This window comes from Adiantum capillus-veneris, chromosome 21, assembly GCF_014529385.1.
Source record: "Adiantum capillus-veneris isolate H3 chromosome 21, ASM1452938v2, whole genome shotgun sequence".
NCBI lineage: Eukaryota > Viridiplantae > Streptophyta > Polypodiopsida > Polypodiales > Pteridaceae > Adiantum > Adiantum capillus-veneris.
In genome coordinates this window covers 77,974,143-78,046,231 of record NC_140951.1, presented here as the reverse complement: position 1 = coordinate 78,046,231, position 72,089 = coordinate 77,974,143, and the positions used below count along the sequence as shown (strand labels likewise).

Below are 72,089 nucleotides of genomic sequence, written 5' to 3'. Positions count from 1 at the left end.
ATGCCATAGCCTATGAAAGCCAAAGGCTCGACCCTATTGAGCAAGCTCTAGGAACATACGAGAAGGAACTCTTAGCAGTTCTACATGCTCTAGACTCATGGAAGCACTACTTATTGGGGACTCCTTTCATTCTACAAATGGATCACCAAATCCTTAAGAACTTCAAGACGTAGACCAATCTCTCCGACAAACAAATGAGGTGGGCAAATTTCCTTTTGCAATTTCATTTTCATATTGATCACATTGTTGGAAAGCACAATCAAGTAGCAGCCGATACACTCTTAAGACGATCGAGAGTGAATGCGGTATCCATAGCAACTCACAATGATCTATCTTCTATGATTGATGAGTATGCTATCAATCCCGATTTTAGAGATGTGATTTCAGCCCTTGCACTAGGGAAAAAGGAAGAACCATTTACCTTACAAGATGGTTATCTTCTCTATGGTAATAGACTATGCGCGTTACTAACTCACTACGTGAGAAAGTAATGTATGAATCTCATGCTCACAATGATCTATCTTCTATGATAGATGAGTATGCTATCAATCCCGATTTTAGAGATGTGATTTCAGCCCTTGCACTAGGGAAAAAGGAAGAACCATTTACCTTACAAGATGGTTATCTTCTCTATGGTAATAGACTATGCGCGTTACTTTCTCACTACGTGAGAAAGTAATGTATGAATCTCATGCTCCTCCTTATGCGGAGCATAGAGGGATTCAGTCTACCCTAAAAGGGATAAAAATATATTTATATTGGTTTGCCATGAAAGCAAACATACAAGAGTATGTTTCACAATGTGTGGTATGCCAAAAGATGAAGTTTGATAGGGGGAAGCAACCTAGATTGCTTCGACCGTTGCCCATCCCTAATTCACCATGGGAGAGCATATCCATGGATTTTATCTTTGGATTGCCCAAGTCTATCCATGGGAATAAGGGAATATGGACAATAGTAGACAGGTTTAGCAAACAAGCACATTTTATACCTGTCAAAAAGACTATCAAGGCCCATCAAATGGCAACCCTCTTTATATCACAAATCTTCAAGTACCACGGCTTGCCAATGTCCATAATATTGGATAGAGATCCTAGAATGACCAGTAAATTTTGGAAGGGTCTCTTTGAGAATTCAGGTACAAGGCTAAACTTTTCTTTGGCCTATCATCCCCAAACGGATGGCCAGAGTGAAATATCTAACCTAACAATTCTTGATCTACTAAAAGCTTATGTCACAAAAGTAGATCAAAAGTCCCAATGGGAGAAGTACTTACCCTTAGTGGAGTATGCTTACAATAACACTATACATACTTCCACAGGAAAAGCACCTTTTGAGGTAATTGAGGGAAGATCAAAAAGTCCCCTGCTACTCAAGGCACATGGGAAGATCTTCGTTGCAAATGAATATAGCTGAGACCTGCAAGAATCTTTCCAAAAGATTAAGGATGCTATATCCATCTCTTAGCAAAGGCAGAAGGCTGCTGCTGATAAGCATAGAAGAGCCCTAGCCTTTAAACAAAATGATTGGGTCTTGCTTAAGTTTCCCAAGGCTTGATTAAGGCACACGACGAGCAAGAATCCTACGGGACACCAAAATACTATGCTAAATTACCAAAAAGGTACTATGGCCCCTTTCAGATTCTTAGGCCAATCAATGAGATGACCTATCAACTTAAGTTGCCCAACCATTGGCTCATACACAATGCTTTTCATGTGAGCCTACTAAAGTCTTACAAAGGAGAGCCACCTCAAGAAGCAATCATTGAAGACCCACCAGAGATCGAGGACCAAGAAGAGGTGTTGCAGCCCGAGTCCATTCTCTGACACAAAGACAAGGTATTATGAGGCAGTAAGACTATCCGACGATATCTTATCAAGTTTAAAAATTATCTTTTTGAAGATGCTAGATGGATGCAAGGCATACAACTAAAGTATAACCTAAACCTTTTCAATGCTTACAATAACTCTCTAGAGTAAGCAAATGTAAATATGTATAAATGAACCAAAAAAAAATTGTCTTATAAGACTCTCTTTTTCTTTATTGTGCACACATGTTAATTAGTATGCATGCTTAGGATCATATTTGTGGAGACGACGTCTCCCGAACACCAAGTAGAGCTTGTCACTCTACTATGAAAGATTGACACGGACTAATGTGCAGACATGCTTGCGACAGCTAAGGCTCTCAAGCACCAAATGGACTAGTCATCCATTATGGAACGGTGTGGTAGGGTAAAACAGGGATCCTCTACCCGCTAGCAAATGGACTGATGACTAGGCTTTATCTTCTCTACCTCATAGTCGAGGATGACTATGATTTCAAGAGAGAGGTAATGTCATAAAAACTAATATCTAAAACTCCCAAATGATTTTCTCATGTTAAACCGATCATTTAATATGGGAAGTACCAAGGGAGTAAAAGCTAGAATATTGGTAAGGCTGCCAGACCGGTCTCTTCAAGGATCCACAGGGGGACATTCTGCAAAAGAGCAATGTGCTTCAATGGGGCTTAAAAGACCTAAGGTTCATCTCCATTAAGGCTTCCATAGTCTAAGGTTTCTAATTCTTTATTCAATTGTCCAAAGGCCAATATAGGAGAAAATTGGATGGTCATGGGAAGACTAAAAAGTCTCCCCACATCCCTATCAAGAAGGGGGCGAGCCATGAGAATAGGGGATGAGAGAGAAACACACACACACACACACACACTCCAAGGCTTCCCCTTTAAACAAAGGGAATACTGGACACATGTCAGGCTCCTAGGCCAGTTGCCCCCAACCTCCCCTCAAATCCTATTGGATGGCCATAGAGGTGGACCAATGAGATTTAGGCTAGAGTAAAATTAGTCTAATCAATTTAAAAATTCTTGATAAAAGAACCAATAGAAATTAATCTCCCTAGAAGACTATTGGACAGTCTACCAAGGGGTCCAATGAGCATTCATCATCCCATTTGCTTTCCTTATTCCTATTGGCCAGAAGACTAAGAGGTCCAATGAGAGTTTAGTTGAATTATTCAATCACCTAAATCTCTCACAAAAGGGGAAAGAGGGACACATGTCACGAGGCTATCAATTATGCTTCTAATTTGTGATTGGCTAAGCTTTGCAGGAGCCAATCAGAGGCCAGTATGAGTAAAAATCAAGAGGGGTCGACCGAGAGAGAGAGAGAGAGAGAGAGAGAGAGAGAGAGAGAGAGAGAGAGAGCTTGGCATTTTTAGATTTACACAATTTTCTACACACACACACACATGTTATGTGTTGAGCAAGAACTCCGTCTCCTTCTCCAAGCATTGAGAAGTAGAGGCCTACACCGACAACTCCTAGCTATGGAATGCAAATCCAACCAAGAGCCAAGCTTCAATGGCATGCTCATCTCCTCTATCATTCTAATTACTAAGCTAATCTATGATATTAGAGTGATTATGTGAAGAGAATACTTCTTTCTTGTAAGATACCTCTTCTTCCTCTCAATCTATCCTCATTCCCTACTAGCTCTCACCATTTTTGAAGGTGTGTGAGGTCTTGGGGACTGAGGCTAGGGACACTAGGTGTGTTTCTCAAGCATAATTGGTATATGAAGCTTCCATCTTCATTACACCAACTAGTTTTATCAAGGAACACAAAGATTGTATTGTACAAAATTCTCCTTTGATGGGAGAAGCTATAATACAAAGCCTTTATGGAGGGGGGACCGGCTCCATGTAAAGCCGGTCCTCAACTCTTGTCAATTGTTCTATTGCTCTCTCTTTTCAAGTATTTTCAATGCCAAATTAGCTAGGTGTAAATTGCTATGTTGCTTTCTCAAATTAAGTACTCTATTACACTCATTAGGAACTTGTTCTTAATGAAATGCTCACTATGTTATCAATTTCCGGTACACACAAGTTACTAGTGCATTCAATGTTACAAGTCCCATCAAGTCAATGATACAAATACAGTCACATAGGAACCAAAAACAAAGTGGATTCCCAAACCGCTAGTAGAAATGGTTAGTATACCTGCAATGTCCACTTGTCAGCTTTGCCCACTAGCATGAATGTTGCACTTTTTGTAAGGACCCCATATGAAGAGAAGCCAATAGTGCACATATATTTGGTGGATTCCAGAGTGCATGCTTATGAGGTCTTTATTTGTGATTGAGGATAGTATGGAGCTAATTTGCGAGCCCAACATTGGGGTCTGGGGCACGATGAGCAGCCTTGACTAAGGAATCGGGGGGCCAGAGGCCCCCAGGTAGGGGTTCAAGGACAGCGTCCCCAAGGCGAATTTTGTAGGAATATTTTAATGATATTCCCTGGAATACTATGCCATATGTACATGCCATTAGTACTATGGATAGTGGTTGATGGTTGTTGTAGCTTACCCATGATGCCATGTTTCCCAAGCGGCTTTGCAGTTGACTGCTCCGATTTTGCCGCAACTAGGTAGCAAGTGTGTGGGAAGTAACCCCAAGTACCCAAGGCCAATTTAGCCCATGACAAAAAAGGCTCCCCTTGGTACCACAAACCATCCAAGATCCTCTTAGCACAATTGAGTGGTGATCACCAAACACACCTTGTGCATGTAAGGACGGTGTCATAGTCAAGAAGCACATGTTAGGGAAATCTATGTAAATAGGATGCATGCATGCACATAAGGGTGCATGCTTAGTATGCTTGGCTTTAGGAGTTGGTCACATACTGAGTGTAAGCTTAAGGCGTACCACAAAAAACACCCTTGTAAGTTGAAGCCTACACAAATGCATGGATTTTAATTGAGGAGTTTAATATGGGTTACATAGAGTAACTACAGATGGTTTATAAAATGTATCTAATGTAAGAGGGTAGATCTTGCCACCAAACTTTGGGTCTAGGGTAGTGTCTAAACCCATTACAATACATCCTTCAAAAGAGAGTGTTGTCATCCCCTTCTTCTTCTTCTTCTTCTTCTTCTTCTTCTTCTACAACATGTACTTTGTGTTTGGAATCTGTAGGATTTTTTTGGTTTTTAGCTTAATCTTTGAAGAGACACCGGTTGGTGGGTGCATGTTCCTTCTTGTGATTTGCGGAAGAAATCTTGTGATTTGTGGTTTCTTTTGCCACAATGTGAGCAACCTTCACCGTTTTAAAAAAATTCATTATTTTGAGACCTTGTGTAAGTGTCAATTCTTTTTTCTTTCTCTAGAAGTGAATTGATTACATTTTCAAATGTAAGATTGGGATTATTCTCCTTGAGGACAATTACAATGTTATTGTTGACCCATGGGTCAACAGTACGACATAACTCAACAAAGACTTATTTTTTGAGAGTTATGAAATGCTACGGATTATGGTTAAAAACATCATTTGTAATGAGTAGTTATTCTAGATGCAGAAGCCGGGGTGCAATAACACTTCCAAATTGTAAATACAAAGCCATTTGATTCTTTTGAAATCTATTTTAGGTTTAACCTATGGTAGCCTTAGTATATAAGGTACCTAGGTCATTTTGTAAAGAGAACTTCATCATAATCAAAGTTTTGAGCTGTCGTCAACTGTGTGTGAGAGAGAAAGAGAGAGAGCGGGAGCTTCATCCTGAGGCAACTCCCTGTTCGCCCATCGCATTGGAGATTCGATTGCATCATCGCGTCGAGGTTCGAAGAGAGCTACACAACAACGCCAAACATTCCTTGCAAAATGAAGCACGCATGCTGACGCATCTAGGATCTATTTGTGGTTGTAAGTGTATCAATAATGTCTGTTTTTTGCATGCAAGTAGTCATTAGAATTGTGGCGACATAAGCTACACATAGATACTCATAGATTTCAATTTCAGGAACTTTCAAAATTTTGCTTTGTCTTCATACGCGTTTTCCGCAGATGGGTCTGGAGTGAGGGTTTTGAGTATAGAGGCTTTGGGACAGGTGTATCCTAGTGAGGGGATGGCGTTCCTTAAATTTTGTACGATTCTAGTATGATTTGGTGAGTTTCCTTCCGTTTGTGTGTATGTGGGTTGCGTGGTGTAGTTGAGAGCAATGAGATTCTTGATTGTGGTTTAGATGGCCTTCCAGAGTGTTGCATGTGTGGGATGATCTCAGCCTGACAAGATAAAGAGATTAACTTTGTGCACCTATCGTGTCATATGTGTCCTTGATTGGCATTATGTTGATCTAGGTAGTGTTGCATGCACTTTATAGGTGGTGTGAGTCACTCTCGCAACATTGGCACCATTTCCAGGGACACAAGGACTTGAGTAGGTAATCCTACTAACACTCGTGTGATGGTTGCTTGCTTTAGTTTTACTAAAGAGAGCATCTTTCCTAATTGGATCTGGAAGAGGATATTCTGAGATCAAGTGGACAACCAAGACATGTGTGTCTTGTCGAGGGTTTGCGACTAGATAGATTTAGTTAGAATTTGTAGTATTAGTTGTAGATTAAAGTAGTTGTTGGTGGTCAAGTGATTTGTGAGGTGATAAAAGCGTTTGCTAATATGTGTGTGGCGATGAAGCATTTTTCTACTCATAAATGCAAAACCCCATATGATGTGTAGAGTAGCTTTAGGAGTGATCTAATTTTAACTTGGAGCTATTCATCACTGATTTATTTGTTGAAGTGCTTGTTTGCATTCAAGACCTCTAAAAAGTTTGATTTTGAGGAAAAAAATACAATAAACAAGTTTTTGCTGACATTTTTTCATGATTGATTGGTATTGAGCATATAACAGGGCATGTGCAAGAGGTTTGTGCAGAAAAATTGAAATTATGTAAACGTGGACATCATACACGTATGATGTCTCTAGAGGCATCTAGAGACCAAATTTGACTGCATCAGAGTGTTCAAAAAGGGGGGTTTTACCCTAAGTACACATTGAGACTAGAGTTTTGACCAACTCTTGAAACCCAAAAGGCAAAAGATGGAGTGTCAAAAATGAAAAAAAAGAGAAACTTTGTGATTCGGAGCATATTTTTGCATGAAAATTGGTAGAAGTGCTTGAAAACTAGTGCTAGAGACTTGGGGATGCTTGTGAATGAATTTTGGCCAAAAATTCATCAACAGACATCATATGCGTATGATGTTTGAAGGGTAATGATGGTTTGAAGGGTAATGATGGCAGCAATGATGGCAGCCAAACTAAACTTTTGACATTATACCCATCTTCTGCAAGTTGTGTTGACCACATACACCAAATTTCCTTTCATTTGGACATATAGATTGAGAATTGAGGGGGTTTTACTCCTTGGGGGGATGTTCTTGTCAAACACTAGAGATTTTGTGCAATTTTGATGTCCAAAATTTGATGTGAGCACATAATCAAAAACTACATACCAAGGGGCACCTAGCGAAAAAACAGAAGTCCATTTTGACCACGTATACATCATATGTGTATGATGTCTTAGAGGCCAATTTTTGGGTCAAAAGATACATCTGAGTGCACCTTGTGATCTAGAGCATTTAGAAAGTAAATAGGCCAGACTTCATTGAATTTGAAGCATTTTTGGGCTTGTAAAGGCCATAAGACGGATCTAGGTAAGTGAATGCTTGAAGTGATTATATCTAGCACAAAAAGTGTTGGATTTGAATTATAAAAGTTGTGGTGGGTTACCAGTGTAGTGAGGGACCTCTGGAGTGAGTTTCACCTCATTCTGACCAGTTAGACATCATACGCATATGATGTCTAAAGGAAAATTTTAGGGATCAAAATTGAAATAAGAGCATATCATGGTGTTTAGCACCACAAACAATCTTCCATACCAAGTTTCATCCAATTATGAGTACATAGACATCATACACGTATGATATCTCAAGTCCAGATGTGACAATCCAATTGCAATTTTGTATCGCGTATGACTTGATACATCATACACGTATGAGGTCTCAAGTCCAGATCTGATAGTCCAATTGCACTTTTGACCACACAGGAGTTTTGAAAATGATGTTTTGAGCTTGTTTCCAAAAAATCATCTTATTTGGACACATATTTTTGCATTTAAGGATATTTTTGCAGATCTGAGAAAGTAAAGGTGAAAAAGTAGTGATTCTTAGCAATCTTGACATCCAAAAAAAAATTTGAGCATATATTCTTGCTATATGCATCAAGGAGTACCTTGGGTAGAAGCATAAGTGAAATATGGGCCAAAAGACATCATACACGTATGATGTCTTAGAGGCCAGATCTAAGTCATCTGAGTATACCCTAGTGTCCTAGAGCATAAAAGAAGTCCATAGCCAAAATTTCATTCAATTTGGAGCACATTTGGGCTACAAAGTGCCAAAAGACATAAATTGGGCCAGGTTTATGCTTGTATTGACCATAACTTGCACAAGAAGTATTCAATAAAGAGTTTCTTGAGTGATAAAGAGTGTTTCGGATAAAGGTCACTTCATCTTTCCATAAAAGATATCATACGTGTATGATGTCTCAAGTGTCAAATTAGAAGTCAAAACTCACATCTAAGCTTATAGAAGTGTTTGCATCACAAAATCAGCCTAGAGACCAAGTTTCATTGAATTTGGATCACTTTTGGCTTTTGTCAACCTCCCAGGGAAGTTGCAGGCAACCAAAAAACAAAAGGATTGATAGACATGTCTAAAAGTGTTAGAATCACAAATTGAGACTTAGAGTGGGTAGAGTATATCAAGGAGAGTCTACAGTTAAAGTTTGGAGCAATTCCGAGTCAGTAGACATCATACGCGTATGAAGTCTAGGCACATGTTGATTGTTTTGGCCATAACTTGAGCTACCGATATCGGATTCACACTCTTCCTAGTATCAAATCACCAAGGGGTGGTATAAGCTATCTTGTGGAAGTCGATCTTAAGCCAATAAACATTCTAAAGCATATCCACATGGCTCAAAGGTTCTAGCCTTTATCTTGTACGTCAAATTCCAAATGCCACTTGTACATGGATGATCTACCTCCTCATGTCACCCTTGATGAGCCTACACCATATGTCATCAAATATTTGTACATGCCTACTGATATTAGAGTTGTCTCATGTACTTGTCACTAGTTTAATGCAAAGCAATGTTACCCTTCAACATGGATGATTTACTTGTTATCTACCTTAACTCAACATGAGGAAGCAAAGCTTGTATTAATCAACCACTAATCATGTTCATAATCTCCTCCCACTTCTATTCAAGATCAAGTACCCACAACACTTGTTTGATTTGACTTTGCAAAAATGACTTCCTATTCCTAAAACCTTGATCTTGAAAATTCCCTCTAATGGAAATGGCCTATGAACTTTGAGAATAGCGGAATTAAGAGAATTAGAGTGAGCATTTTTGTGAGATTACTTTGAGAACAGAGGGTGAACTTAATTGATGGTAGCAACATGAACATTACTTAATTAACTCGGCATGAACAATACTTTTGCAAGAGAGAGAGTATTAGAGAACATGACAATAGTTGAGGACCGGATTTACTTGGAGCCGGTCCCCCCTCCAAAAGGCGTTTGTATTATAGATTCTCCCATCAAGAGAGACTTGTTACAATACAATCTTTGTGTTCCTAAAGACCTTGGTGATGCTATGAAGATGGAAAGCTTCATGCATCACGAGCTTAGCATAAACTTTGCAAAAAGCATTAACTATCCCAAGCCTCATTCCCAAGGCCTCAAAACACCTTCGAAGGTGGAGAGAGCTAGCGGGGAATGAGGGTAGGGAAGAGGAACAAGAGTCATCCATAGGAGAAAGAAATAGTTCCTCACTTATCGTCACTCTTCTTGCTTAGCATAGCATAATAGCATAGTAATGAAGATGAAGAAAATGGCAAGCTTAAGCATTGAAGCATGGCTCTTGGTTGGATTTGCATTCCATAGCCAAGAGTGTTGGTGTAGGCTCTCCACTTCTCTACAAGCTTGGAGAAGGAGATGAAGCTCTTTTCCTTTGCACTCCACACAATGGCTTCGAGTTGTAGCACCTCTTCTTGGTCTTTGATTTTTGGAGGGTCTTCAATAATTGGTTCTATTGGTGGCTCTCCTTTGTAGAGCTTAAGTAGGCTCACATGAAAATCATTGTGTATGAGCCAATGATTGGGCAACTTGAGTTGATAAGCCATGTCATTGATTGGCTTCAAGATTTGAAAAGGACCATAGTATCTTTTTGCTAATTTAGCATAATCCTTTTGATGGCCCGTAGGATTTTTTCCCGTCGTTTGCCTCAATCGAGCCTTGGGAAACTTAAGTAAGACCCAATCATTTTCTTTGAATATTAAGGCACTTTTGTGCTTGTCAACAACAGCTTTTTGTCTTTGTTGAGAGATAGATATAGCCTCCTTAACCTTTTGAAAAGATTCTTGTAGGTCATGGCTATACTCATCAGCATCAAAGATCTTCCCATGTACTTTAAGTAGCAAGGGACTTTTAGGTCTTCCCTCTATGATCTCAAAAGGTGTTTTTTCTGTAGTAGTATAGACAGCATTATTGTACGCATACTCTACAATGGGTAAGTACTCCTTCCATTGTGATCGTTGATCTACTTCTCTAACATAATTCTTTAGTAGATCGAGTATCGTAAGATTGGCTATCTCACTTTGGCCATCCGTTTGTGGGTGGTAGGTCGAAGAGAAATTCAATCTTGTACCTAGATTTTCAAATAGATCTTTCCAAAAATTACTGGTCATTCTAGGATCTCTATCTGACACGATGAATGTTGGTAATCCATGGTGTTTGAAAATCTGAGATATGAAGATGGTTTCCATTTGGTGTGTCTTAATAGTCTTTTTAACATGAATAAATTGTGTTTGCTTACTAAACCTGTCAACTATTGTCCATATTCCCGTATTCCTATGGATAGACTTAGGTAATCCAAAGATAAAATCCATGGATATACTCTCGTATGTGTGTCTGTGTGTGTGTGGGAGAGTATGCCCCCCTCTTATGCTTGGTCCATAGCGCTCTCTCTCTCTCTCTCTCTCTCTCTCTCTCTCTCTCTCTCTCGTAATATTTAATTATATCATTTGGAACATGTGTCCTCTTTTTCCTCTTTGAGAGAAAGAACGAACTTATTTATTTTTATGCATCAAAATACTCATTGGACCCCTTTAAAGCCTATCCAATAGAATTCAAGCACATCACGAGGGTCATGTGGAGAATTTTTTACACGGGTGTCTTTTATGCTTCTTAAGTCAATTAATTTAAGTTGAATACTTCAAGCATGTGTCTTTTATGCTTCTTAAGTCATTTGGTTTGCATTGTATATTTCAAGCACTTAGTCAATCAAGCATGGAACGTTGATACCTTTTGAGGTTTATTTTTGAATTGAACACTTCAAGAACATTAATAATTTTAAGCATAAAAATCACCTCAAGCTTTGGACAAGGTTCCCACAAGCACTTAGCAAGCCGACAAGCACCTCATACTTAGGTAGGATTCCCACCTCAAGGTTAGCCTTAGATTGCCCAAAGTCAAAGGACTTTTAACACTAACTTTTGAAGTTCTTTAATAAAGTTAACCCTAAGATATTTAAGCTCCATTAGATAGCCTTGCTCTTTAACATATCATCTCTCATTTGGACCCCTTTAACCTTGGCCCCGAGTTAAAACAGATCCATAAGCACATGTCCATATTCTTTTGTTTCCGTTTATTCTCCCACACTAAATGATCAGTTTAATATAAGAAAATCATTTGGGTTGGTTAGATATTAGATTTTATGACCTCTCCTCCTTCTATTTAAGATCAAGTACCCACAACACTTGTTGGATTTGACTTCACCACATTGACTTCCTCCTCATGTCACCCTTCATGAGCTTACACAACATATCATTAGACATTCTTTGTACATGCCTACTGATATTAGAGGTGTTTCATGTTCTTGTCACTAGTTTAATGCAAAGCAATGTTACCCTTTAACATGGATGATTTACTTTTTATCCACCTTAACTCAACATGAGGAAGCAAAGCTTGTATTAATCACCCACTAGCCATGTTCATAATGTCCTCCCATTTCTATTCAAGCTCAAGTACCCACAGCACTTGTTTGATTTGACTTCACCAAATTGACTTCCTCTTCCTAAAACCTTAATCTTGAATATCTCCTCTCTTATCTGATTGTAGGAACATCCTTGGGCCACTACCGTTATTAAATGGAAGTTAAATGGACGAACAACTTAAACTAGGATTAACATGTCTAATAAACAAATCTCTAAATTGAAGAATTTGTCGATCCCACTATAGCTCGTATAAAAAATATTTGGCTATTATTGAACACCTTATGATGTGTCTATCTTTGTAATCTCTAAACAAAACAAGTGAAAGAGGGAACTCATTTGCAACCATGGTTTACATATTGACTTGTTGATCTCTTGAATTAAACTTTGTTAGCTTGTTATTTCTTAAAATTAACCTTTGTAACAATTTTCCAAGCAATAAGCAATTTGGGCAACTGTCTTCCTTAAGGTTAGTCAAAGTCTCCATTAGTTGCAACACCCCCGACAGGTCTATCTTGTGCTCATACTATCGGGATTCATCAATTGCACAAGGAGAACAACTAGATCTTAGTAGTGACACCGTCATCTAGTCATCTCAACTCAAAACAATGATAAGTTTTACAATATCAACTATAGTTACGTTCAATTCTTTCTATTTCTCTAAAAGAAAGCTTGATATGATTTCATTTAACATATTCTTTTTTGGAGCTTTGCTTTCTTTTGATATTGTGCATTTCATTCTTTTTGTGAGAATTTAGTTAAATGCATGTCATTTTTTTATTTTTTTTTTACTTATTACAATAACGGATAATGACTACCTTTGAGCAAAGTCAATGTTCCTTGTTATAGACTGAAAATGAGCATCAACAATTTTAATAAAGTCACTAAATGGAGTTCACACATGGCAAGTAAAACTAAAAATGGTCCCAAAAAGAGATTTGTGGAGTGTGATTAAGCCTATGGGAGAAGGAGAAGGTCCATGACCTAGAGCATACAACACAACTTTACACTAAGGGTTAACAAGCCCTTAGTGTAACACTTATTTCTCTTCATGACAATCCATTGATGAGGTTGCAACCTCTAGAAAATTCTTGAAAAGCTAGCTAAAACAAAACACTATAAAATTAGTGTGACAAAAGCAATTTTATGATATGATGGTGCAAGAGAGGAAAGAGCTTTCTAGCCTCGTTAATTTTTTTCCACTCAATTGATGTACATGGAATCATGAGTGGCATAAAATGCAAATGTTTCTCAAAGCACTTCCACCATCCTTTGTACAGTATACAAGGAAGAGGATCACTTGAAATCATGAGCTAAAGAGACCAAGGTAGGAGGACCAAAAGACACCACCAAAGTAACCATTAGATCATATGCAATTGCATTACCCAAAGGACTTGCACTCACTCACGGGAAAAGCAATCATCTTTATAATAATGCTTGTCTAGGCAAGGCATGTTCTCACTACTGTGAGAAAAGAAACCAGTTTCCCACAAAGGTGTTATTTCAAAGATAATGCAAGGAACATACACAAGATTGATGGCCAAAGCAAGATAATGCACAATCAAAGAAGCGAAATGACTTGTCATCACAAAGTACTTGAATGATGATTTACTGTAAACAATCTTGTTGTGTTGTATCTGCTACATTGTCTTGGGTCGGTTTGTTGTAGGAAAAAAAAAACGACTTTGAGCTCTTCACAAATCCCCATGTTAAACCCCTCTTTATTGTTGTCTTCTTCAAGGGCTAACGGTCTTATAGCTCAATTTTAGTGCATCCCCATAAGTTAAGACGGGCTAAGTCTTAGCTTATGGAGTGTGAACCTCTTCTTAGCCATATATTTCACTCTAAATTTGAAGGTCTCTTCTCTAAGAGATAGGTGGTTGTAAAAGTGTGTGTATGTTCATGGTTACACACCTAGTCTAAAACACACTTTCTCTCTCTCTCTCTCTCTCTCTCTCTCTCTCTCTCCTTCCTTCCTCTTTGCTTCAACCCTCAATGGCTTGGCTATCCAAGAGTATGAAAGTCCATGGTTCTTGGGGATACTAATTAAGACAATTATTCACATAGAATAATTAGTGATAAATCCAATATTTAGTGTGTCCTTTACATTCTTAGTTGTAAAGAGGTCAAGGAATTAAATTTAGCAAAGTAAGAATCACTTTCAAAAAGACTACAAATGAGGCTTTAAAATGAAGGCAATTTATTCCGCCCCACTTTGTGCAAGACCCTTCAAATGAAGTACTCACACCTCCATTCATAACGAGCGATATGCTCACTAGCACAAAAGGCCTAATTTTCAACGTACAAAACACTAAAAATTCTTGCACTAACTCATCAAGAGCCAATTTAGAGTGAACTTTCAATCTCAGTTACATATCATCCGAAAACAAGACTAGTCAAAAAAGTATTGACTAGTTCACCAATCAAGCCCTAAAGATCATTTGCACGCAACAAATAGACATGGATGCTAATTCCAAAACACTTGAGATGGTTGAGATCCAAATTGAAGGAACCGGAAGTGATTTGAAGGAAGATCAAGCAAAATGGGCAAATAGTCCTTGCTTTCTTAGATAATATATTGTATTCGGCCATTTCTTATATTAGTATCAATAATTGCCAAGATTATATAAGGCAAAAGGCTTATCCGCACAAGTGGAATAAGCTTGCTTTCCCTACGTTGCGGCTGTCATACATACACACAAAGCCTTTAAGTCTACCTATAAGCCCTATAATTTGAACTTGCACCAATGTTAACAACATACACTAGCTTGAGGAGAAAAAAAAAAAAACAAAATTACTTTATATCTTGAAATGTTCAAAAATACCTACTTGGCTACAATCTGAAGTGCATCTATGGATGTGTGAAGCTTCCATTGAGGAAAGGTTCTTACACACTTTCTGCGAGGTATTTGCTACCTTGGCATTATGTGCAACTACTCATTGTCGAACATTGGTGCTATATATTCACATTGGAAAGTCTTGGTTGTTACTTGATCTCACAAAAAAGGATACTTTTTGTGTGTGAAGACTCTTCGTAGAACTTGTCACAGCATCATGATCCTATAGCACTAGCAAGGCCATTAGAACAGTCACATTATGTCTCACAACTCTTTGCAACTAAAGTTAGTTTACAAAAAACATCAATTGGTCAAAAATGTTGTCAACAATTCATTGTGCTCGGATGTCTACAATGAATTTGTTCAGGTCCTATTAAGTTTTACTTTTCAAAATATTTAAGAAAGGAATGAAACTCACGTTTTTCTCATGTCACCACCCAAAAAATAGATGAACTTGCAAGTGCGAAAAGACATTATATGCATGTCGATATGCAGAAAACCTATAACCAGTTATCACTAGCATGGCTCACAAGAGGAAATAGTCCTTGAATGTTGCTTTTTCATGGCATAATGCTCTCTCTCTCTCTCTCTCTCTCTCTCTCTCTCTCTCTCTCTCTCTCTCTCTCCCACAGATATGAATAGATATAAGATACCAACAAATGTGGGTTTCTCATGGTATTATGCAACCTCTCTCTTGACACCCACCGATAGGAGATATTGAGGTATCAAGCCCTCTCTCTTGGCGATAGGAAAAATTGAGGCATCTCTCTCTCTCTCTCTCTCTCTCTCTCTCTCTATATATATATATATATATATATATATATATATATATATATATATATATATATATATAGATATATATATATATATAGCACCCACAGATATAATGAGACCTAAGATACCCACAAATGTGGGTTTCTCATGGTATTATGCAATCTCTTTCTTGACATCCACAGATAGGAGATACTGAGGTATCAATCCCGCATGCCATGGCTTGCTTGTAATTTTCCTGTCTTGTTAAGTCCAAACATATGGTCATCAAACACATGCATGAGTTCAAAAGCATAAACACTTCCTTCAGAGTGGCAACAAGAGGAGGCATCTCGTCTTCACCACAAAGGTTCTGTAACATACAGCAAGACCTGTGCATAGGCATCCCTCACAAACCTTCTGACGTTCCTGCTCTGAAGTAACAGAGAGACAATGAAGGAATACTATTCCTAGGATGACCCACCCAAGGAGAATGATGGCTCACTCTGGCATCCATGGCAATGCAACCTTGCCACAGCACAGACATCTTCCCAGACGACCTACAAGCAAGTGTTGCCTAGGAACAATTTAACACTATATAATAAGCTTAGAATTATTACTAATGAAAAGATGGATCCCTGTGAAGGCTTATGAGAAACACATACTTGTAATTCTCCTTCTGGTGTTTCCAATGGTTGTATGTCAAGCCATATTCTGGATGTCTGAATCCACACAAGCAATTGCTTTGATAGGAAGCTACAAAGCTCCATATTCCTTGCTTTGATGTCCCCACCTCCTGACCCTGGAAAACAGCCAGCAAACAACAAAACCATTTCAAAAGAAGTTATACTCAATACTCCAATTGTCTTATGATGCATCCCACAATCTCAAAGAAGATACCACCTCCGCTAAGAGGTTAGCTAGTGCCCAAGCACCCAACCGGTTCCAGCTCTGTTACGTACAACGGGCACCTCCAAGAGTTCATGACTTCTGCCTTTAGATGCTCAAACCACAATGGATCCTTCCTTCCCATGTTCTTCTCCTGCAGGGTTGGTAAGTAACCTAAGAGCCTGCAGAGGTCTGCAAAACATATCTCCACACCATGTCTGAACAGGATCGCCCTGCGCCAAATGCCAGCCTCATATTCCTGCATTTTCCGTACAAAGCAAATACATTTTTTAGGTAAGTTGGGTGTCCAGGTGCGCCTGATGATGTACATAGAGTCTTTGGTTTCATCTTACTGCTATTCCCACGGAACATTGCAGGATACAGCCAGTGTCATTTGAGCCCACCAAATGTCGGCGACAGTCGTTGGCAGGGAACCAAGGTATACATGGAAATGAATAATTTTGCATTCTGGAGACATCCACAGCTGATCTCTGTGGGCTTGTGTAAAAAATGCAACTCGAGAGGTCCTCCCAAGGAAAAGGCCCATATGTGGCATGAAGAAGTGCCTTTAGAGCTAAAGAATTACATTAAAACTAACACCAATCTCCAAAGAAGTAACAGGGGCTCTTCTCTAAGTTTCAAGATGAATGCAACATGCGTCGTACACATAAAACATAGCACAGAATTTGATGCACAATATAGAGAGCACATCAAGAATGAATAATATGCATTATTGTATCTCCTGATTAGATCAGCCAAATGAACAAATAAACTCAAACAAGAACAAGAAGTTCTTGTGACCACCAAGGAAGATTCGGGTTCCAAAGCACTCAACCCCTATTGTAGAATCATGTGTGTCCTGCAGGCCGCTGGTGATATGAACTCCACACCTTATTGCCGATTTTCAGCCTGTGGACTCTGGTAATTGTCATGATTTGGCAGACGAAGTTTGGTACGAAAATAATGATTTCTTCTTACGAGGAGGGCTTGGTGCTTTCCTTGGGCTCTCACAAGGCTTGGCTATCTCATTAGGTTTTGTTGCTTCCTCAGACATAAGCTCTTGATTGCCACTAGGTTGGCCTGAACTAAAAGCTTCAATATTGCAGGGACTATTACTACTTCCATCATGAGCTTCTTGGTTCATGCTGTCAACCGACTGCTCGTCCAGTTTATGTGCACACTCGGCCGCATCTACCCTTTGTCTTTCACTGACCCCTGGACTGCAAGAGTTTTCGCCTATTTCCTAACATAGACAACACAAAGAAGGTATGAGCAAAAATCTCAAGTAAAAGCACTCATCTCCAAGACAAGCACATCAGCAAAATCTGGAATCTGGAGAACTCGTACCATTTTGGAGGAGAACTCCATTGGAACAGATGCCTGTCCACTTTCAAGCTCATCCGGTATGTCACTTGGAAGAAGGTTCAAAGAACTCATGACTTCCAAAAAATGTGATGTGTCTGAAAGTTCCAAAGCCAGATGAGATATCTTAGAAGTTGTGATAATTAAAGGTAGAACTCACCATCTCCAATAATGCAAAAACTAACCACAAGGCTTGACTCTCATTGCTTCAGAGATCCGCAGAGGGCTGCACCTCTCTTCTTTTTTATACTTCAGAAAAACTTGCTTGCGTGTTCGACCTGGAAAGAGATGTTGTATCATCCCAAAGTTGGTTCCAAACTCTCGGAGTGCCTGCATTCAAGAGAAGAATCTTTTCAGTTCTAAAGTCGCAACATCATCGAAAAAAAGTACAGCCCTTCGCAAAAATTACCTGGTAAAAGCGCTCAGTTTCATCTGGTCTCCATGTTTGTGTTCGTGTTCGTTTCATGTAGCTGTGATAATTTAGCTTTGCATGGGTCTCTTCCACCCTTTTGTAAGTACGAATGTCTGCTTTTGGATGTGCATTAATAACAAGACTGTGTTCATTTATGACAATCTGGCCATCCACTATCTGCACTTGAGGAGCCAGGCACGTGCTGCAGACCAGAAAACCTTAAGAGGGGGGAGCAACATGTAAAGAACCTCTTTCCAGCACTTGATTAAGAACTTGGCTTGAACATCAAGCTTTATTATAAAAACTAAGGTACATCTCACATCAACAAACTACTGATACCTTTCATGACTCTCAGGCTCTCTCTCAGGCTCATTCACTGTAACCTGGTCACCATTCTTTGCTTTTTTGGCATTGTCCTTTTTCAACTGGGAAGCAAAAAACAGATGAAGTAAAATTGCCGTGTCCATGAAAAAGTTGCAAAAAAAAAAAAACATTCAGAAAGAAAAAAGACGAGACTTCAACTGGGCGAAGAGAGGTTTTCTTTTTTTGAGGGGTGTGTGTATGTGTGCGAAGAGAGGTTTTCTTTTTTTGAGGGGTGTGTGTGTGTGTGTGTGTGTGTGTGTGTGTGTGTGTTTGGATGGAGAGGGTTGGGGGGGTTGCCGCGAGGTTGGGGAGGGTTGGTTGCGCACATTGAGAAAATGCATGAAGGACTTCTTTAAAGGCCCCTAAACAAATCACTGTCTATAATAATACAGACAACAAAACAAACTAAAAACAGACACATAAACAAGTTAAAGGCTCAGCATCTTGACTGAATAAGTATCGTTCTCTTGAGCATACAGCACACAAGCACTCTTGCTATGTGGCTCTTGCCTGTCACAGTGCTCCAGCACATTCAGAGAAAGAGAGTTTCCTTCAGGAAAACAATTTTAAGAAAATGAACCCCTCTATGAGTTAATTCTTAAAGTATTGCTTCTTGGTTTCTCAATAAAAGAGCACATGCATTCTGAAATTAGTCTCCTACGATAGGCAAAAAAAAAACAACCCATAATTGATAGTTGCATGAAATAATTAAGCATGGACACACATATTGGTCAATGCTGACACCGGCGGTGCTCACTCATCAATTGGAAGAAAGATCGAGGAATCAATAGGGAGTCTCCAAAGCTCCGTAGAAGATTAAGTTAGCTCTTGACAAACATAGATCACTATTGGAATGAGGGCACGAGAAATTTACAGAATCAAAAGGTCATATTTTCTTAAAAAGCTCCTCCTTACCTAGCATCTTAGAACCAACAATTCGTACAAGCATTTGTAGAGATTTAAGCCAAAAAAACACGTATGGCTTAGGTATGACACATCTAACAAAAGAGAACTGAGAGAAACCAATTTTCACCATCCTCTCCTTGGCTTCTGCCAATCGAATAATGTCCTTCATTGTCATCTTCTTCGGATCCAGATCTGGATCTGCTGGGTTCATTGCACGCCGATCAACTATTCAACAAATTAAATGAGCATTAGCAAATATGTAGCTGTAGAAAGCATAACTTTTTGCTCTTCTCAAAACGCATTAATTCATTGCCTAAAAGGCTTACTTTTTATCAAGGGCTATGTGCCCACTCTGAGATCAAAGTGAGATGGTTTTGCTTTTAAAAACTAGGATAAAAGTTTGGATATCCATACCTATATCAATACAACATAGGCCAAGATTCACCTTAAAAGGTAATTGTGAATTAAACTCGTAGCCATCATCCACAAAACATAAAATCTATCATGTATTGTAGGGACTGCATACTACAACATTGTCACTCAGAAAACCAGTGCCTAACAGAGACTAGATATGACGAGATCCAAGCATCCCACGTGTATCCATGATTTCTTGCACACCAACCATAGACCCATACAAATGTTTGTGACCTGGTTTCTCTCATTACTCCAAAGATGCAGGATACACTCACCCATAACAAAACTGAGAACAGAGAGAAAATTTACACAGTATCTACTACTAACAAACCATAGATCCATACAAATGTTTGTGAGCTGGTTTCTCTCTTACTCCAAAGATGCAGGTACACTCACCCATAACAAAACTGAGAACAGAAAGAAATTTTACACAGTATCTACTATCAAATTGTAGCAACTAACATGAAATGTCACAATCTGAAACCATACGTCCACTAGCATGACTAGATAAATCCAAGAACAGCCCACATTTACTCATAAAGGGAAGTGCCCCTTATAAACCTCTCTATCTTAAAAAACATTGTGACGACGTAAGAATTTCATCTTGTGTCCAATGGTGGCTTCAATATCTCCCAGGAGCAAATTAGGGAGTGAGGGCTGTTTTGTGGCTGTGCCCGGCCGTAATTGAGGTAGACGTGTTGTCACGAGGCTGTGGCAACCACTAATCTTAGTTGTTGGTTTCTTTCCCTTGATTTTTGGGACCCTCTTTTTGAAGTCACAAATGGCCGGACATTGTGTGGCCAATGTGAAACGGCCGACGACTGAGAGTTTCACCCGCAATCGGGAAGGACAGGTCACCACAAGATGGTCGGGCCAGTCGGCACTGAAATCCGAGCAGTAAAAGGGTGTCTAGGATCAGTTCAAAGTCATTTAGTCCCCCCTCGCTACACTTTATAAGTCGGTGGGTACTAGGAAATTACTCAAAAGAGGCAAAGTGGACACTTGGCTATCTGTGGCTGATTTTCCAAGTCTCCTTCAAGAGGGGGTGCCCAATTTGAGGCTGGGAGCTCCTTTTTGCTCCATAAGTGAACACAAGTGTGTGTGTGAGTAGTGGGTGCAATGGCTGTACGGAATTCCGTGATTAGCACTAACAGTTGATGACGTGGCAGATTGTACGGAAATCCGCTTTTTGCACTAGGAGCTTTTACTGGCAGATTTTTTACCAATTGCTTTTGGAACACCTTGCTTTTGAGTTTACTACTTTTGTGGCTCTGCTTTTGGTGTCCCTTGTAAGAATAAAAGAGCCCTAAGGGCCTCACTTCTTAGAGCATCTGGACGCAGAGTCTGAGAGCGGAGGTCCCGACGAGAGTTGTACTTTGGTCAAGAGTTAATAAAATCAGGAAATACCGAAAGGGGCGCCAAGTTTTGGGGCCAATACCTCTGGGCACGAAACTATGCCGGGCCGTGTCGTCTTGAATTGAACTGTGATTTAAAGTCGTGAATTATTTTCAATGAATCTCTCTCTCGTGTTGCAACAAATTCTCGACTTGGGGTGCCCAAGCTTGTTACAATGTCACGAGATTGTAACAACCACTATATATATTTGCTGGTTTCTTTCCCTTGATTTTTATTTAATTTTTGGGACCCTCTTGTTAAAATCACAAATGCCCAGACATGCATGGCCAGTGTGAAACGGCCACTAGCTGAGAGTTTCACCCGCAGTTAGGAAGGGTAGGTCCCCACGAGATGGTCAGGCAAGTCAGCACTGAAATCCAAGCAATAAAAGGTTGGCTAGGCTCAGTTCAAAGTCATTTAGGCCCCTCGGCAAGACTTAATAAGTTGGTGGGTACTAGGAAATTAAACCAAAAGGAGTCAAATGGACACATGGCAATAGGGGAGTTGCATCCAACACACACCTTCCAGAAGCCTCATCCAAGAGGGGGCACCCATTTTTGAGTGGGGTCTGATTTTTGGACTTCATAAGTGACTACAGTGTGTGTGTGTGTGAGTAGTGGGTGCAGGTGATCACAGCTTTAATGGAAAGCTTGCCTTCTCCCTTGCTCTATGTAGCGCAACGATTTGCCCTCGTGCATCTCTCCCCCCCCCCTTTGCACATATGAGTCCCAGGAGCTTCGGAAAAGCTAGGGAATCACCGAACACATGTTTTGGTACAAATTGGAGGCCAAAAACAGAGAATTCAGCGTGCTATAATTGTTAAGACTTACACCACTCTTCGGCTTCATGCGGTTTGTTCAACATCCGGTGCTGAGAGGGAGTGTTAGACTTACACCACTCTGCTGCTTCATAGGTCTAGGGCATACTTGTACGGCTAGTATGTCTCCGGGCTGGCCACCCATAGTCTAGGTTGTACTTGGTCCGGCAGCCCGAGTTTGGGGCCGGCCATCCACTTTTGTCCGGGCGCCCACGTATATTCCCATATATCTCATCTCACAAAGATCACACATTTGATTGTATTGGGTCTCTTGCTAGTATTACACCACTCTGCTGCTTCACAGGTCTAGGGCATACTTGTACGGCTAGTATGTCTCTGGGCTGGCCACCTATAGTCTAGGTTGTACCTGGTCCGGCCGCTCGAGTTTGGGGCCGGCCACCCACCTTTGTCCAACGGGCGTCCACACATATATTTCCATATATCATTTTTTTGTTGGGTCGTGGGGAGTTTTATCAGGCCTTGCCCTACCTCCCCTTGGGCACCTATTTATGGAGCCAAGGGGTACCCACTTCTACACACATCTACTGTATTGACGAGGTCTTCTGCTCATGTAGTCATGGAGGGTTGCTCGCCCCCTCTTCACCATCTCTCACGTTTGTGATCTACTGTCTCTCACTCTCTCTCTCCTCTCTCACGCTTCCGCACATGCGCACTCACAGTAATTTATCGCCAAGTTTGCGAAGTGCGTGGAAAGTCACTGTTTACTTGGGATTTTGTTTGTGGAGACTTCTATGTGGTTATGCGACCGAAATCGGGTTAGAGTAGGGGAATTTCAACCCGATAAAAGTGGGACAGCTTGTGGAAGTTTTACAGGTTTTTCTCAAGTTTAATAAGAATAAAGAAATATCCAGAGGGGCACTAGTCTTTGGGGCCTACAGGGTGTCACTGTCTGCTTGGTAGCACTCTAGCTGCCAGGCCGTGGTTCGTTTTGGAGTGTTTCGTGGTTCGTTTTGGTGTGTTGAATTCCAGTCAAATCACAGGTTTATTCGTGAAGTTCCTTTGTCTCGTAAAGTTGATAAGTGTAAAGATCGGGTGAAAGCTGAAGTCTACCGCCCCACGGGCCGGTTTCACCAGATCCGGAACCGTACAATTACCGTGATACATAAGGCCAAGCAAGTCATCCTCAAAGTTCGGCTGTCCGAACAAAAACCTGAATGAATTTCTAATTGTTAGATACATTTGGACTTTGTTTGAGGAAGTACTGTTTGAAATTTGTTTGAAATTTGTTTGAAATGGATGGTATTTGTTTTAAACATGTCTTGGTGTCGATTTGAATTGTTCAACTCTCGTTTTAATATTGGTTTCATTGATTGGTGATTTTACTCCTGGGTGGAGTAATGAGAAATGTTGTTTTGGTATTATCTGAACCTCTGAACGACAAAGACGGGATGTTTGGGGAGCCTTTCGTTGTATGCTGGAAAACCTCTGAACGACGCAGACGGGATATCTAGGGAGTGTTTGGTTGTATGCTTGAACCTCCAAACGACGCGAGTTGCGATTTGGAGGGCGTTTGGTTGTAAAAGGCCTCTATATCTTCGGAAGGAGTGATGAGGGAGTCGTTGAACAGCTCATGGCCCGGACCAAGATGGTTATTTGCGAGGGGAGTGTTCATCGACGCCTTTATGTTTCTATGTCTTGTAACATGCATATGTGAGCATTTGTGTTGCATTGTGATGTGCCAACCTCTGAATATTCCTTATTGAATGAGAAACTTCTGAAAAACCAACAACCCAGGATATCAAGAGCTCCAATCTGGAATGAGACTCCTTATTGGATGAGATTCTTATGGGAAGCCAACAACCCAAGAAAACAAGAGCTCCAATCCGGAATGAGAAAACTAATCATCCCTCGGATTCTCCCTCAAAATGACCCTCGGAAATTTTTGAGCTAGCTTGTGTTGTTTGTAGCATGCAAAAACGTTGGGCTGTCTGTAGCAAAAACGCTATGTCTTTGCTGATGGGAGTCTTGCTAAGAAGTTGCCTATTGAACACGGGGTTCCTGCTATCTCTTCTGCCAGAAAGTGCTAGCGCTAGGTTTCTTATGTACTTCCTTACTCATTTTGCCCTACCCAGTTTCCCAACAAAAGTCACTAATAAGTGAAAATTGGCTAAAATAGGGAAAATAGGTCTGTGCACTGTAAAAATGCTCCTGATGGGTTCTGATGGAAATCTGATGATCATGTTGTGTGCAACCACAAGATATGCATCTACTCTAAGTGCCTGAACATGCACGGTCTGCGAACAAACTCACAAAAGTGTCAAAACACTTCCTAAGCTAGGCTAATTGAACCCCTGTCATGAAGTAGCTTGTCCACGTACACATAGGGTTAGATGTGCACGTGACATCCCCTCCTTTTCAAAGTGAGGTATTGGTACCGAACTCTATGGCGTCGAGGGAGATCGCCAACAACGTCTGGATGAATCATGGGGAGGACTCTTCGCCGGCCCACTCTGATGTGTGGGTTGTGCGATACTTGAACTTCATAAAGGTCAGCAATGCTTGCTTCTTTGGGCCGCACCGAAAGCGACACAAAGTCATATGTAGATCCTTCAATGCTTCAACTTCGTCTATAGTCATGCGTCTTTCTTCTTCAAGAATCTCCGAGGATGAAAATTCCTGAAACCACTTCCGACACAAAAACATGAACATATCCATTCCATGTAAAGTGACTGGAAAAATTCTAGTCTTCTTTAAAGACTGTGCATGCAATGTATATGAACATAGAGACGGAGTGCCAAACCGTTCATCAAACACGCGCAAACAATGGGGTCGAATCTTAACTTTCTGATCTAAATCAATTCACTGTGGAAAATCACAATGGAAATGCCGATGCTTGATGCTCACTCCTTGAGCTCTTTCTACGACTGTGTCATGCCAAGGAAGAGACATGGAATGTGACTTCCTTGAATGCATACTTTTCAGCTTTTCATGAGAAATCTGCATACATCCGTGCTCATTCATGAGTGAATCGTGCTCAACGTACAATATGGCATGCCTATGAAAAGGGATTACATAAAGACGCTGACTAAAATACAAGAAACGATCACGAATGAAACACTCGAACAATGCGTGTTGACTAATCACTCGAACACATAATACTTCCTATGGGGGTTCTTTGAACCTCGACTCGAGAGCCAAGATCGGTTCTTCGTGATCTATCGAATTTGCAATGAGGTTAGCTTCACTAGACAAAGTAGCAACTAAACCATCATCCTTGTGAGCAATCACATCATTATCCTGCAAATCATCATGCTTGTCATTATCATCCAAATCATGTGTGTCATGCTTTGGAGAAGACGAGACTGAGAGAGTCTCCTTCTCCTGAATCCTGTCAATCTTTGCCTGCACATTAGAAATGAGAGATGAAGAATGAGCAACTTGCTCCCCACGAATGACAATGGGAGAGTCACTTTTAGCATTGAAAGTGACGTATGACAAGAGAGTCACTAGTCACATCATGCATACTACCTGGGTCAAACAATACGACAAAACGCTGACCATTCACATGACCATAACACTTACTGAGAGACTCATCAATGGGAGGATCATGAGAGACTTGGGTCACACTCGTGTTCTCATTTATGGCATTGACAGACGAAAAGTGGGTTTTGTGGGTTCTTTAGTGTCTTTAGATTCAAGCTTAGGACATGTTCTTTTTATGTGACCCTTAATGTGACAATGAAAACAAAGACCTTCCTTAGAATAAGTGTTTTGCTCTTCCAACGTGATGTATCCTCCTAAAATTCCTTGTTCTACCTTTTCATCTGGAGTCAGCTTCGCTTTAGCAATTGTGTTAGCCTTACCCTTAGGTTCATGTAGAGAGTTCTTTTCTGAGAGACTATTGAAAGATTGGTTAAAAGAGTTACCATTCTTACTGTTCTTACCGTTCTGAGGGTTCTGCGAAGTCTGAGAGGTACTTGTTGAAGTGTCACGTGACACATCCAACCCTATGTGTCCGTGGACAAGCTACAGCATGATCAGGGTTCGGTCAGTCCAGTCAAGTCTAGATTAGAAGTGATCTGGCACTTTTGTGAGTCTATTCGTAGACCGTGCATGCCAAGTCACTTAGTGTAGATGCATATCCTCTGGTTGCACACAGCATGATCATCAGTATTCCCTTCAGAGTCCATTAGATTCAATCAGGGGAATTTTCCAGTGCATTTAGCCTATTTTCTCTATTTTTGACATTTTTCACTTATTAATTTAAGTGACTTCCCAACAAAAGTAGGTAGGGCAATTTTGCTAAGAAAATATATAAGCAAACCCAAGTTAGCACTAAATAGCAGAAGACGCAGCAGGAGCTCCTCGCTCAACAGGCATCTTCTCAGCAAGAACCCGCAGCACCCCCCAACCTTGGCGTTTCCCTCTCCCTGCAGCTAGCGTTTTTTGTCTCCATCAGCACCTCCCTCAAGCCTTGGCGTTTTTCACCTTTGCAGACATCGCCAACCTCCCTAGACTCCTAGCGTTTTTACTAGCGCTACCAGATCTATCATCGTTTCCATTTTCAGCCTCATTTGCACTAGATGGACAACGTTTTCAGCATGCATGAACAGCAGTCAATTCAGCCTTAGACATTGCAGAAGATCCCCATTTTCAGCCCTCAAAAACGTAGCCAAAACAGTCATTTTCAGCCACCGGAAACAGTCCCAGATTTTCAGCCATAGCGTTTTTATGGACAACAGATAGAAGACCGCAGATTTCAGCCCTAAAGTCGTTGTCGTCATCCCCGTCGTCATCACCGACATAGTCCCAGGTTGCATCAATCCATTGCATCGTCATTGTACCACTTTGTGCAATCATAAGTAGACCACTCTCGCCGATGAGAGTGGGGCCTTCGGAGGAGGGTTTTACAACGTCTCTGGTGTCGTATCTCTCTTCTCTCTTTCTCTCAGTCTCATACACTTGCACACACAGTGTCCATTCACTTTGTTTGTGATCATAGCATTCTCTCACTAAGAACAGAAGGCTCTACCTTCCATAAGAACTAAAAGGAACCTTGAGCACAGTTCGGAGCACTCATCTTGAGCAAAGCGCAAACAACCATTCCGCTGCACCTAACATTGGTATCAGAGCTTTGGCAGTGTTCTGTATCACTCAAGGAAAGAACCACAAGAATTTATTTTGCTTGTTGCGGTCGCACGAACCCAAGTTCGCTTAGGCATGTCGATTCCTAATCGTGTTTTTTGAAGAGTGACAGGAATCCCAAGAAAGAAGGGCTTGTCCAGCCTCCCCTTGTGTCTCTTTTCACTCATTGAGAGCGGACCATGCACATAGCGGCCGGCCAATCGACGTGAGGTGGGAAAAAGCAACCTTGGTTTGAGTGCAAGGCCGGCAAGGGGTGCGCCCGCGGAAAAGAGTAGAACTCAGGTGAAGAGAAGATCCTTCTCAAACGCGATTTGCAAGCAAAAGAAAACCTCAAGATCCTCAAGAACCCAAGAACCCAAGTTCCTCGTGGACTTAAGGACCAAAGATCATAGTGCATGGTCGTCACCCGAAGCGGAATGGATACTTCGCATACAAGTGATGAGCATGAGAGAGGCGACGAAGAATTTTCCCCACCAGGAGACTTTTTCGACCCTCCCCCTTCGCCATCTACGCCACCAAGTGTACGAAACCCTATGGAGGCAATGGTCAAGCAGATGATGGCCATGATGGACAAACAAGAAGCAAATCGCCTTGCTAAGGACCGCGAGCAAGAAGCAAATCGCCTTGCTTTAGAACGCGAGCGCGACGCACGCAAAGAAAGAAAACAACAAGAGGCAGCACGAAGCGCGGCCTTGGAGATCGAGCGAGAGGCTCAAAGAGAACTACGAACTCAAGAATTGCTTCGACAAGTACTTGCCTCGAAATCCGAACCACCCAAGGATCGTGGGAGTTCATCAAGTGGCGCAAGCCACGATACGGATTTCAACCATCCAGTCACAAAGAAGTTGACTTTTAGTGAGTATGATGGTAAGATGGATGCTACGGTTGTTCATTCTTGGTTGCATCAATTTAATGCTTATTTTGCGACAACTAAGAAGACAGGAAATAGCAAAGTTTTAACGGCAGCTATGTACCTTGCCAGTGATGCCATCAATTGCTACCACGCATGGCAAGAGGCACAGTTAGCCGTGCACCTAGAGGAAGCCGACGAATTCACGCCTCTTTCCTTCAATTGGGAAGACAAGCTCAAGGCGCGGTTTATGCCACCTCAATACCTCGCACGATTGAAGGACGATTGGCGCGCTCTCAAGCAAAATGGTATGCCGGTTATGTCTTTTTCTAATCGTGTTTTGCAACTAGGTACCCAATTACGCAAGTCAGATGATGAACGCAAAGAGGCATTCCTTTTTGGATTAGACGACTATATCAAGTTTGATGTAGAAGTCTTCGATCCAATCGATCTCAACAAGGCGGTAGCGATTGCTCTCGCACAAGAAATGAAGCACAACAAGGGAAAGCCAATGGAGAACAAGACGTCTCTCTGGCTTTGTTCCCGGTATGGACGCTCTCATCACGGAGGAGTGCCTTGATGTGTTGTTTGAAATTCAACAAGCTGCCTTCACTAGAAGATTTGTTGTTTCTCCTCTCTCAAAATGTGATATGATTTTGGGCATTCGATGGTGTCGTGATAATAACGCTCTCATTCATTTTGAGAGCTAACACTTTAACTCTCAATGCCAAAAGTGATTCTCCTATTGTCATTTATTGAGAGGACATTGTTCATTCTCCATCTCTCATTGTTAATATGCAAGACAAGATTGAAAGGATTCAGGAGAAGGAGACTCTCTCAGTCTCTTCTTCTCCAAAGCATGAGACACAGGATTTGCATGATTGTGAAAAGCATGATGATTTGATTGACAATGATCAGCATGATGATTTGGATGATAAAGACAAACATGATGATTTGCATAATCAAGATGTGATTTCTCACGAGCATGATGATTTGCATGATCAAGATGTGATTTCTTACAAGCATGATGAGATGCATGAAGATGATGCGATTGTTCACAAGGATGATGAGTTAGTGGATGCTTTTTCTAGCAAAGCTAACCTCGTTGTAGATTCGAATTTCGATCAATCACGAAGAACCGATCTTGGCTTTCGAGTCGAGGTCCAAAGAACCCCCACAGGACGATTCGATCATTCAGGAAGAACTGATCTTGGCTCTCGAGCCTAGGTCCAATGAACCGTCACAAGAAGTATTATGTGTTCGCATGATTGATACGCACGCATTGTTTGAGTGTTTCATTCGTGATTGTTTCCTGTATTTTAGTCAGCGTCGTTATGTGATCCCATTTCCTAGGCATGACATATTGTATGTTGAGCACGTTTCTCTCATGGATGAGCACGAATGTATGCGGATTTTTTATGAAAAGCTAAAAAGTATGTATGTAAGGAAGTCACATTCCATGTCTCTTCCTTGGCATCACACAGTTTCCGAACGAGCACATGACAGTATGAGCACCAAGCATGGGCATTTCCGTTGTGAATTGCCACAATTGATTGCTCTAGATCATAAGAGAAAGATTCGATCTCATTGTTTGCATGTGTTTGATGACCGGTTTGTCACTCCGTCTCTATGTTCATCTACGTAGCATACACAGTCTTTAGAGAAGACAAGATTTTTTCCACTCACTTTACATGGAATAGGTATGTTCACGGTTTTGTGTTGGAAGTGGTTTCAGGAATTTTCAGCCTCTGAGATTCTTGAAGAAGAAAGAAGCATGACTCTCGACGAAGTTGAAGCATCGAAGGAGCCACAAAAGACTTTGTCGCTTTCAGCGCGGTCCAAAGAAGCAAGCGTTGCAGACCTTTATGAAGTTCAAGTACCGCACGACCCACACATCAGAGTGGGCCAGCGAAGAGTCCCTTCCAAGATTCCGGATGCTATTGGAGATCTCCCTCGACGCCATACAGTTCGGTACCCGTACCTCACTTTGAAAAGGAGGGGATGTCACGTGACACATCCAACTCTATGTGTCCATGGACAAGCTACAGCATGATCAGGGTTCAGTCAGTCCAATCAAGTCTAGATTAGAAGTGATCTAGCACTTTTGTGAGTCTATTCATAGACCGTGCATGCCCAATCACTTAGTGTAGATACATATCCTCTAGTTGCACACAGCATGATCATCAATATTCCCTTCAGAGTCCATCAGATTCAGTCAGGGGAATTTTCCAGTGCATTTAGCCTATTTTCTCTATTTTTGACATTTTTCACTTATTAATTTAAGTGACTTCCCAACAAAAGTAGGTAGGGCAATTTTGCTAAGAAAATATATAAGCAAACCCAAGTTAGCACTAAATGGCAAAAGAGGCAGCACGAGCTCCCACTCAACAGGCATCTTCTCAGCAAGAACACATAGTACCCCCCCAACCTTGGCGTTTCCCTCTCCCTGCAGCTAGCGTTTTTGGTCTCCATCAGCACCTCCCTTAGGCCTTGGCGTTTTTCAGCTTTGCAGACATCACCAACCTCCCTAGACTCCTAGCGTTTTTACTAGCGCTACCAGATCTGCCATCGTTTCCATTTTCAGCCTCATTTGCAATAGATGGACAGCGTTTTCAGCATGCATGAACAGCAGTCAATTCAGCCTTAGACATTGCAGAAGATCCCCATTTTCAGCCCTCAAAAACGTAGCCAAAACAGTCATTTTCAGCCACCGAAAACAGTCCCAGATTTTCAGCCATAGCGTTTTTATGGACAGCAGATAGAAGACCGCAGATTTCAGCCCTAAAGTCGTCGTCGTCACCGACATAGTCCCAGGTTGCATCAATCCATTGCATCGTCATTGTACCACTTTGTGCAATCATAAGTAGACCACTCTCGCCGATGAGAGTGGGGCCTTCGGAGGAGGGTTTTACAACGTCTCTGGTGTCGTATCTCTCTTCTCTCTTTCTCTCAGTCTCATACACTTGCACACACAGTGTCCATTCACTTTGTTTGTGATCATAGCATTCTCTCACTAAGAACAGAAGGCTCTACCTTCCATAAGAACTAAAAGGAACCTTGAGCACAGTTCGGAGCACTCATCTTGAGCAAAGCGCAAACAACCATTCCGCTGCACCTAACATGAAGTCTAGTTGTCCTTAGGCTTTCACTTGTTGTGCTTCATCTCCTTTGCGAGAGCAATTCGCTACCGCCTTGTTGAGATCGATTGGATCGAGGACTTCGTCATCTATAGTCGTCCAACCCGAAAATGAAAGCCTCTTTGCGCTCATCCGATTTGCCTAATTGGGTGCCAGACTGCAAAACACGATCAGAGAAAAACATAGCTGCATACCATTTTGCTTGAGACTGCGCCAATTGTCTTTCAACCGTGCTAGGTATTGTGGGGGCATAAACCGCGCCTTGAACTTGTCTTGAAAATCGGCCCAATTGAAGGAAAGGGGCGCACCATCCTCGGCTTCCTGTAGGTGCGCGGTCAACTGTGCCTCTTGCCATGCGTGGTACCAATTAATGGCATCACCGGCAAGGTACATAGCTACCATCAAAACCTTGCTATTCCCTGTCTTCTTAGTTGTCGCAAAATAAGCATTAAATTGATGCAACCAAGAATGAATAATCGTAGCATCCATCTTGCCATGATACATACTGTTGCTAATTGGACTATTTTCTTATTTTTAATGATTAATCTCTTTTTTAGGATATTTTATTGTGTGCACTAAGAACTGTTAAAAGATTGTAGCTACAAGAACTGCCATCAAGAACGGACTAACTCTGATGTGTCATTTGATGGGTGACGGTAAACATCGCGAAGGAGTTTCCGTAAGTTCGGTGGAAAGGGCCGGGTTACGAGTGCCCCTGATGCGTCACATGATGGGTGACGGGTGCATCAGTAAGGGGGCATCCCGTAGGCCAAGGAGGAAATCCGAACTGAGTAAGAAAATACGCGTAAGAACGCAAGCACAAGAATAAAGATGGGTTCAATGAAGCTTTTTACGAAAAGCAGGAATAGTCGCGGGAGGGCAGATGCTTTCCCGCAAGGAGTCTGTGTCTGCATTGCATCTGTGTCGTGTCCTGCACCCGGGGACGCTTGGAATGTGTTCGTGTAGCATTGTTTTCACTAACTGAGTGAGTTTTTAAAGTTTGAACAGGTTCACACTTTATTTTATAAAGTGGCCGGTCACTTTTAAGTGACCAGCTTTTTTTTTATATATAAAATAAAGCAAGGCTCTTATTTTAAAAAAAAAACCAGTGCTAAAAGCTACGCAGGGGGCTGAAATCTGCGATCTCTCTCTCTCCTCTCTCTAGAAAGCGCCAGAATCAGCGATTCTTCTCTCTCCTCTCTCTAGGGCGCCAGGGCTCTGCTTTTTCGGCTGCTATTCTTGCCGGGTGCCAGGGCCTATAAAAGGGTAGCAAGCGTTCAGTTTTTGGGGAGGCCGGGAGCAGCAGAAAGTGCTAGCGGTGGGATTCTGGAGCAGAGGTTGGCGACGGAAACGGCAAGTGTTCGTGTGACAACTGAGTACGGGGGTCGCTTTTCCGAGCAAGGAGCGACAGGTATAAGGTGTTGATACGCATTGAGAATTATTGCTTTGTGTGGTTTGTTTTGCAAGAACCTCCCGTCTTACGGGAAAGCCCTTCACGGGAAGTACGGCTTTACGCTTAGGTCCCTTACGGGAAAGTACGGCTTCGCGCCTAAATCCCTTACGGGAAGGAACGGCCTTGTGCCCAAGCCCTTTACGGGAAAGCACAACCTTCGGGTCTAAGATTACAGAACGGAGAGGTTTCCTCTGGTTCTCGTGCTTGTATAAGAATTCTCCCTGAATAAAAGAATACTCTGAACGGGGGGGGACCAGCCCATCTTCTGGTCCCCAATACTGTGTCGATCTTCTCCCTTTTGCACAGTATTATATTTTTCATATTTCTAAGTGCTCGTGTACGCTCCCGTTTTGTGACAGTGGTATCAGAGCTCGGACTCCTCTCTTTTTCTGCAAAGAAGGACGATTCCGGGAAGAACGGGAAGAACCATGTTGGGCCAAGGGAGAAGCGTTGAAGAGGAGCTTCAACAAGTGCAAGCTCAGCTTGCGGATTTGCAACAAATCTTACTGTTGCCAGACGTCCAAAAGCTCTTGGGCGGAATGAAGAAAACGAATGGAACTGATGCAGCCAAGCATCCAGACAACACTGTTGGCGTGAGACCACAGGAGGCAAGATAAGAAGAACGTGCCGAGGTGCACAAAGGATCTTCGGATCGGAATGAACGGCCTATTTCACGGAAAGGCCAGGAAAAAGCGCTCTCGCTGCTAGACAAGAAGAGCAAGGACATCTCTATCTCATCTCCATCCTACTCTCTTGATTATACTTCTACTTCTCGATCATGTCGTCAGAAGAAGGAAGCCGCTACTGCTACTACCCTACATCAACCTAAAGATAAGCCTCGATTCAAGAAGCATGGTCGCAAGTCTCAACATCGCATGAGAGTCTTCAAATCGGGCGACAAGGACATCAAGTTCGAAACCTACAACGGACGGAGAGACATCTCCAAAGCACTGTCCTTCATCAGATAGTTTGAAGTCGCCTTTACCAATGGGCACTTCACAGAAAGATCCAAATTACGCCATGTGGGGATGCACCTCAAGGAAACGGCAAGTAATTGGTGGTTAACCAAGATTCTGTAAGGTTCTCAGGCTAGAACTTGGGAGAGCTTCAAATCTGAATTTTATGAACAATTTCTTCCACCTGACTTCGAGCAGGACATACGGAAGGAATGGGACTGGCTTGCCCAGAAGGAACATGAAAGAGTAACGACTTATGTGGACAAGTATTGGTAGGTTCTTTTGAAGGTCACTCCCTTCATGAAGATTGCCGACGAGGAAAAGAAACGAAAGTTCAAAGCGGGTCTCCAACCGCAGCTTCGAAAGAGTATGAAAGTGTATCCGCATGATACTCTTCAGAGGATGATAGAGTCAGCAATCATTGCTGAGGATTTGCACTCAACTCGGACGCCCAGAAAAATGGAGCATAGCACTTACCGTGCAAGACAAAGAGGGGTCTACGATGATCATGGGGGCCAAGGAAGAAAACGTCCTCCATCTAGGGACCATGATCATTCTAAGAAGCCAGAGGGCAATGGCAAGCGAACTAAGTATCTTTCTCCTACTCAACTTCAAACTTTTTCAGAGAGGAAGGAAGATGCTTCTACTGTTGCGAGAAAGGACATATGAAACGGGATTGCCCGCTAAAGCAGCAACGGCAAGAACAAGCCTCTACAAGGCAAGAGAAAGCAAGGAAGGAACCCGCACCGCCAAGCTCGAACTCAATTCCAGATGTTCAAGGAAACACAGAAACGCAGAAAGGGAAGTGTCAACTTCTAAAGGGCTGGGGGTCTTTGAACAACCAGCGAGTACTGATTCTTTATGATCCAGGATCCACGGATAACTTCATCTCCCTAGATACTACGGAACGATTGAGCCTCACAGCGGCTCAACTTGGCACACCGGTTACATCCGGATCAGCATTCGAGGGGTTGACAACCAATGCAACTCCCGTGCAAGGACAGCTCAATCTTCGGATTGGCGAGTACAAGGACCGCGAATCATTTTTGATGGCACCCATCGAGGGATGTGATATCACTTGGGTATGCCATGGCACTTCCACACGACACCTATCCCCGATTATGTGGAAAAGACCCTCACTTTTGATCATGGGGGTAAGAAAATAAAGATTCATGCTGATGCAGGAGATAGGCATTTCCCAATTGTAAGCCATATCTCCATTAAGAAAGAAATGAAGAAGTGTGTTTCTGCTTACTTGATTTTTGCACGTGAAAAGGATAAAACTAATAGGGACTCTCTCTCTAGTCTGGAAATTAAGCGTCTTCAATTTATTGAAAAGTACAAAGATTGTTTCACGGAAACACTCCCTGATGAACTCCCTCCGATACGCCCGGAAGATCACCGCATAGATCTCATACCGAGTAGCTCGCCTCCCAATCAACCCCCTTATCGGGTAAGTCTTGCTCAGCAAGAGGAAATTTTGAAGTAAGTCAACGAGCTTCTAGAGAAAGGGTTAGTACCGCCAAGTGCTTCACCCTACTGCTCTCCAGTTCTACTGGTGCAGAAGAAAGATGGCACGTTTCGAATGTGCATAGACTATAGGTCTTTAAACAAGATCACAATCAAGAATCGCTTTCCGATCCCTCGGATTGATGATATACTTCATAAGTTGCAGGGTGCAAGTGTCTTTAGTCGCATAGACTTAAAGAGTGGGTATCATCAGATACGGATCGCCCCTGAGGATGTCCATAAGACTGCTTTCCGCACAACCTTTGGACTATATGAATTTTTGGTAATGCCTTTCGGCTTGACCAATGCTCCTGCGACGTTCAATCGCATGATGGACCGCATTTTCAGCCCATATCGAGCTTTTACGGGAGTATTCTTTGACGACATACTCATCTTCTCTAAGTCAGAAGAGGAACATCGGAAGCACTTGGACTTAGTGTTTCAAGAATTGCGAAAGCACGAGTTGCATGTGAATGCAAAGAAGAGCGCGTTCTTTCTCTCAGAGATACACTATCTCGGCCATATAGTCTCTCATAATCAAGTGAGTATGGATCCTGCCAAGATCAGAGTGGTAGAAGAATGGCCTATTCCCACTACGGTACATGATGTACGTAGTTTCCTGGGATTATGTTCGTATTACCGACGGTTTGTCCGAGGATTTGCTCATGTAGCAGGACCACTTCATGATTTGACAAAGAAGAAGATTCCTTTCAGATGGGGATCGAGACAACAAGGAGCTTTTGATCGGCTCAAGTACTTGCTAAGCCATGGACCTATTCCCTAGAACTCAGACTGGAAATGACGCGATCTGGACCATTGTGGACAAGTTTAGCATGCAAGCACACTTTATACCAGTCAAGAAAACGATCAAAGCAGATCATATGGCTAGGGTCTTTCTGGCACAGATCTTTAAGCATCATGGAATGCCTAAGTCTATTGTGAGTGATCGAGATCCTCGCATGACAAGAAATTTTTGGCATGCCTTGATGGATAATCTTGGTACGAAGCTGAATTTTTCATCTGCCTATCATCCTCAAACAGACAGGCAAAGTGAGATAGCCAATTCCACAGTATTGGATATGTTAAAAGCTTGTGTTAGACCAGCAATCTGACAGGGAGAAGTATTTGCCTCTTGTCGAGTATGCGTATAACAATACCATACACTCATCGACGGAGAAAGCACTTTTTGAGATTCTGTATGGTAAGCCTTTGCTTCCACCAATCCTTTTAACTAAGGATAAGATCTTTGCAGCAGATGAATTTGTCCGGGATTTGGACACAGCCTACGGGCAAGTTAGGAGAGCTATTCTACGCTCTCGGGAAAAGCATAAGAAAGCTGCAGACAAGCACAGAAGGAATCTAGACTTAACAGTCGGACAGTTAGTCTTACTCAAGTTTGAGAAGGCAAGACTTAAGAAACAAGCGTCTCATAACGGGAAGGTGGTAAAACTTTCTACTCGCTACTATGGGCCGTTTAAGATCACTGAGCGAGTGAATGATGTCACTTTCCGATTAGAGCTACCGCCTAATTGGAAGATCCATAATGCTTTCCATGTCAGTTTACTCCGGCCGTATGTGGGACCGCCTCCAAGCCAGCCTAGTGTTGAGGAACCTCCTGAGGTTGAGGAAACGGAAGAAATACTCCAACCGGAGCAGATAGTAAGTCATCAGCAGCGGCCTCTCAAATCCGGAAAGATAACACGGAAGTATTTTGTTAAGTTTAAGAACTATTCGAATCTAGATGCTCAGTGGATGACGCAGGAGGAATTAGCAGCTTATCCCAAGATACTGGAGGTATATGTCCAAGCACTACAATTGAGGTCAACTGTTTAGAAGCCAGAGGGATGTTGCTAATTGGACTATTTTCTTATTTTTAATGATTAATCTCTTTTTTAGGATATTTTATTGTGTGCACTAAGAACTGTTAAAAGATTGTAGCTACAGGAACTGCCATCAAGAACAGACTAACTCTGATGTGTCATTTGATGGGTGACGGTAAACATCGTGAAGGAGTTTCCGTAAGTTCGGTGGAAAGGGCCGGGTTACGAGTGCCCCTGATGCGTCACATGATGGGTGACGGGTGCATCAGTAAGGGGGCATCCCGTAGGCTAAGGAGGAAATCCGAAGTGAGTAAGAAAATACGCGTAAGAACGCAAGCGCAAGAATAAAGATGGGTTCAATGAAGCTTTTTACGAAAAGCAGAAACAGTCGCGGGAGGGCAGATGCTTTCCCTCGAGGAGTCTGTGTCTGCATTGCATCTGCGTCGTGTCCTGCACCCGGGGACGCCTGGAATGTGTTCGTGTAGCATTGTTTTCACTAACTGAGTGAGTTTTTAAAGTTTGAACAGGTTCACACTTTATTTTATAAAGTGGCCGGTCCGGTCACTTTTAAGTGACCAGCCTTTTTTTTTTAAATAAAATAAAGCAAGGCTCTTATTAAAAAAAAAACCAGCGCTAAAAGCTACGCACGGGGCTGAAATCTGCGATCTCTCTCTCTTCTCTCTAGAAAGCGCCAGAATCAGCGATTCTTCTCTCTCCTCCCTCTAGGGCGCCAGGGCTCTGCTTTTTCGGCTGCTATTCCTACCGGGTGCCAGGGCCTATAAAAGGGCAGCAAGCGTTCAGTTTTTGGGGAGGCCGGGAGCAACAGAAAGAGCTAGCGTTGGGATTCTGGAGCAGAGGTTGGCGACGGAAACGGCAAGTGTTCGTGTGACGACTGAGTACGGAGGTCGCTTTTCCGAGCAAGGAGCGACAGGTATAAGGTGTTGATACGCATTGAGAATTATTGCTTTGTGTTGTTTGTTTTGCAGGAACCTCCCGTCTTACCAGAAAGCCCTTCATGGGAAGTACGGCTTTACGCCTAAGTCCCTTACGGGAAAGTACGGCTTCGCGCCTAAGTCCCTTACGGGAAGGAACGGCCTTGTGCCCAAGCCCTTTACGGGAAAGCACGACCTTCGGGTCTAAGATTACAGAATGGAGGGGTTTCCTCGGGTTCTCGTGCTTGTATAAGAATTCTCCCTGAATAAAAGAATACTCTGAACGGGGGGGGGGGACCAACCATCTTATGGTCCCCAATACTGTGTCGATCTTCTCCCTTCTCTCCCTTTTGCAAAGTATTATATTTTTCAGATTTCTAAGTGCTCGTGTACGCTCCCGTTTTGTGACACATACTGAACGTGATCTTCTCTGTGACGGGGTTGTTGGAGTCCGAATTTCGGCATGAGCCACTTGATGAACCACCAACATCTTTGTCCAGTGCGGGTCTCGAGGTGAGAGCCTGTCGGTCCAACTCTTGCATGCGTAGGTCTCTTTGAACCTCACTCTCTGTCTGTCTTTCTTCGGCCGCCAAGCGCGCTTGGTCACGCTCACGCTCCATGGCTTCCTGTCGTGCTGCTTTTCTTTCTTTTCGTTCGTCGGCTGCCAAGCGTGCTTCGCAATCCAAGGTTTCCTGTCTGATTTGGCGGTCACGCTCCTCGGCTTTTTGTCGATCTGCTTTTCTTTCTTTTCGTTCCTCGGCCGCCAAGCATGCTTGGCGAGCCAAGGTTTCCTCTGCTTTTTGGGCATCCCTTGTAAACATTTAAATAGGTGGGCAAGGCCTCACAACTCAGAGCATCTGGACGCAGAGTCTGAGAGTGAGAACCCTCCCACTCTCTTGTACTTTGAACACTTGGAAAGAGAAACCAAAAAAATGAAAGCAAAAAGGCTTAAGGAGAAGGTTGCCCTAGAGATAGAGCTACAACAAACAAAGGAGTAGCTCAAACGCAAGAAAGACAATAGAGAGCAAGTAGAAGGAGCAATGTCTTCTAAAACATCATCGGGTGGGTCAGTCTTAGTGGACATAGTGCTAGAACCACTACAAGCTCTATTACAAGTGTATTGGCAATACTGAAGACCAACTAGACATTGGAATAGAAATGTTTGACATATGTGCATCCTGAAGTCAAAACACAGAGATTCGAAATGTGCAAACAACTCATAAAGAACACCCTTGTAACACATTTCAATCAATCAAACACATTCAGTCTCTGAGTCTCTTGTTCTCAAGTTTTGTTCAGAGTTCAGTTTTCATCTAAGTTTAAGTATGAATAAACACACATAGTAAGCGTGTTCTTTACAGCTACAAACACCTCGATTACGTCTGAAAATCTGTCAATTGGCCAAATTTTAAAAATTTCATACTCTTAATCAAATATGGAAAGTATGTCACGGGTGCACACCATTCCAATGCATATGTTAATGGCATTAGATCTCCTCACAGGGCAAGTTCCCAACTTCCCAACTGATGTCTCTTGGGATGTGATCGTTCATCGAAAGTCTGTGGAGAGTCACAAAAGTTAACATCTACCTCATGGTATGATAGAAGCATGCCATTGGCCATACCATGTCAAATTCATATATTCAATAATCAAGCTAATCCAAAAGCTTCTTTATACAACTGTATCAGATTATCATGATCTGTCAATTCCTCAAAACTCATCCATTGAGCATCAATGGGTAGATAGTTTTTGAATTTCACCAGAAATCCTCATGTTGTCTTTCCCCGCGAGGTGCCGTCTTTGTGAGCAAATATCTGTTTTGGAATCAAAATTTCTTCAATCTCTTCTACTTCTTGTTGAGTGTCTCTCCAAAGGTTCAATAGGTTAATCTCCTTTGGATGGTTTAAGAATGCTGACATAGAAGGCATTGTGGATTTTCCAATGTGAAGGTAATTATAGTCGTAAGGAAACATCGTTAATGTTATGAATGACTTTGAATAGGCCATAGTAATGTTGATTGAGCTTGGGATACAACCGTTCTTTGCCTTTCTTCTTTCGTAGTCATGCCTTCTCAAAACGAAGTGCAACCGAGTCACCTACTTTGATGTTTTCTATGTTTGTCAATAGCGCTATGCATAGCACTAAGGTCTAAGCATTGGCAAGCTCTTAAAAGGATCTTTCGCTACTTAAGTGGCACTATACATCTTGAGTTGTTTCAAGGGGAGATCACTACCGCCAGATTTGCATGCTTTTTCAGACTCGGTTGTTATTACACACGAGTGGTTTTTGTTTCATGCTCGACAATTCATGCATATCATGGTTGAGCACGAAGCAACCTATTGTGGCCACTTCCAGTTGTGAAGTTGAGTACAGGGCAATCTTCACAGCTACATTGAGTGTGTATGGCTCAGAGGCCTTATGGCTGATTTGGGTGTTGGACACGACACTACCAATATCAACTACACTAATAGTCAACACATAGAGCACATTGGCAATTGTAAGGAACCGAGTTATTCATACTCGCACAAAGCACATTGAGGTGCATTATCACTCTATCAGGGAGAGACTCTTAGCACAAGAGATCAATTTGGCTTATGTGCCCATAAAGGACAACCTTGCAGATCTATTCACAAAAGCGTTGGGCTTGCTTCCTTTTGTGGATTGATCATGTCCTTTAAGGCATGGTACACTATGTGCCAGCCCTCGTTCACTGCATCACTCCCAGGGGGAATTTGTTACACTTTTCCCTCCTAGGAGGTTTTTTCCCGTGCATTGTATCACTATAGGGCTAACTTATCTTTCTATCTGCACACTAAGCAATACACTCTTTGTTGTGTGCCTTGAGCTTCTTCATCTTCTCCAAATCGTGTGTGCATCCCTGCAACCCTAATTCTAAACAAGGTACCATCATTATTGCATCATCCACAAGACAATATAACTAACCATCATCTCCATCGTACACTACAACATCCTTACCAATGTCACCGTTTCCGTTAATGGGTAAGAAATTAGTTACTACAGCAAAAATGACAAGCAAACAAGATTACAAATACAATATGTCAAAAAACTATTGCTCTTCTATTCTGCAGGCTGTGCAAAAAAACAGCCAATTACCTCTCCTTCTTTGTCGTACAAACTTTTTGAACTTCTTCTTCTCCTTTTCTTCAGCAGCAGTTGCCTTACGTCCCCCCTCTCTAGAAGGTTGAGATGCTGTGGCATCAGCAGTTGCATTGAAACTGGCAAACTTGGATTCCTTCAATTTGGAAATCTTCTTTGGGAGACTTGGAAATAGCTCAGCCAAAAGATCATTTTCTTCAAAATCTTGTTGTCCACCAATTTGGCTCTCTTGCCTTCCATTCTCCATTGCAAGTTCTGAGTTCCCTTTGATGATAACATTTACCAACTCGTCATCTGCACCATCGAGAAACTTAGCCGGCTTCCTTCTCTTGCGCTTGCTCGCATCAAGCAAGGTATGAACGTCCCCAACTTCTTGCTTCATTACTGTGATGCTCACTGCTTCTTGAGCAATGCCCTTGGCTCCATTCACCTCTACGGCAGGTTCAGCAGCGCTGTCAGATGCACAAGTAAAACTGGTCTTCTTTTTCTTCTTGGAAGATGCTTCACCAATTGTGTTGTCCTTTCCATCATCTCTTCCATCTTGAGCCGGATTGTGTCTTTTCTTTTTCTTCTTGACAGATTCTGCTGCTCTTTTTGCAACCTCCTCTTGCATCGTTTCTTCAGAATATGCATCACCTGCAGGAACAGATGCAGCAAAACTTGCAGCCTTTGCTCTTTTGGTCTTCTTCTGCGTATTTGAAGTTGGCTCGACAGAAACCCTCTCCTGCTGCTCATTGGCATCATCAAGAGTCCTCTTCTTCTTCTTCTTCAAAGGTTTTGCTTCGCTATTTGAGGTAGTACCTGAGTCATGAATTGGAGCATCTTTGGCTAGCACTAGCCCACCCTGATCCACTACTACAAGCAAATCATCTTGTCTGTCCTTGCGTGGTTTTTTCTTCTTTCTTGAAGCCCCTGTAGTTTCCAACAGTGATGAAGATGGAAGATCCTCAATACTGTAAGGTGCTCCCACCTCCGTAACATGCTCTACTTCTGCCACAACCGGGACAAAAGTATGGGAAGCAAGAAGCTCATCAAAAGCTGAAGGAGCATCAGACACCAATGTAAGGGCTTCTGAATGCTTCTCCTCAGAAAGGATACTCAAACATCCAATTGCGTCCTGCTCCGATAACACTTGTGAAGGGACAAAAGTATGGGAAGCAAGAAGCTCATCAAAAGCTGAAGGAGCATCAGACACCAATGTAAGGGCTTCTGACTGCTTCTCCTCAGAAAGGATACTCAAACATCCAATTGCGTCCTGCTCCGATAACACTTGCGAAGGGACAACAACACTTTCTTGAAACTCAAGAATGGCACTGACAGGATTCCCAGAAGCTTCATCGAATACGCGTGGTTCATGTAAAGCCGAGGTTGCTTGACTTTCACTAGGAGCATGTATGTTGAGATTGCTGTCAGGCTCTACAAAATCAATAATCTTATTTAGAATCTCCATACCAAGATCATCACTGAGGAGTGCTGAAATGATCTTAGAATAATAAACTACCTGCTGTAAAATCTGCACTATTGATGAGGGATGCATCTGGAATGGAAATATCATTATCAAAAGAATGAGATCAGAATTGCATTCACCATGCCACAAAATTTGTTTGAATCTGAGACCTACCCGCAAGACCTGAGTTGTGTGTTGGCCCAGTTTCAATACCCACCTGGTTGGAGACCTCAGGTGTAATGCCAACAGATTGACTTTCTAAGTTCCTTTCAACTGCTGTCTCGACTGCTTCTTGAAGTCGTGTGACATCATTCTGCAGATGAAACAAATATAGCATGTTGTAAAACTCTACAAACAGACCAAAAAAAAAAACAATCACCATAAGTGGTCGGTACAAATGGACATCGACGCGATGGATAGCCCACTTCTTTTCAAGTCATGCAAAACAGAAACTTACAACTGCTAGGAAAAATTTACCTGCTGCTCACTTTTATCTAGTGGATTAGATGCTGATGAAGGGAGACTTTTTGCCTTGGAGGCTGGAACTGACGATGGCGTCCGTGCTGGTCCAGCCCCGGCCTTTCGAGCACGTGGCTTTGCCTTGGGCTGAAAGGCTCCCTGACGCGGAACTGCATTACAAGATTTTTCAGCCCATTGCACTCCAAGTTCACAAAACGTGAAAGAAAGTGCCCACGTCAATCCAACAGCACAGACCAAAAACAGACTAGGCGGTGAGAGTAGTAGTACCTGGAGCAGCATGAAGATTGTCATCTGCATCGAGAGCTTCAAGAGAGGAGAACATGACACAACAATTGCTAAATCCCGCCCTCTGACAAGCGGGTAGGCTAGGCCAGAAATTTCTTATGAGTGATCGTGTTCGGGAAAAGTGTGCCTCAGCCCTGAGCCGGTTGAAAAACCCAACGAGCCGGTTGGAAAAGTGTACCTCAACCCTGGGCCGGTTATTTAAGAGAAGGCTTGGAAAATTTTACAAATAGAGTTACGTTGCAAAAAATGCCGGTTATTTTGCAAAATTTCCTCTTTGAATCTATCTCAAAGGGAATTTTGTATGTTTGTGTGATTGATTTTTCGCAAACGCTTCAGTAAGTTATGACATGCAAATTTTTAGTCTGCTTGTCACATGACGAGCTTCAAAAAAAAACTTTATAGTCAAATGACATATAAATTTTCAAAATGATACCATAAAATGCAAACGCAATATCGTAACTGAGTAAACTTTAGGGAAAAAGAAAAGCCGAATTTTTTCGAAACCATGAACATAAGCAACTTGCAACAATATTAATCATCAAGAATTCCAAAAATTATCAACCACTAATGCACCAAAAAATCCAAATAAGAGGTAGAGAAAGGCAGCCAAGCATCAAATGTGTGCAATCCCCAAATCACTCTAGTGGCATGGCTCTCCTTTTGTTTGCTTTCATCTAGATATCAAACAGATCATCCCAGTCAATTAAAGAGGTCCCACATGCATCCTTTGATATCAACATCAAAGCATCCAAAGTGTCCAATCCCAAGCCAGACATGTTGGGAATGGGATCGTGCTAGCTAGGGTGGATGAAAGAGAAACATAGTGCAAGTGTGTGAGTGTGTGCGTGTGTGAGCAAGATTATCACTCAAGTGAATTAGGTTCCAAGATAGAACTAGCTTGGACTCATAAACACAATCTTGAGTATTGAATTAGCTTAGCACAGGCTCTCCATAGACAAGCATGTAGTGCAAGCTTGAACTGTGTTGTTTATTCATGAAAGTGAGCTTTAAGTAGCTCTACAGCTTGACTCCATTACATGTGGGATAATTCCTCTTCGTCCCTCCTTCACTCAGACTTCAGGACAAAGCTCACACTTTACAATCCTCCCCTTGAGGTTTGGACATTAAGACAAAACACTGAAGATGCAATATCCACACAAGATGATAAGTTGGTATCCACACAAGATGGTAATATCCACACATGCTGACAAAATCTACACAAAATGATAATATCCACATAGGAAATAAAAGTCCTCCCCTACAAGTAGAGAGGCTGCATCTTCAAAGTACGTCGTCATAAAAGACAAGGTTGTTCTTTCCTTTGTCTTCTTCTTCATATTCTACCATGTGAGATGATCCTTTGATAGGTCTCTTCCCTTCGTAGCTTTTGATGTTGCTTCTACTACTGTTGCTTTCTCCACTGCTACTGCCTCCATTTGAGTAGCATCGAGAAGGAGGATGTCCCTTCTTACCACATTTGTTGCAAGGATTGTTTGTATAGCAGTCTTTCGCTACATGTCCCATTCTTCAACATTTATAACACTTTGTTTCAGTTCATGATGTTGATGGTGAATATCTTCCCCTTGAGGATGTCGTGACAAAAGCCCCTCCTGATTATGTTAATGAACCTTTTTGCTTTCTTTCTTCTGCTTGGATTGAGTTGATGACATCTTGGAAAGGGAAGCCGGTTCTTTTTCTTCAAGAATTGTGACTAAGTGGTCATAAGAAGGTGGAAGTGTACTTAATAGTACGGCCACTTTGTCGTTTTCTGGTACTTTGACTTGGATGTAAGTGAGCTGTGTGACAATGCTCTTAAGCCTATTTACTAGGCTAGCAATGTCCTCCCCTTCAATCGTAGCAATCTCGTAAAGTTGTCTTTTGAGACTAACTTTACTTCTTTTGGCCCTGGCTCCAAAATTTCTTTCTAGGACATGCGAGGCTTCATATGCATGCTTACGTTGTTCGTCTTTGGCCAAATTCTGTGCACTTGCTATGAGTGTAGATGCTCTAGTATGTACTCCATCGGGTTCGGCTTGTTGCTCTAAGGCAATGCTGATAACATACCATAAACATTTTTTCATTAGGTAACCCCGTAACTTTTGTTTGCCAGGTGTGAAACCCTTCCCCATTGAAATTTTCTATTCTCTTGTCCCCCATTTGTGCTAATAGAGGGGTCTTAGCTTAGGAAACTCTCCTAGCCAGTGTTTGCCTCTTTATACGAGCACAAATACTCCTTGGGAATGATAGAAAAATTTATTTTAAGTTATTGTGCTTGGTTGCAATATTTTAAGAGTTCAATTGCGAGAGAAAAAGAGAGAGAGAGCAAATTTACTTTGAACTTTGTGAAGCCCCTCTTCCTTGGAGTGAAGCTCCTATTCACAATGTGCTTTGCCTTGGGTGCAAAGCCTTGACTAGCTCGACCGTTTGCTTAGAGCTCAAAGAAATTTGTATGCTTTGAAGCTTTGATAGCCTTTGGAAAAGCTTCTCCCTTTTGAGGGCTCCAATATTTGCCATTGGTGGCTTTGAAGCCTTTTGAATGTTGGCTTTGCTGAAAACTTGAGGAAGCAGGTCCTTGAAGGGCTCGGATTCACTTTCTTTTGCAGGTATGGCAGGCTGCCAATAAGTGATATTGCTTGATGGAACTTAAGCCAGAGCGCGAGACTACGGGCTTAACAAGGCGGTAGGTAGGCAAATCACCCGACAGGCATGGGAAGGAGAGTTTTAATGAGAATCAGGCAAGCGGGGGCAGCACGAGCGGGCAAGGGTCGGTCACCAAGTAAAAAGGGGGTAAGCGTGTGAAGCTCTCCTTGCGGACCTGAATCCATCAAAAGAACTAGTTCACCGCCTACTTCATGTTCGCCAGACTTGCCCGTTTGAGGGAGCCCACATTGAGCCCACAACCCACCAAATCAACACCAACTTATGGTGTTTGAGCTAGGCCAAGGGGCCCAATGGGCTCCACGTGAGGAATAGTCCAAAAGAAAGATATTTCAGCTCAGTTTTGCAGGGCTTCTCCCACAAAACACACACACAAACACACACCTATTTTAAGTACTAAAATTGGGCACAGGGATGAGGGAGATCTTGAGCTCAATTGAGGTGCTTGAGAGCTCTTTGGGTAGCTTGTGAGTGTGGCTTCAACGTTATTTAGCCAATGGAAAAAGAAAAAGCACTTAGTGAAATTAATCGAAGACGCAATAAGTGCAAAAATTGACCATAATTTAGTGCAAGGAGCTCTTAATCAAACTCGACCTAGCTATGGAGGGTAGTGGCTCATTGGACTTTCACCATGAACTTGCCCACACATAGGTTAGTCGTGAATTAATTAGAGGGTAGAGAAATCTAATGGAAATGCTAATGATAATTAAAGATTGATAATCATACTAACACAAAAGCATGGTAATAACCTAGCTAGCACACCAAAGCTCTGATACCACTTGTTGGGAATGGGATCATGCTAGCTAGGGTGGATGAAAGAGAAACATAGTGCATGTGTGTGAGTGCGTGTGTAAACAAGATTATTACTCAAGTGAATTAGGTTCCAAGATAGAATTAGCTTGGACTCATAAACACAATCTTGAGTATTGACTTAGCTTAGCACAGGCTCACCATAAACAAGCATGTAGTGCAAACTTGAATTGTGTTGTTTATTCATGAAAGTGAGCTTTAAGTAGCTCTACAGCTTGACTCCATTACATGTGGGATGATTCCTCCTCTTCCCTCCTTCACTCAGACTTTAGGACAAAGCTCACACTTTACAAGACGGTGAGGTACTTTTGATCATATTCTTACAAAAAAAAACAACGCTCACATGCAGCAGTACTTGCTGGAACAACCAAACTTAGCTACCATAACTCGATCATTCCCACCCTTATGCTGTGCAACTCGATACAACATCCCAAAAAAATTGTCTCTTATGTCATAATGGGGTATTGGCTGACTTGTAAAAAATGGTGACCCTAGGGTCACCTTTATATAACATGAAGAATGGGTCAGGCAAGGCTATTTAAAAACCACGATTCTAAATAATGGGCTAAATGTCACTTATAAATAAGTTAAAAAAGTCGCTTAGAAGAGGTGCATCACATGCGTGTAAACTACCTAGGCTAGATACTGATGCAACTATATGGGAACACCCCCTGTATTTGACTTGGACACCCCAAGCTGAAGATCTAAAGCAACACATGTGAGAGAAACTGAAACAATTGAACAGAGCTGAGGAGGGAGGGAGGGAGGGAGGAAGGGGGGGGGGGGGGGAGAGAGAGAGAGAGAGAGAGAGAGAGAGAGAGAGAGAGAGAGAGACGACACAACATGGTGGAGTTTTGCACCTAGATGCAATGGCCCCAAAGACTCGTGCCCCTCCTCTGTATTTCTTTATTATTATGCTTCAGAAAGTACAAGGTCCGAGGGTCCTCTCTCTGGCGTTGCTCACATGCAAAACTGCCCAAGAGATGAGACCATGGCACCCTTATAAAGGCCCCAAGCCTTCTCAAAAGCAATTACATGAAAAGCGTAGGGTCCAAAAGCATCCGATGCCCAAAAGGTAGCGCCCCTTGGGCTATCCGTAAAATGCAAAAATCCATACGATCTTCCACATCAGCATCGCAAATGGCGGAACGTCTATGCAACCCACCACATCAACACATTGTACTAAATTTTGGCTCCTTTCTTTATTTTTAGTGTTTTAGGTCCCACGGTCAAGTTCCATAAGTTGGGATGGGTAAGGTTTTTAACCCTAACCCTTCTGGGCCACTTAGCTCTGCAAGTTGGTAAAGTGTTGCTGCCTCTTTCGCTAGGTTTTAGGCCCCTTCTGTCTAGCCTCTGTCCTTTAGGCCATGCCACATCATCACTTTGTGACATAACCCCCTCTTGAAAGAATTGTAATTGCCCTCAATTACGTGTGTATCTCAGGCAAGAAAAACTTGTTCTTTTTCCTATTAACCACCAATCCATGTTGCCATAATGCATGGAAAATCTATAAGAGATTGTAATATTTTTACCTACGGCTATAGATAGATGAAAATGATTAACTACAGCTACAAATAAATTAAAATGATTTTTGTGCACACAGAATGAATTTATGAATTTATTGATATCAATTAGTTATAAACGGGTGCAAGGTGCCATTTGGAAATTTATCCGTGTCCAAATAGTATGATAAGTAGAACAGTAGCCGAACGTAGTGCATAATAGTTCAGAACAAGCACATGAATAAGATGGTGTCCCTAGTTTGCTCAGAAAAGCTATAATTTAATAGTTTTTGCGGTGGCAATCCACTTGACACCGTGGAAATACGGGACTCGACTGGAGCTGACAGACTTAGACGGGAGACGTGAATTTAGTCGAGTTTTTACTATTCTAGATTGGCTAGAAAAATAGGTTTTAACGCTCATTTTTAAGTCTAATGTTTAAAACCTTTTAAAAATGAGTGGTCAGGTCAGTATGAACGTGGCCAAGCGACTTAAAATTAAAATAAGACTAAAACTACAGCAACCTAGCGTGGAAAACTTAGAAAGGCCAGCACAGGCAATTGCGAGTACCTCTCTCTCTCTCTCTCTCTCTCTCTGTGGCGCCATCTAGCAAGAATTCAGCATGCGCAAGTCTTATAGGGAGAAAGTGCTATCAGTTTGTGCCTCTCTGCATCACTTTCCATCCATGCTCAAGCTCTCCTCTCTCGGCTCTCAATTCAACCAATTCTCTCTCATCATGTTGTCATGCAGCTCCGCTTCCATGAAGGGAAAAAGAGAAGAGAAATGCAAGCTAAGCTTCTTTGAAGCCTACCCATTTACTAAGTAGTGATGAGGGCTTGTTAACAGGCCAAGTTTGATGATTAGTGTATGCCAGATGCAGCTTTAAAGGGCCAACAGATGCCTTAATGATGCTAAAAAGGAGTATGCTTGAAGTGAGCACATGTGAGAGATTATGATCTAGAATTGTAGTGCTCGAAGTGCTCTACTGGCCTGTCTTTACGACTCGTCGATTGGAGCTACGGTGCAAAAGTTATGGCAGTTTGAAATTTGAGTTAATGCAAATCCGTACCAGATCGGGCAAATGCAGCGGAGGTGACAGAGATGAAGTGGATGCACGGGCCTGAAGTGCTCATTTTGTGGAGTGCGTCAGTCTTTTCAGATCAGTGATCAGAGTTACGGTTACCAAGATATTGCCATATTAAACTTCACCGGGGGCCTGTTTCGTACCAGTCTAGTCAGCTCGACCGATTTGCCAACATCTGGGAATTTTGAGTTGCAGCCAAAAAATGCACGAAACCAATGCCACACTTGGCAATGCTTTAGTTAATTTGCATGCCAGACGGCTAATAGACACACACGCTTTGGAGGTTAAATATGCTAAATGTGGTGCCCGTATGGAAGCACTTAAGGTTTTTGAAGAGCTTCGTGTTCGGAATGTCGTCTCTTGGAATGCAATGATTGCGGGGAATGCCCAACACAACTACGATAAGGAGCTCTGGGCCATTTTTATTGAGTGCAAAGGAGATGCCTTTCGGCGAATGTAATCAATTATGCTTGCGTCTTGAGGGCATGTGGGATTATACGAGATATGGATACGGGCCGCGAAATTCACGATGATAATGTTAGTCAAAAACTGATGAAGAAAGATGTTGTGCTTGGCGATGCTTTAGTCTATATGTATGCCAAATGGGGTGCCCCTTAAGGGCCGCCCGCCCAAATGAAGCCAAAAAGGCAACATGCCGCCCAAAGCAAGAGAATAAATGGCCGCCCACCAAGTCCAAGGCCGCCCATATAATCTAGTGGCCGCCCAATTGACTAAGGGTGTGGCCGCCCAATACTTGGAAATAGGGGTTTTGGTGTGAACTAAAGAAAAAAAGGGCATGGCATGGCGTTCAGCAGCGCGGCAGGGGCGCAAGGGGAGAGGTTCGTGCTCGCGCAGGCCGCAGAATTGCTCGGTAGACCGCGAGCATGAAGACAAAAGTGCTTAGCCTGCCAAGGTGTCCCTTTTCAACATTACTCTCGGCAGTTTTTGCGTTAGTCAAATCCGGCCTTGCCACGTCATCAAGGGAGGCATTTTATGCCCCTAGCAACGATGGTGCCGTCGTTGCTTAGGGAGGGCTAATAATAGAGGAGAGGTAACGAGTAGGGCAATAGGAGGAGTTAACGAGTATGCAAGGAAGAGGAAGAGAAGGGAAGCTCGGAAGGGGAGAAGAACAATGGGCAAGAAGCATCGAGGAGGGAGGAGTGGAGCTTGGTGGAGATCAAAAGCATAAGAGGGCTCTCTCTCTCTCTCTCTCTCTCTCTCTCTCTCTCTCTCTCTCTCTCTCTCTCTCTCTTTGAGCAATAAGGGAAGAGAAGAAGCTTGGCAAAGCGAAGAAGCTTGGTGAAGCGAGGGAGAAGAAAAAGTTTGAGGCTCTCTCTTTCTCGCAGCCATAAGCACGAAGGAAGGAAGACCGGGGAGCTCGGAAGGAAGCGAAGCTTGTTAGGTTTAATGGCCATGTGGCCGACCGCCCATCACTAATTGAGCTAACCCTAAGTGTACAGCTATACACTTGTGTGAGCCACTAACACTAACTACAATGTGTATTGTGCCTTAGTGCATAAGATAAGAGAAGAAAGAAAGGGGGCATACAGTATGTTGGCTCTCCCCCTTCAACCTGTGTGTGGCTATGGTGGTGTGTGTGTGAGTGTGTGCGTGCGTATTCTTCTTCCGTTGTGCTCCCAGCTCCTCCCCATCATCTGGTATCAGAGCCAGGTTTCATTCCCGAAATCGTTCTAGCACGCGCGCACTTTCAAGAGTGCAAACAGGATTCCGATTTTGCCATTGGCAAGTTCAGCTTCTTGAGAGCGTTTCCAGTAGGTGTCTTGGGGTTTTACCCCCCTTTTGGAGCCATTCAAGCCATCAGAAACCCCATTCGACCTTCGGTTTAAGAGCTAAAATTTTCAGCCCTCTTGTGGTAGTTTGTGCTGCAGTGCTTTCATAGCCAGTTTACAGGTACCATTGTTGCAGTCTCTTCCATCTACGAGAGCCCACGGCTCAATCAAGAGTGTGTAGCCTCTTTTGGAGTGGCTTCATACACACACATACAGTGGGAGCTTGTCAGCATTGTCTTCTTCGACTACAGGTACAGGTACAGGTTTCAGTGCTTGCAATATTATGGTTCCAGTGGGAGCAGTTGTTTATGCGTACATGCATATGTTGACACTTTTGACAGTGTTTGAGCTCTTTTGAGAGCGGATTGACTCCCCGCAGGGATGTTTAGTTGCAAGCACATGCTTTTGACGCATGTTTGAGCATCTTGACAGACTTGTACGTCTTTGTGGATACTGCCATTGTACGCTTTTGTGGAGCCATCTTTTGGCTAGTACGACAGTCCCGACCATTCTGAGACTTGGTCCGGAAGATAGCCATTTCTGAGACTTGGCTATACGTTTTTTGCTGCATAACCTACATTGTTGAGGGTCGATAGCGTGAGGTTTTCATTGAGCTAGGGTATTCTCAAATGTGGAGATACCTTCGGTGATACAGGTAGCTAGAGCATCCCTTACGAGGCCTCGCCATAGGACATGTATAGAGTGGTATAGGTGCTTTTGACGCCGAGTTGGCAGTCTATGGTCAGTTTGACTGTTTATGCGCCTCAGTTGGTCTCTATACAGTGTGCTTTTGAGAGGCATTGCTCTCTTTTATGCTTTGTGAGTGACATACTTGGTCATTTTGTCTCGTATTTTGGTTGACATAGTCCCAAATACAAAGGAGACTCTACCGAAATTTTTCCAGAATCTTTTCGTAGTTTTGTCACCATGTCTACTAGCAAAGACCGTGACATTTATGACATAAAGAAGTTTGATGGCACTAATTTTCAGCTTTGGAAGAATCAGATGCAAGATGTGCTTGTCCAAAAGAAACAGAAATTGCCGATTATTTATGCGACACGGACTGAAGAGATGAATTTGACTCAGTTTCAATGGGAGGAGCTTGATGAGCTATGCAGATCTACTGTTAGATTGCACCTTGCTGAGTTAGTGTACTTTTGGTGCTAGAATGTGAATCTGCCTATGCTTTATGGAAAAAGTTATGCAACACTTATGAGAAGGATACGGCAAGTAATAAGGTTTTCATGATGCGAAAACTGTTTAACCTTTGCATGAAGGAGTCAGCCAGTGTTGCTAGTCATATTAATGACTTTGATTCCCTATTTGCCCAGATTCGTGCACAACGGATCAATATTGATGACGAGATGAAAGCAATCTTCTTACTTTGTTAGTTGCCACCCTCATGGGATATCTTTTGCACAGATGTTAGTAACTCTGCTCCTAATGGTACGCTAGTGTACATTGATGTCGCTAGTTCTCTTTTGTCAGAGGAAATGCACCGCAAGGCTATGGATAGCTCGCATCATGGCGAAGCTCATTATGTGCAAAAGGATGGAAAACAACGTAAAGGTCGTTCTTGGAATCGTGAATCCAAGAAAGAGGGAAATAGAGACGCTTCAAAGGCTAGATCAAAGTCTCCTGGTCGTCGCAATGTTCAATGCCATTATTGTGATAAGTTTGGTCACGTAAAGAAGGATTGTTATGCTTGGAAGCGTGACAAAGGTAAAGGCAAAGGCAAAGACAATGATGATAAAGAGGAGAAACCAAAGAGTTCGGTTAAGATTGAAGAACTAAACATAGTGCAAGATGATTGTGATGCACAAGACATCAATATGTTGACTGAAAATAATGATGTATTTTATGATGCACAAGAAACTCTATCTTTGCAGAGTTCTATGCCAACAGAGCTACTTGTTAGTGGTGAAGTGTCCCATACATGGATTCTTGATTCGGGCGCTTCGTTGCATGTCACACCTCATAGGCATTGGTTTACTACATATGAGGAAACCATTGGCACTGTTACGCTAGGTGACAGCTACTCTTGTGACATTGTGGGCATAAGTGATATTACTATGGTTGTGGCAAATGGGGTGAGGTTTACCGTACATAATGTGCGTCATGTTCCAGCTTTGACACGAAATTTGATTTCGGTTGGACGTCTTGATGACTTGGGTTACAAAGTCACTTTTCATCAGTAGTCTTGGCGTATTGCGAAACGTCATCTTATCTTAGCCCATGGTTCTAAAGTTGGTACACTTTATCCTCTTTATGTATCTGACAAGAACAATGTTCTTTCTGTAACCGAGTTGCCAACTGTTGCTTTGTGGCATAGCCGGTTAGGTCATATATCAAAGAAGGGAATGGAAACTCTTCCTCGTTTGGGCTACTTACCGTCTTTATCATTTTCTGATTTTCCCTTTTGTGAACGCTGTCAATATGGTAAGCAAACACGAGCACATCGTACACAATCTTTTGACAAAGAAAGAAAGCCCTTAGAGCTTGTGCATAGTGATTTATGTGGGCCTATGCCTTCTAAATCCCATGGTGGTGCGTCTTATTATGTTACATTCATTGACGATGCAACACGACATGTTTGGGTTTATGCCATGAAGTCTAAAGATGAGACTTTTTCTTGTTTCAAAAAGTTCTTATCTAGTGTGGAAACTCGGTCTGAACATAAGTTAAAAGCTTTACGCTCAGACAATGGTGGAGAATATGTCTCCAAAGAGTTTGCATACTTCTATTCAAGTAGGGGAATTAAGCACGAGTTTACAACTCCTTATACCCCTGCACAAAATGGTGTTGCCGAACGAATGAATAGGACCATCCAAGAGAGGATTATGTCTATGCTATCACAGGCTAATTTACCGCAAGCGTTTTGGGCTGAAGCATTATACACTGCTGTGTATTTGATCAATAGATCACCACATGCTTCATTACAGTTTTGGGTACCTTTGGAGTTATGGTCAGGACATAAGTTGTCTTATGAAAAACTCCATACATGTGGCTGCGAAGCTTATGCACATGTATCCAAGGAGTTGCGTGCTAAGCTTGATCCTAAGTCCAGGAAATACATCTTTATTGGCTATGGTGTAAATGGTCAATTTGGCTATCGTTTATGGGATCCGGAAAGTCGATCAGTAATCCGTAGCAGTGATGTTGTCTTCAATGAGACCAAGATGCATAGGCAACCAACGAAAGAGGTTGAATTCCGGAAAGTGACGTTTTTCGATGTATCACCTCTTGCACAGATAGCTCCAGAGCCAATTACTACACAGGCTAGTACAAGCTCTGATCAGCCGAGGAGATCTCAAAGAGTCTCACATCCGCCAGAACGGTTTGTTCCAGGCGTGGACTTTGTGTTGTTGACAGATAGTGGTGAGCCTTCTTGTTACAAAGAGGTTATACTAGCCAATGATAAGGTTCAGTGGGAACATGCTATGAAGAGGGAGCTATCCAGTATTGCAAAGAACAAAACATGGGAACTTGTTCCATTGCCAAAAGGTAGGAAAGCTTTGCCTTGTAAATGGGTTTACAAGAAGAAGATTGCATCCAATGTTGAGAATTACAAAGCTCGTTTAGTGGCCAAAGGTTTCAAGCAAGAATATGGTGTAGATTTCTAGGAAATCTTTTCTCTAGTGGTCAAGATGACAACACTAAGAATGTTGCTTGCTTTGGTTGCCACTGAAGATATGGAGCTTGATCAAATGGATGTCATTACAGCTTTCTTACATGGTGATCTTGTGGAAGAGATTTATATGCAGCAACCTGAAGGGTTTGTGATCAAGGGCAAGGAACATTTGGTTTGTAAGCTTCTGAAAAGTCTCTATGGCTTGAAGCAATCGTCCAAACAATGGTATCAAAAGTTTGATGCATTTATGCGTTCCCTAGGCTATAAGCGTAGTAATGAGGATCCATGTATTTACATGAAAAGACAACCAAATGGACAGCTTATTATGCTTATCCTTTATGTAGATGACATGCTTATTGCTGGTCATTCTCAGGAAGCACATTGCTGACTTGAAAACCAAGCTGAAAAGTTAATTCGACATGAAAGATTTGGGTGAAGCCAATCACATTTTGGGTATGCGCATTACTCATGATCGTAAGAAGAGGTTGTTGTACCTTTCTCAAAAAGAGTATGTGCACAAGGTTCTTGATTGTTTCAACATGCAGAAGGGGAAGGCCTTGAGTACTCCATTGCCTGCATATTTGAAACTTAGCAAGAACTATTGTCCCAAATCTGCTGAGGAAAAAGCTGCGATGGCTAAAATTCCTTATGCTTTAGCTTGTGGTAGTCTCATGTATGCCACGGTGGCTACAAGACCTGACATTGCACATGCAGTGGGAGTTGTCAGCAGATTTATGTCTAACCCTGGTAAAAAGCATTGGGATGCTATCAAGTCGATTCTTAGATACTTGAGTGGCACAGTATGGTCGTGGAGAGTCATCCATTCACGGATTTGTAGACAGTGACTATGCAGGCTGTGTTGACAGTCGTAAATCAACAACAGGTTGGATTTACATATTTGCTGATTCTTCTATTTCTTGGAGATCTGTTCTTCAAGATTTGTTGGACGAATACGCCGTGACGGACGTCAGCACAGCGAGAACTCACCTAACATGTAATGTCAGCTAAGGACGAATCTCGATCCGCAGGCACATGGAAGCAAGCAAAAGGTGTCAACCTACACTCGACCGACTCCTAACTAATTCCTACAGAGGTCTCTACCAATTGTCTAAGTCACAGCCTTCAAGAGTGCAAAAGAGGAAACTTCCTACAACGCTTTCTAGAGCCGAACACCTATCAACCAATCTCGAAACACCATAGAACTTGAAGGAGACCCTACTAATACCAATAGGCCGCTCTCCCTAAGGTCTATGAACCAAAATCACGACCCAAAACACCCGGTGCAGAAACACGTAGGATGTCTGGCGGAAATCTATAGGTCTTCGTTTCCAAAATCTAAAGTGCCTAATGTGTAGTTCTACTCAATGTGAACGCGTGGATATGCTACAATGCAAAATCGGACAACGTATGCTCACCCGAACAACCGATGAAGCTCGTAGAAGGAGCTCACAAAGCCGGACCGTACGTGCGCAATGTTGGTATCGGCGCATAGCTCTAGTCGAGAGCAACACGCTGCACTTCTCCTTACTCGATTCCGACCATCGTAGCACTCGTAGCGTCAAGACGAAGCTCACACTCTCTCTCTCTCGTACACAGTACGCTCACTCACAGACTTCAAACTTGTTTTTTTTAAAATGACAAAAGGTTTTTTTCATTAAGGTCAAAAAGTGGTATATATACCTTACAACTTCTCAGACCCTAAAGTTCCAAAATCAACCATCTACTCATTCTAACTATCAAAACTGGGATACAATCCGGAAACTTCTGTAAGTCCCAATATTTACATGGTGAAAGATCGAGTTTTCCTCAATGAATGAATAATTACAAAGATAATAGTCCGCCGAGTAGTTAGATGCCATGGGGTGTGTCCAGCTTCTAACATCCCCCCCCTCCTTGTTCATGTCGTCCCCGACATGGCCTTGATCAACTGCTTCATCTTATCGTTTCCCGCATCTTTAGCAGTGATTCGTACCTTGCATGTAGGTTCAGCATTGTTGGGCCAAAGATATCTGTATTCATGTTGAAGAACCCCATATAGAATCCTTCTTCAAAAGCCTGGAGGTGATAGGATGGTAGAAACATTATTCTTTGGTACATCGCATGTATCACCTCCTTGGAAGGCTGACCTGACAGATCGTAAGCACATCTGTATGTATCTTGGAAGAAGAATATGCTGTCGGTCACCTGGCCCGGCTTGAAGGTCTCGAACACTGCTAGGATGGTTATGCAGATTTTTCTCATCATAATGCATGTAAGGTCAGGTCGCCAGTGAACAATTTTATGGTGCCCATTAGGGTTTTCACCATGTATTGGACACTTATTCTCTCACCTGCCTTCACGCCCGGCAGCTTTGGGTAATTTAGCCAAGTGGGTTGGCTTCTTTGCAAAATTTCTTGTGCCTTCCACGTCCTAACCCTTGGTAGAGGACAAAAGCTGAGGTTGTCTCTGATATGTTTAGGTGCCTCTACCAAGTGGATTAGGTATTGTGGGTACTTGGTAAGCCAAGCCTTCCTCCACTTTGGCTGAGAATCCACTATGATCTTAACTCCTTCTGGCCTCGAGGTGTCTGCATTGTAGAGAGGTACCGTTGGCTCTTCTATGATTCGCATGTTTATTGTTGCTGCTTCATACTTCAGCAATGGATATGGGAGAGAGGGTTGAAGCCACTCGCGCCTGAGATTGCTAGCGTCGATCTTCTGAATTGTCATAGATTTGAAGACCCTCTGCTCCCATTCCAAGGCTTCCTTTGTGCTTTCTCTTAGCTCTGCCTCTATTGCCTTACGCAATTTTTCCTCCTCTTCTTGTGTTAGATCATGCGGCTCTTGAGAGGATCCTGCTATGCTTTTCTCTTGCATGGGTGTGTCCACAGGATTTGCCACATTTTCGAGGTCGATGCCCTCATTGGCGGCTGGCCCTGAGCTTTCTGTCTCTACTTGTTGCTGGCCTTTCAACTCCTCAATTTGCCTGAGGAGTGTCTGCTTTTCCGCTTCAGCTTCTCCGCCCATATTCACGAGGAGGTCATTAAGTTCAGCGTTTACTCTTTCCGCCTCCTCGAGCTTTATCTTTATGCTCTCCACTTCTTCTTGTAGGGCTTTTTGGCTATCCTCCATTCTTGTTTGCATTGCGATAGACCCTTCAGCCATCATTAACCTTTGCTTTTTCTCGAGAGTCAGCTCCTTCTGAAGTTCCTGCATTTGCTTTTCATATATTTGACTCTCGGAAATGATTTGAGTCGAGCTCGTAGCTCTAACTCTAGTAGGTGATGCTCACAGCCTCTGGATGGTTTGATCTTTGACTTTTAATTGGTCTTTGAGCTCAAGGACTTCATCCAGGCTTGCTTCTTGTTCTATCTCTGCCTTTTCCTTGGCATTTCTCATGGCCTCTACTTCTTTTGTTTCTTATGCCAGCTGTACTGTCAGATTATCTCGTTCTTTTTCAGCATCTCGCAATGACTTGCTGAGCTGCATACACTCTTCTTCAACTGCTTGTATTCTTTTTGCTCCTGCCTCATTTGCTTCTTCCATTGCTTAGCAATTTTGTAGAGCAGTTGCCAAACTGGCCTGCAGGTCATCTTCTCTCTCTTTTTGCCTTTGGCTTTGTGCTTGCAGAGAATTCACTTCCTTTTTGATCTGTTCTTTAGTGGCTTTGAGAGTCGTCGTTTCTTCCTCTGAAGCCATGGATTGTGCTCGCAATCTGGCTAGCTTTGTCATCACCACGTCCTAGTCATTGGAGGGCGGGTGCAGGTCTACAGTGTCTGTAGCAATTTATTTAAGTTCCACTAGCCGGATGCCTTGCATCTGATCTTTATGCCCTGTTCTCGCCAAGTCGAATGCGACTGTGGCGGCTTCTTCCTTTGTATAGCCTGCAGCTAGCAGGTCCAAAAATGCATAATAGGCCTCGTCTAATCCTTTTTGCTCAGACTCAGGCTTGGCCTCTTCCTTTGGCTCAGGTTCTTGCCTTTGCTCTTGCTCCTCAGCTTGCCTTTCTTCTTGTTTGTCCTCAGCCTCCTTGTCTTCTGGTGGAGGGCTGCTAGGAGGTGGTGAGGGCGGTGGAGATGGCTGTGGGCTGATAAAGCTGTCGGTTTGCCCTTTTAGTTCCTGTCTGCTTTCGTTTTTCTTTCCCTTTCTTGGCTTTCTTGTTCATCTAGCAATGTCTGCCTTATCTGCTCCACTTCCTCCTCGGTGAAAGGGACATGGGGAATGTTTTCCGCTGCAGCATCAAGAATCTCGAAATTCTTGATATAATCTTCAAAGTGGTCCCTCTGCACTCTTCTGGATGATCCGGACATAGACTCGAGAGATGGCTTCCAGAGTTCGTTTAAATCACCCTTGAGGGCTCTTTCTGCTCGGAAACTCTCCATCAGCCTCTCGAGTCTTGCCGCTTTTTGAGACCTGGTTTCTTTGGTCGGCACTTGAGAGCAGACTCCTTCTTTCCTTTCTTCTGCTCAGGTTGCTCCTCTTCAACTGGCTCTAACCGTCTCTTCAATCTCGTAGCCACCCTTGGTGCTCTTTGTGGCTCGTCTTCCTTGTCTTCTTTTACCCTTAGCCAATCATTCTGAGATGGTGGGTCAGGCCACCTTCCTTTAGCGTGTAGTGCTGCATAAACCACCTTGGTTATCAGTTCTCCTAGCACTATGTAGGTTGGCTTTTTGTTGCCCATCTTTACCAAGCTGTCATGTATGTATGCCGCATAGTTGATTATCTTTGGGGTGCCTTTTGTCATTGCCCAAGTAAACGTCGTGGCAATTGGCAGCATCCTGTACTTCTGTGGCCTCTTAGTGCACATGTGGAAGTACTGGTTGTACAACTGGCACATAATTTCCACTTTTGGGTTGGCAATGTCTTCAAAGGTGTAATTGGCCATTTTCTCCTTGTACACCTTGACTTCGTCCCTTCTTTTTGTTACACTGTCTCCTTGATTGGAGAGGTCTAGTGCATGGGCTACAACCCGCTCTGTGATTATGATCTATGTATCTAGTCTGCCTTGTAAATCTGTCACCTTGGCCATTCCATCCTCTTTAATGCTTGTTACAAACTCCCATACTCTTTTGATGTCCACCCCTGCTAGTATCGCCTCGAAGTAGTTATGGAGGTCAATTTTCTCCAATTAGCCAGCCATTTTGCTTCGTACAAATTCATTGAGCTCTCTTGGCAGCATTGGCAACTCTATTACATTGCCTTCATTGTCTTTGAACACTCCCTGGTAGATCTTTAGGTCATTGGACTCTAACATATCCTCTTGTATCCAGGTGTTGGTGGGCTTTAATGTTCCTTCTGGAATGACAAAGGGTTCCACCTTGTCCAGATAATCTTTGATTGTCATTCTTTTCTTCTTTGCCGGTGACTTCGAGGCTGCCATAGATCCTGTTGCACTCAGTAATCCAAAGTTAGCGTTTTTTCCATATTAGCTGTGAAACTGAGTTTTACTTATCCAAATGACTTGAAAATTGAAATTATAGCTTAAAAGGAACTTGTGAAGCTGTGCATGTGCTCACAGTGCAAATCTGGCCAAAAATTTCCATTTAGACATCCTACGTGTAGGATGTCTTTTTCATCAGAATTGGTTCATACTTGACATGCAGGTAGTGTAAGGCTCATGGAACATGGCTATATGCTTGGATTTGAATTTGGATATTATAAAATGGATTTTTGGGGCTTATTCAGGCTTTAAGTCACATTTTGGGTAGAATATCAATCATAGGTAGCAATTGATGTCCAAATGGGTTGAAAATTGGTATATGGGCTCAGTGCACCATGGTATTGGCTCCCATGATGTCATTCCTTGCACAAAAGGCTAAATTTATGCTGGAGACATCCTACGCGTAGGATGTCTTTTTCATCAGAATTGCATGAAACTTGTTCTGTGGGTTGTCCTTGGCCTATGGAACATGGCCCTGTTCTTGGATTTGAATTTAGACAAGATTTGATGCTTGTAAGGCTTTGTGAGGTGTTTTTGGGCTCAAAAAGTGTATCTTGAAGGTGTTGGGGGTCAAAAGTGATTAGAATGGCTTCAAACTTGTCATATGGGCTCTTGATGATGAGGTAATTAGATATGGAATGATAAAACATCCCTTCCATGCCAAAAAGGTCCATTAGACATCCTACGCGTAGGATGTCTATTTCATCCTTTTTTCTCCCTGACCACACAGATTGTTTGCTGATGTGTATGTGAGTGTGTTGTGCAAGTTTCATGAGATTTGGACAAGATTTGGTAGGTCAATGGCCCATTATTGACTCTATGCCCTAACTTTGTGTTTTTCCATGCATATGAGGTCAAATCTGGTATGAAACTTGGTGTATGGCTTGTAAATGTCATTCAGAACATGTGCATGACAAAAATTGTTGAGGTTTGTGCCAAAAAGTGCCCTTGAGACATCCTACGCGTAGGATGTCTATTGGTGATTTTTTCAGTGCTAGTGCTCCCAGTGCTTGCCCTTTGCCCCCCTAAGTCCCTTTTGAGCCTAATTTCAACAAAAAAGTCAAATGGATAGAGTATAACTCCCTGTGTGGACTTCAGAGCCTCCCAGCCATTTTCTGACTTTTGGAGTGCTTTTTGGCGATGAAATTTCTCGATGTTGGTCTCCATAGCTTCCCGATCCCTTGGGGATCCTTGCCGTATGGTTTTTGTCGACTTTGGCTTCATCGGAGCTCCATTTGGCGATTTGTCGCTCTAGAAGCACCCGTGGTTGCGTTTACATACCTTTGATGATTTGTGGTGGTCTTCCACCATAGGACTTGGTTGTTGATGGTCTAGGAAAGCCGCTCGTGAAGTTTGGTGGCAAATGGACTTGCGGTTTGGCCGCAAGTGCATTTTGACGCTTTATGTGTCTGATGCCGTTTCTGAGGTTTAGTGCTGCTTCGGGTCACTTTTTGGTCATGCGGGTCATATAGACTTGTCGAGCATGTCGAGATGCTCCTACCCATGAATTTTGGTAGCATTTGGTCACCGTTTCGCCGATTTCCCATTTGGTGGCCTCTTGCGGGTTTCTGGGAATTAGGGTTTTTCCTGATGGTTTTCCACTGCCTTTGGCTATCCACGACTGGTCTCCTAGACTAGGGTAAGCTGCCGATGAAGTCTTGTTGCTTTCGGGTTAGCCGTTAGGCCGCCGTCTCTACTTGCAGGTCTCTACCGCTCGCTTTGTGTGTGACCCCTACGCTAGTTTTCGCGACATAACGACAAACATGCGTGAAAAGCTCAAGGTGGTGAGCCTACCTCTCATGTCTAGAGCTCGTTGGGTAGTCGTGTGCGTCGTAGAAGCTGTTGGAAAGTCGATCCGCTCTAGGTGGCAGAAGCTTTCTCCACAAAGTCAATAGTGAAAATGAGCTAAAAATGGGGTGAAAATTTCTTATAATGGAGGTCCCTGAAGCACTTTTCATGAAATTTAACATGTGCTCCTATGTTCTTGCAAGATGCGGTTTAGGCTCAAAAATTTCTTGAATTGGACTCCGTTTGCTCTATTTACCAGAAATTTGGCATTTCGGTCAAAACCTGGCCAAAACACGCTTTTCGCTCCAGTCTCATAATTGCACCCCCAATGTACCATAGGTTGTCCTATAGTCACTGATCATCACCATATTTTTTGTTTTTTATTATGACTGTTTTTCACCTGTTTTTTTATTTTTGAAGTTTTTATGCCGAAAATTAGCAAAATTAAAAGGAAAATAACAAATCAAACCCAGAAAATCCCCAAAAATCATAATAAATCACAAACATCACCGCAACACATTATATACACTCACATGCAATTTTTATGGCCGGATTTCTCTGTTTTACCAATATTTTGCTCGAAAAATGGCTATTTCTACTTATATGCACACACCTAGGGACTTGATTTGGCGTTTGGCCCCATATGCCTATAGAACCTATAGATACATGCTGTATAAGGGCATATGTGCTTGGGTTACTCCAAAAATTTCACAATCAAACAACAACCCTTAAAATAGTCGAAGATCATGCCCTTTTTTGTTGTTTCTGTCATTGGTTCCGCATTTGAGAGTGCCTATAGAATGCTTCCCCCCCTCCTAGCCGGAGTCCTCTCGGACGACAAGGTTTCGCCTCAAAGTATGTGTCGTGCATAGGTTGAAAAAGTTGTGCTAATGCCTGGCCGATTAATGTGGCCCTATTTTATGCATACTCGGTCAATGCATGGAAAAATTAATGTTGTGCAAGAGAAGGGAATAAGCAAAATGCTTATTGGCATTCGCCGTCGAGGTTTTCTGCTTTCTTTGCAAGTAACAGCTGTAACTCTACTGCTCTCTGTTTAATTGTCTTTTTGGCAAGAAGCAATTGCTTTGCCTACACTGTTGATGGAGTCGTAGTTGTGTCTAAAGATAGAATTGGCTGGGATGTAATGGCTATGGCTTTCCACTGGTATTTTGTTGCTGTCGTTCTTTGTAGATGGTTTGGCTCTTTCTTGTTTGCCACTGGTTTGTCTTTCATCGGTATCCACATATGTCGGTTCTCCTTTTTGAAATGCAGCTGTTGGCCTTCCATTGTTGCTTGTACTGCAGGTAGTTGCTTTTGCTTTGGTATCCAAATGTGAGTGACATTTGGGTTATGGCTAAGCATTTTCTTTGGGATCCACATTTGTTTTATGCCCTTGGTTTGGGGTTGAACCGTCTGCTTTGTTGGAATCCGTTTGTTACATTGTTGTTTTTCTGCCATTGCATTTCTATCCTTCCGCATCCATACTTGTTTACCTTGTTTTGGTAGCCTAGATTTTTGCATTGTGGCCGGTGACCTCATCTGTCTGTAATTAGCATGGTTGGCTTTTACCTGATATTTGGTCTCGGGTTTCCTGTTGTTCATTGATGGCATTCGTATTTTTGGCTCTGTTGCCAGTGATTGCATGGCTTGCAATTGATCATGATGGTATTGCTGAGCAAAAGCTATCACATGTTGTTCATTTTCATGTTGAATTTTGACCGCCTTTGCTTTCCAATCTATCTGCACATTATATGCTTTTTGCCAAGGTTGCCCTAGCATCATTGGGTGTTGTGTGCTTTCATCTGTCACCACATAGAATTTGTGTGGATAAATATATTGATGTAGTTGTACATGCAATATAGTCCATCCCAATGTTGTCAATGATCTGTGACTGTGAGTTGTTGGTATAATTTGTAAGAGATCAAATTTGCTTGAGCATCCGAATCAAGCAAAGCTGTTGATCCCACTTGATTGTTGCCCACTTTGATCGCAATTATTGGCTTCACTGTTTCCTCCTCCAACTCAGTCAGTCGAATGGCATTGATTCGCAATGATGCTCCACTTTTTTGTTGTTGTCGCAGAAGCCGTCTTTTTGCAATGCGTTCTTGTGCTTCAGCTTGAGCTTCCTCCCGTACTCTCTCTTTTTCCTCATTCGTTGTTTTCCTTGATGAATTTGTTGGAGCATCTCCTATGTGAGTGGTAGATGATACCTCCTCAGTCGACATCCACTAATCCAGTTTGGCATTTCTTCACTTGCTAATGTAGCAAGCTTGACAGCTCCACTTTGTGATAGATCACTAATCACAAATGGTCCCTGTCCTCGCTTTTTAAGTTTCTTGGCATGTTGTTTTAAGGTATAAACAAGTACGTAATCACCTGTTTTAAACTCTTTGGTACGCACATGCTTGTCAAAAAATTCCTTTTGTCTTCTCTTTTTAGCATAGATTGACACGACAGCTCGTAAGTCGAGTTCATCTAGCTTTTCAAGATCATCAATCCTTGAAGAGAGCTCATGCCTTGTCCATTCCAAGCTTGTTGCTACTCGTAGAGTTGGGATTAAAAACTCTATGGGTAGTATAGCATTTAGGCCAAACACCATGTTGTACGGTGTTGTTCCTATTGATGTTTTGTAAGCTACCCTGTATGCCCATAGTGTCGAGTGTAGCTGCTGATCCCAATCTGTTCTTGATTCTGACACTATTTTGGTGAGAACCGTGCATAGTGTTTTATTTGTGGCCTCAGTTTGCCCATTGGCCTGTGGATGGTATGGTGCTAATTTCCTATGCATGACCATGAATTCCTCTAGCAGATATTCAATGACTTCATTGAGAAAATGTGTTCCACGGTCACTGACAATTTCTATTGGTAACCCGTAATGTACAAAAACATTCTCATACAAAAATCGTGCCATGGTGCGTGCATTAGCTTTTTGTGTTGCTTTGGCTTCGACCCATTTTGTGAGATAGTCCGTGGCCACAATGATATATTGGGTATGGGTGCGATATGCAGAGGGTGATATAGGTCCCACAAAATCAATGCTCCACTTTGCAAATGCTCTTGCCCCCATCATTGGCTGTAATGGAATCTCGTCTCTTTTTATTGGTATCTTTGTGCGTTGACATGCATCACAACACTTTACAAACTCTTCGGAATCCACGTGCAATGTAGGCCACCAAATTCTTGCGGTTAAGACAATTTTTGCCGTCTTATCACCCGAAAAATGGCCTCCACTTATTCCGCTATGTGCATGTTCTAGAATCAGCAGGTGTTCGCTTTCACTTGCACAGATTCTAAGTTGATTGTCCTTCCCCCGCTTATAGAGTTGATTCCCAATTAACTGAAAGTCACGAGCTTCCAGCTCTATAGCTTTTTCCCGTGCTCTTGTGATGTTCTCAGGGAACGTCCTGGTGGTTAAGAAGTCAATGATATATTGACTCCATGCAGGTGCTATGTTTACTTGAAACAAAGTTGCGTGGTCCACTGGTCGTTTGGCACTACATACTGTACAACTGGTAACATAGGAATGTGTGTCCGCATACATAGTTGGCCAATAAACCCCTAACTGTTTCAGTCTCTGGTGTGTTTTCACTGTTGAACAATGAAATGCACAACCCTGGACATGTGCCTCTTCAAGGTAGCACTCGAATTCTTCCGGATTTATACATAATCGTAGGATTAGGTCCGATCCAAGATGATACAGCCGTCCTGCTATCAACTGGAAGTTTTTTGTTTGTCGAATTGTTTGCTGTTTGGATCTGCATTCCGTATTATCAAACTCACTTCCGAAGGAAAGAATGCTAACAATTTCCTGAGACCATTTGGGTACCATTTCAATGTTGAAAAGATAAGCATCTGGTATGTCATCATCTACTCCTTCAGGAGCTTCCCCGTTGTGTATTCTTGAAAGATGATCTGCTCGGATATGGGTTTTACCCTTTTTGACCACCACTGTGAAGTCAAATTCTAGCAATATAATAAACTAGCGTACGATTCTCCCTGTATTGCAAGGTTTATTTACTAGGTACAAAAGAGCTTGATGATCCGTGAAGAACACAAATTTGTTTGCAAGCAAATAATGTCGAAATTTTTTTACAGCATAAATCATTCCTAACCCTTCCCTCTCGGTGGTTGTGTAGTTCTTTTCTGCACTGTTTAACTGTCGACTCGCATAGCAAATCGGAAAATCCATTGTTCCGTCTCCAGGTTGAGCTAGAATACTTCCAATGGCATATGCTAAAGCATCAATGTGCACATGGAATATCTTTTCCCAATCTCGTGCCTTTAGTACAGGTGCTGATATAAGGTTTTCCTTCAGCTTTTGGAATGAAATTTCACACTCCTCGGTCCACTCGAAATTGACTAGCAAACGATACAGAGGTTGTACGATAACCGCATACATGTATATGAACCTTCGATAATAACCGCAGTGCCCCATGAAGGATTGCACTTGTTTTGCATTAGTAAGCCTGGGCAGGTCTACAATGACTTTGACTTTGTTTAGGTCTGTGGTTATGCCATTTCTTGAGACAATGTGTCCTAAGATTTGTCCTTGCTTAACCATAAATACACACTTTTTCGGGTTAAGGCAGATTCGATATGTCCTGCACTTTTCAAAGACCTTTTGCAAATGGTCCATATGATCCTCTCGCAGAAGAGAGTGCACACACAGGTCATCCATGTAAATTTCTAAGAATATTCTTAGGTATTCCTTGAATGCGTGAGTCATTAACCTCTAGAAAGTGGCTGGTGCATTAGTTAAACCAAATGGCATAACTTGATATGCGTAAATCCCCCATTCTGTGGCAAATGCTGTTTTGTGTTGATCTTCCCGTGCTATTGCCAGTTGGTTGTATCCTGAAAACCCATCCAGAAAGGAATAAGCCCGTTTCCCGGCCACTCGCTCAAGTACATGTTCTGTGATTGGCAAGGGATAATTATCCCTTATGGTTGCTGCATTCACCTTCTTGAGGTTTATACACACTCGCAATTTTCCATTCTTTTTGGGAACTACCACAATGGGTGACACCCAATATGTATGTTCAATCTCATAGATGAATTCCGCTTCCATCAGTTTATCAATTTCTTCTTTGATTCGTTTAGCAAATGTGTCATTATATGTATAAGGACGTTGTTTGCTAAGTTTTGCATCCGATTTCAAAGGAATTGTATGTTGGCATATCACTGGATCAACTCCTTTGAGGTCTTTGTAGGACCAAGCGAACACATCTTTATACTTCTTGAGAAGTTGTGTTAGCTGTGCTTCCTCCTCAAGCTCTAAATCATTAGCTATATAGACCGGCTGAGGCTTTTCACCTGGTTCTGCGAGGTCTATCTTTTTGCATTTTCAGGCCCATCGTAAGATTCTTGGTTGGTTCTCTCCCTGATTGGTGGTGTCATGATGATTTTTCTGTCCTGGATAGTAAACTTCCGATAGTGTGATGGTACGTTCATGTTCTCCTTTTCTGACTCCCCTTTACCATCACTATCTTCTTCAGTAGTCCATATCTCTCTCAGAGACCGTTTCAGTTCTTGGTATTTCTGTTTACGCTCCAGTTTGGTCCACTCTTGGTCTTTTGTTGTTTCTCTTTTTGAATTTTCAGATTCTTGTGATTTTGTTTCGGTTTTAGCTTTTCGTACCTGTTTTGTTTCCTCTCGCGTTCTTTCTTTTCGATTTTTTGAGAATTTTCCTGATATTTGATCTTTCACACAATCCTCTGCTTTTACAAGCATCAAATAGTGAGTTTTACCTTTTATCCTGGGCATCATGTTCTCTCTCGCTTTGTTTCCTACTCCTTTCCTCCTATGGCGTTTTTGGCGTTTAGGGTGTTGATTAGCAAAATCATAAAACTTTATATTCTCGGCTTCATTCCCACGCTCACTTGAGGTGTCTGAACACTCATTATCTGCATCATCATTTACTTCCAAATGTTCAGAGGAGTTGTAAAACTCTTCTTGTCCGGAGGTTCTGCCGTCTCTTTTTCTAGTACAACGCTTACCATGTAATAGGGTAGCACATCATAGCCCTCCTTATCGCAAAATTTTGTTGTTGGACTGTCGGTAATGGTACAGACATCCAATGTTGCCAGTATGTGTTCCCATTCTAGAGGTTCCAAGGCATCTTCAGGGAAAGGTTCCGAAATATACTCCTTGTCCTCAATTGCTTTTTCTAAGACGCATTCCTCTTTTCTTAAGCTTCCACAATGTGAAGCTCCGCACATCCATAGCTCTTTTGGTTGCCCTAACCATGCTGGTAGTTCCGATCCTGCTACTGTAGCCGAATCAAACTCTTCCACTGGTGTTTGGTTTACATCTTTGTAACTATGGTCTTTAAGGTGTATTTTAGTTGTCGTCTCGCCATGTCTGAGGTATATGTTGTCATAACCCCAATCTTGGACCATCTTCAGTAGTCGCATGAATGGTTGTCCCAAGATGATCTCATAATTGTTCTTTTTGTCGAAATCGACTATTGCAAATGTATGCTCATACTTGATTCCGCACGAAGTGACAATTACTTTTTCTAAGAGTCCTAGAGGCTTTTCCATGAACCCATCTGCCAATTGCAGTTTCATTCTGGTAGTCCTCAAAGCTGGTTTTCTCCATTTTTTCCAGATTTCTTTGGTGGCAATAGCAACCCCCGCTCCACTGTCAAGAATAGCCTTGGAAACTACTCCTTGGAATTCTACTGGTAGCGTGGTGTTTCCGTCTTCTCCCTCGCAACATTCTCCAACCTTATTCAATGGTACTGGCCTAGTGTTTAGATTATGCCTGTCCAACTCCCTAATCCCTTCTTGTAGCTTCAAGGTGGGGTCTTTCACTCCAAATTTTTCTAGGCATTTTCCCATTGTGGTCCACATGTTTGGCCTTAACCTTAGGAGTTCTGCTAACGTGATTGTGCATGCCACCGGGGTGGATAACAACTCAATCAATCCTTGCGAATACATCACCTTGTTAGAAGAAACTATTTGCGATGGAATTGCTCTCACTTCCGACTTAGCTTCGTACTCTCCCAGGTAAGAGGGTAAAGTTCTCAAAGAGTCTGGTTGGCTGTGCCCCGAACTAATAGATCCTTGGTCTCCTCCTTGTGAATGTATCTCAAGGTCCATCTGCGATCTTGCCTCAAATTCTTCAATAGGAGGTAAGATCACATTCTTTTCTTTTCTCGTGCTATTCATGGGGTTACTCATCCTATTAGCCTCGTTGGCCTCACGGATTTGCTTCCACAGATCATCTAGACCGTTACCGTCCTTACCCATTTCTGCCAATATTTTAGGCTGGAACCCATCACTTGCCCCATCAGTGGTATTTGGCACTATGATAGGCTCTCCTCTAGACTCATATTCATTAGTGAGTCTTTCCTTTGTTTCCTCATGTTTCTCTAATGTTGGTTGGATAGGGGTTGGAGCTGGTGCTTCCTGACAATTTGCAGGTTTACCCAGTGGTTCTTCCATCAATGATTGAGCTGTCTCAATCATCTTTTTACACATATCCAACCTCTGTTTTTCTATTTCTGCATATGGATAAGTCATCCACCTTTGCTCCTGGGTTTGATTCTTTTTAAGTCGAGCTTCATAAGCTTTTAGAAGCGCATCTAACTGCTCGTTTACCTTGTCTGCCAATACAGATCCTCCTGATCCTACACTTTTGGGTTCTGCTATTTCCTTGGGTGCTATGGCTGCTGTGGTGTGTGAGCTTAAGCTAGCTAGATCCTCTAACCGCTCCAATCTGTTCTTTGTATGTTTCAACTCCTCGGATAGGGCTATTTGCTCTCGTTCTTTCCTGGCTTTCCTACGCGCCTATCTAGCTTTCCAAGTGCTTCTCTGATTTTTCGTTTCTGAACTTTGGGCATCGGTTTTTGGTTCTTCAACTATGTGTTCGTTCGTCCTTCTTTGGGCTTGGGCTCGTGTTACCGCCTGAATAGGTATGATTATTTCATTTTTCGATCCTCCACTGGAAGGTACTGTTTCTAACAGGTTCAAGGTGGTTTTTGCTCCTTTGCTCGGGTTTTTAGGGCAATCGGGAATCAAGTGAGTAATTCCACATTCTGGGCAATACGCATTGACTCTAATGATTTCATCATGAGGACAGTCTCTCAGCCAATGGTCTCCTCCACACTTGTAACAGGGTCCCTTGGGTTGTTAAGGTGCTCCTTGAGCCCCTCTTTGTTGGTAAGCATGTCTCTGTCCGCCCATGCCTCCATTGGCTATGAACATCAGTGTTCGTTCATCTAAGCTATATCTTCCTTCTCCTACAGCCTGTGCAGCAGTTGGTGGTCCTTGATTCCCTATCATGCTCCATGGTTCTGGTGTCGAGGGTTCTTCCGGTGGATAATAGACAGGGTTTGCCGCATATCCATTGGGATCTTCATAATAATCATGCATAGGCACTAAAGCCTTTTCTTCTGATTCAGTTACTGTTGGTGTGTATCTGATATCAAATGGTCGTAATCCTGGTAGGGGTGGTTGTTGCCCCAACACCGGTTGTGGTCTTTCTACACCTACAGGTCCTGGTAAGTTGCCTGCTTGATATCTGGGCATCGGTGGAACTTGAGGGGAAGCTACTGGAGCTTGGGGAGCGTAAGGTCTCTCCCTCACATATCCCTTGTTATAATAACATTCCTCGGTCCCATGGTTTGTCCATTTTTTTTCAATAGCACACCACTTGGGCTGTTTAGCCCGGGGTTTGGCGTACAAGTTGATCTTTTTTAGCACTTCATCTACGAGCTGCTCCTGGTTTACCGCTATTTCTCCTTTCAGTGCTATCTTAGAAGACTTGCTTCCACTTTGTTGTGAAGATGAATCGTCATCAAGGTCCTTGAACTCCCCTTCTTTGTAGACTGCACAATTGTCCACAAGGTACAGAGCCTCCTTGGTCAACTCATTCAACGTCGTGCTCCTCTTTATATGTAAGTCTTTCTGGAGATCTGCATTCCTTAGTCCTTGGATGAATATCAGCATAAGTCTGGACTGAGTTGGCAGTTCTTCCACAGGACAGAACTTAACATATCTTTTTAGTCTTAGGGCTACCTTTCGTATAGATTCTCCATCTTTCTGTTTGAATTTATGGATTTGTGAGACGGTATTATGAGCTATTCCCCTTTGAGAGAATTCCTCAATAAACTCGTCAAACACTTCCTCCATCGACTCAAAGTCTCTACGCTCCACAGAGTCAAACCAAGTTGCAGCATCATCCTCTAGGGTTAGTCCAAACCGTGCGAATTGGGTTGGAAAATCTAACACCTCTTCGGCTCTAATTACACGCACAAAGGCTGCTACATGATCTCTTGGGTCTCTATTTCCTGTGTATTTCTTGTTTACCCATTTTTGCACTTGAGAAGGTCTAATTCTTCGATGGTCTACAAATATCATCATTGGATCGCCCCGTCCAAGTCGATACACCTCCTCAGGCCTTCTGTAATAGGCTGGTTCCTCTCCCAATGGTGCTCCTAAGCCATAATTTCTAACGGTTCTCGCTAGAGGTTGTGCTTCTCTTCGAACTCGTTCTATGGGTGGTCCTCCAAGCTCTGTCGACCCTTGTGTCTTTGGCTTACTCTCTGCTTGATACCTTGAATAGTGTGGTGGTTCTTGCAAATCCCTGAGCCCTCGTGCGGCTTGATAACCATGTCGGTTTCGGTCTGGTTCCATTGTTGCACTCTGTCGAAGCCATGCGTGCAATGATGGCTGGTTTGCTGGTTGGTCTTGGTTGTTGAATGCTTGCGGTCGGTGGAATGTGAGGTAGTGTCATACTCGTCGAAAAAAGGATTCGTTGACTTGCTTGGGGTGTGGGCTACTCTTGGCACTTCCTCAGGGGCATATGCTGATGCTCCTGGACCTGTTGCTCTTTCTACTTCCTCTGGGAGAAGACGTTGGTATTCTCGCCCGTATCGATCAACAAAAACTATGCCCTTCCCCGTAGTAGTTTCATAAGAGAATAAGTAAAGAACCTTGTCTTTGCTTAGTTCGTTTACGCATGGTTCTTTGCTGCGAAAGTAAGAGACAATACCCTCACTCTCATGCTTGTAGATTCCCACATTCTCGTTATAACTTGGAACCCTAGTTGTTTTCTTATCATACAAAAAAATAGCTCCGGGCCGATCAATGTTTGGTGGCGGTTCTTGAGTTTCTGAAACCATTTTCCCTTTCGCCACGTTATCTCTATATCTGTTGTAATCTTCAGGGTTACTAACTATTAAATAGTGGTTCCCCATTTCGTCTCGGAATCTATCTCCATCATCATACACTTGGATTATCTCCAATCTTTGAGCTGACCTCTCTTTGATA

At 42.5% G+C, this 72,089-nt stretch overlaps 1 protein-coding gene across 2 annotated transcripts; it reads right to left on the bottom strand.

Moving 5' to 3' along the window:
* Window positions 1–15,621: 15,621 nt before the first annotated feature.
* Window positions 15,622–43,277, bottom strand: LOC147431197 (Homeodomain-like superfamily protein). 2 transcript variants are annotated; one of them, XM_086493827.1, is made up of 16 exons: window positions 43,114–43,277; window positions 42,844–42,995; window positions 42,541–42,679; window positions 42,421–42,456; window positions 40,917–42,335; window positions 19,541–19,638; window positions 18,484–18,569; window positions 18,142–18,346; window positions 17,918–18,062; window positions 17,718–17,830; window positions 17,382–17,613; window positions 16,724–16,944; window positions 16,454–16,629; window positions 16,386–16,390; window positions 16,148–16,284; window positions 15,622–16,042 (listed from the first exon to the last, which is right to left on the bottom strand). In XM_086493827.1, exons 1-16 carry the CDS (start codon window positions 43,166–43,168, stop codon window positions 15,953–15,955), a joined length of 3,309 nt encoding a protein of 1,102 aa, XP_086349953.1. In that variant the 5' UTR covers window positions 43,169–43,277; the 3' UTR covers window positions 15,622–15,952. The 2 variants fall into 2 exon arrangements, 1 of the variants encoding a protein (XP_086349953.1); XR_015185677.1 differs by having other exon boundaries at window positions 15,622–16,059; window positions 16,148–17,613; window positions 43,114–43,274.
* Window positions 43,278–72,089: the final 28,812 nt, after the last annotated feature.

Bases quoted from the DNA above. Each gene is read 5' to 3' on its own strand.
- LOC147431197 (XM_086493827.1), bottom strand. From the start codon at position 43,168: ATGTTCTCCTCTCTTGAAGCTCTCGATGCAGATGACAATCTTCATGCT. The intron at 42,680-42,843 runs GTAAATTTTTCC...TTTCATCTGCAG, and splicing joins TAGATAAAAGTGAGCAGCAG to AATGATGTCACACGACTTCA. The intron at 18,063-18,141 runs GTAATTTTTGCG...TCTTGAATGCAG, and splicing joins AAACTGAGCGCTTTTACCAG to GCACTCCGAGAGTTTGGAAC.